Below are 67,918 nucleotides of genomic sequence, written 5' to 3'. Positions count from 1 at the left end.
TATCAACCAGAACGGGTAATAAATGATCAAATCCACCAGACTCCACAATTCACACACATAATGAAAACATTAACACTCTTGATTACGAATTCCAAAATCATCTGGTTTGTATCATCAAACACTGAGCTTCCAATTAAAGAAAGTTTATCCGTTTTAAATAAACTCCCAGATATAAATTATAACAATTTCGCTGCAATCAAGTCTGTTCTAACATGTGTATTATATCATTACATTATTCTATTCCCTGCTTGTTTTCTTGTTTCCAGTTACTAGCGGAATTTTCTGGGAAGTAATACACGGAAAAAGTGTTAGACTGTGGTCATAAAAATCATAATGTTTTCATATATTAAAAGTGGTACTATTTATTTAATGTTTAAACTTTATAATATGACTGTACCTCATAATGTACCTGGCCTGGTGGTTAAAGCGCTCGACTTGTCATTTAAGGATTGTTGGTTCAAATCCCCGGCGTACAAAACAAGCAGTGTAAAGCTAGAGGGAAAGTAGGTGGTCATTACCACCCACCGCCAACTTTTGGACTATTTTTTTACCAACGAATAGTGGGATTGACCGTAACTTTATAACGCTCCCACGCCTGAAAGGGCGCTCAACTCGTAATCTGAGGGTCGCACATTCGAATTCCCGTCGCACCAAACATGCTTGCCTTTTCAGCCGTGGGGGCGTTATAAGGTTACATTCAATCCCACAATTTGCTGGTGAAAGAGTAGTCCAAGAGTTGGCGGTGGGTAGTGATGATTAGCTGTTTTCCCTCTAGTATTACATTCCTAAATTAGGGACAGCTAACGCAGATAGCCCTCATGTAGTTTGCGCGAAATTATAAACAAACAAACACCATTCAACCAACGAAAGTAGCTCACGAGTCGTTTGTGAGTTTTGTTCAATAGATGTCTTCTATTTAGTCAATCAGTTCAAAACTGGATACAAATATCCTAGATAGTCCTTTCGAAGCTACACGTAATAATACTCCTAAAAGAAAAAAAATATATTATGTAAACATTCAACATAAAATAATTTTGAATGACAAAAAATTCGATATTTACCAATCTAAGAGTGTTGCACAGAAGTCGTAGCACCAGGAAGTGTTGCTCATACAATCTAGTTACTAGCAGATTTTTCTGGTAAGGTACGGAAAAGTGTTAAATCGTAATGTTTTCATATATTAAAAGTGGTGCCATTTATTGAAAAAAAATGATTTTTAAGAACTATTTTTCGTGCAATATTCACAAGTTACATCAGTAAAGATATAATCAAAATCTCACATAAACCCCTAGTAAAAGCCGTGTTCTTGTTGTAAAGGAAGCACTTTTATTTGAAATTGTGTTCTATGTTAAAGAAATGGCTGTTTCACATACCGTAGTTACTTTTCTAACTCTCTGAATCTTGAATACTCAAAGTATGATTTTTTAAAATGAATTTTCGTTTGTGATGCAAATTGTATTTATTATTTCGGCCATAAACTTTGATATAAATATACATTATTATGAAACTTTGCAGAGCACTACTACGATACAAATTTAATGAAAATCCGTTCTGCTCTTTTATTTCCTGAAAACATTTTTTTACAAAAGAAAGAAAATATTTCCTGCATATAAATAAATTTTGACATATAGAAAAAAAACAATACATTATTGAATATAAATAGTAATAAAATTTATTGCAATATAGAACGTATGTAATTTTATAACAACTGAAAACATCTCGAACTAAAAGGTAGCGTTTTTCAGTGTTTTATATTTACGTTGAATAGCGTCGGCAGTTTATCTAAACTACATTACATTACCGAGTAGTTAGTAAGTTAAAAACATACGAACAAAAGCAAAACTGCATTGTGTGTGGCACGTGGATTAGGATTAACGCGTAATATTTAATTAGATAGATTAACCAAAGTGGGAGAGAGCCACTTAGCAGTATTTTCCGCCTACATATATGCATGTTCTTGAACAAAAAGCGGAATTGAGTGTAAGAATTACAGCAACGCATATCCAGCTAAAAGCAATGAATGTATCTAGGGCGTTGTCATGCTCGCACCTCTGACATTCTGATCCGCACTTTGACATGATAACCACTAAGTATATCCTGGCCCAACTACAATACCTGAAAACGATTGTAGATTATTTCTTATAGTGGTGATAATAAAAGGGAGTTATGAAATAAAACTATTGAATTACGACATTTAAACATCGGATAAATATTCTTGCATAATATACAGGAACTTTAGGAAATGCAATTAAATTTAATATTGTAAAACAACGATATTGTATCTGAAATTAGGAAGTGGAAAAAAGACTTTTTCTTGTTTATTAATAGGTGACACTACTTGTGCATGACCTATAATAAGAGCAACAAGAACATAAATTCTTACGTTTATAAGTACAGTATGGCAGCAGTATATCGTAATGTTATTGTGGTTCTAGATAAATTTGTGCCACCAAAATTACAACCTGTATGGAATCATCCTGCTGGTACGTATTTATCTTGAGTCTTGACTTAGACTTAAATTAAGAATACACAACCTAATGAAACTAGTACTCAGTTGTAGTAGTAGTAAAACTAAAAGTATTTTGCTCAGACTGTTAATGATTTTGAAATTCGTAACGAGATGCCATGGCATAAATTTGATGCATATGTCTGCTTGTGACTACGATATAATGTGCCGTGCCTTATGGTTTGGGTATATTATATACATTGTAATTATTTGTGTATATTTCGCCACAAATGGTATGTTTGTTTAAACATTCATCCTAGTCACAACTTTAAATTATTTATAGTTGATTATTATAAGTTGACTATTAGTCTTAGAAAGTTTGTTAAGTACCAGTCGGTAAATTAAACCAGAATAATTGGTAAGATCGTTGCTTGTGAAGTTGATGGAAAAGCTAAAACATTATTAAAAAATTTCACACTGATAGGAGGTAACAAGTAAACATTGTCTCTATAAAAAGACTGTAACTTCTGGGGACCCTCTGGAGTCTGATTTGATACCTTTGATATTTATTATTTCTGTAAGTAATTTAGATATTGTCACAAAATTTACATGCAAATCTAAAATGTCAGGAAGGTATAATGTTGTTAAGAATACGTATTCAAAAACATTGTCATACATGATTAATCAAATCTTGTGAAAGATGGCTTTCACTATTAAAAAGTATAAAACTGTGCTCTTGGGTTATAGTAATTTAGAAGGTACTTCACTCTTTTGTGAGAGGAACATGGGTGTTGAAGAAAATGATGATTGGACAATCTAAGTCTCCCGGGGTTTCCTGAAATCTCTTTGATTTTCATAACACTCTCTTTCATCCAGAAAATGGTTAGAAACCATGGTGTTTTTGTAAACATATTATCAAGTAGACCAATTACAAGATTTTTATGCATACACAACTGGTGCTTAAAAAGATTGATTGGTTGGTTAAAACAAGGTATTTGGATTTGGTTGGCCAGTCGCCTGTCCATCAAACTTGTAAGGTTATCATGATAACAATGGTATTGAAGACTTGATATTATTGGTGTGTAAGAGTAAGATTATGAAGTGGGCTGTTTGAATGAGTTAAGTGTGATTGTTGTTAAAACTGTAAAACTGTCTTATAGTTTTAACTGTTTTGCAAAGAGTTTAATATGAAGTTCAGTGTTCAGAGAAAGTTTGAATTTAAAAAAAAAGTATTTTAATTTTGTATAAGACTGACAAGGCCTCATTTAAAGTAGTGTATTCAATTTTCTGCCAGTGCTAATGGTTAATTGAACAGATATGTGGTAAATAACCTCTATTTATTGTATGTGCAAGGTAATGGATTAGGGTCACTGTAATTTGGACCATACATTTAGTATAGTTACAGTAAGATATTAGAAGTATATTGGTATTGTCATTCAAACCATCAAGGCAATGCTCCGTTGTTAGTAACAGTACAATATATAGTAGAGCTGAGTCAATAGTGATTGTTTTTTAATTGATTAATGATCAGTCTTATTGAACTGTTATGTTCAACTAATTGATTATTCTCACATGAGACTTGGATAATTAGAATAATCAAATATAGTAATAAGTTTTTATTATTTTTGTGATGTTAAATGATTTAATCATAATTTCACCTAATTATTTTAAATGATACTATGTAATCAATACTTGTAGATAATTAAGTTAACCACTCAGTTTTGTCTTATAAATATAAATCAAAAGATGTAATTATTTCTTCAAATCACTAGTTAGTTCTTGCATGGAGTACTACATACAGTTCTGGTCTCTTCATATCGAGGAAAAGATGCTGACTTTGCGGAATGGATTCAGAGAAAGCTGCTATTTTGATCCTGGAGATGGAAGGATAATTTTATCCAGTGAGGTTAAGATACCAACTTATCTTCAGTAAGAGTAAAAAGTGATCTTACTGGGGTTTATAAGGTTATCTGGAGGATTGGCAGGGATTCTTTATTTGTGCTATTATCTTTTAAGGTAAAAGGATGAGTGAACACAAGTTTAAGATCTGGAAAAGATGGTTTATTTTGCCAATATTGTGATTGGCTTTAGAAATGTGTTGTCACTTTGGACAGTAGTGAAAGCAACTATTTGGCAAAAGCTTAAAAGAAGAATTAATAATTTGTCGGGAAAATAAACAAAGAAGAAGAGAAGATTTAAAGTTTAACTTTTTCTGAGGGGTGAGTGTTCAGGAACAGCATTGATAGATTAAATGGTCCCTTATTGCCCAAGTGTTATGTGATGAAGGATGTGCAACTTTCTTGAAAATGTGGGCTATGTAAAATTATACTTGGTCTACACTACAAGATTTTACTGTGTGTTTGTAGAAGATTTAAAGGCGACTTTTTAATTCATATGTTGCAGCTAAGGGATGTGAGCAGTCTGTTGGAGGGGTAGAAATGAGAAGGTTAGAAGTACAAACTTTAGTATAGCAGATATGTTATATTTAATTGGATGCTGAGATGCAGATTTGTTCATTAAATGGTTTTCTTTAACCAGGTTCTTTTTCAAACTTGCCTACATGTTTTTTCTCTATATCAACGAGCTAAACATTGTTAACCAATTCACTTACATTGGCAATGTAGTTGTGAAAAGCAATAGCCTTGAAGCAGAGCTTGACTGCAGGATCAGAGTATTGTCAGCCTCTTTTGAATGATTATACAAGAAGGCCTGGAGACAGAGTGTAACACACAACCAAAAACCAAGTGCATATTTCAACAAGCCATAGCACTTTGCCCTAAGCTATATTTAGCGGATACTTGTACACTGGATCATTTTCATGTTAGGATGTTTTCCAGCATACAACTTGGACACTTCTGAGAGATCCTGCATATATCCGGGGAAGACCAAATCACTAATGAGGAGGTCTTGAAGTGTGCTGATATGCTCAACTTTGAAGCTGTGCTTCTGAAAAAACAACTGTGCTGAGTTGGTCATATGGTGTGATTATAAGAATGTAATATTCCAATAACTCTACTTTATGGAAAACTTTTTTTCTGGCCGGCAGTGGAGAGGTGGACCAAAGTTGTGTTATAAAGATGTAGTAAAGTGTCACCAGATCACAGCTGATATATCTACTACCCTTTGGGAGTCCCTACCCAACAATCTTGTCGAGTGGCACAGATTAGTTAACGATAGTTAGGAGGTTGTGTCCAAAAGTGGATGAAGGTTTCACAGAATTGTTGCCTGTTGAGAGATGTGTCAACAATTTTGGGCTATTATCGTCCAAGCACTAGGAGCACAGTCAACAATCCAAGCATTGATGGCTTCCCCCACCCTCCTTCTCTGCACTATCTTTGATTATTGAAGGATTGTTGATGTTGACAGAAATGCACCCTGGTGGATCAGCAGTAAGCATAAAGGTTTATAATGTTATGAATCAAGATAAGGTATTCACCATAAGTAAAGTGTGGATATCCCATTGTGGTGCTTTAAACTTAGAAACACTGTTATTTGTAAGATTTGTTAATGTTCTTTGTGCTTTGACCCATGCTATTAGGTTACACTAATTTGTGCATTTTTTAATGAACTTCTGTACTTTTAAAGCTATGTAGTGTCTAAGGTTAAATAATATAGTTAACTAAAGAGTTGATACCAGTGTTTTAACTTTATCTTTTACATGTAGGCCCAAAAACCATTTTTTTCTGGGCTCCAGCATTCAAATGGGTAAGTTAATATTCTGTTCTTTGTATTTCAAAAAAATCTGTCAATGATATGCTAAGTGTGAGAATTATTGTGATATATTGCTACCTTGTATTGTAAATGCTAAAATAAAGCTATAAGTGTACATATTTTATAATAAAGTCAAATACTATGCTGTTAGCCCAACTGAGTCGTAGTCCTAGCTTATTTATACTAATTGTAATAGTTTGTATTCTTGAAAATGTAGTTGTCATTCTTGCTGTGTTGTCATGTGCTACTAAAGTACAGTTTTGTCAAACTAGTTGCATTACAACCTGTATTATAGACATTACAGTACTATCAGAGTATGTGATGTATTTCTGGTAATATTATGTGTGTAAAAATGGCTAGTATGGGTAGAGAAAGCTCTGTGTAGAGGAGCGAACAATGTTTCAACTTTTTTCGATCATTGTCAGGTTCACAAAGAAAGAAAGAGGTAACTGACCGATAGCTGATCACATATTTGAAGGAGGTTGTGTAACTGAGTGTAGGAATGTAGAGGGCATGCTTAGATGTTTGATTATATTTATTAATATAGGTATAAAGATGTTTCTTTGTGTTGGTTTATTTTGGGCTTGAGTTGTATAAGTAAGGCTTCAATTTTGCATTTGTTTCTTTATTTAGTATTTGGATGTTTTCTATGGTTATGTTGTGTTTATTTGATTTGCAGTGTTCAAAAACATGTGAAGGTGACTTTTTGTGTTCTGTGAATCTGGTTTTAATTTTTCTACTTGTTTCTTCAATATAGAAGTGGCAGTTATCACATTGTATTTTATAAGTAATGTTGGTGTTGTGTTTGTCAGTGTAGTTTTTACATAGTATAGACCTTAGTTTTGTGCCTGGTTTTGAATAAATTTGGTATTAACTGGAATGTCATATTTTGTTACTAGTTTTTGCTAAATGTTGGTTATTTTTCTGCTGATGTCAGAAATATATGGTTTGCAGCAGTATATGGTTTCATGATTTTTTAAATCGTTGGATATATTTACTTTTGTTAGTTGATTTTGCTTTTTGTCTAGGTGTGTACGTATAATGTTTTATATGGTTTGTGGAGGAAACTTATTGATGCTGATGAAGTATTGTTTTGTCTATTTCATCATTAATTTTATCTGGTGAGCATAGTTTTATGGCTGTATTTATTTGGTTTCTCAGTATGTTGAGTTTGTTTTATTTCATGTGCTGAGTCCCAAGGAATGTAGTCCAGTCTGGGTGATGTTTCAGTGGATTTCTGTGTTAAATGGTGTATCAATTGTTGTAACGTTTGAGGTTAAGAAATGTTATTTGATTGCTTTCTTCACATGTGAATGTGAAGTTAATGTTGGGATGTATAGAGTTAATGTGATTGAAAAAATTAAGTGTGTGTTCTGTAGATGTGAATCCCGCAATTGTGCCGTCTACATACCTGTACCAGTATAGCGGTGGATGTAATGCTGTGTTAATTGCTTGTGTTTCAACTTGTGTCATGAAAATATTGGCTAGAACTGGTGATACTGGATTGTCCATATTAATAAATATAATCCAACATCTAAGCACACCCTCAACTACACTTAATTACAGAACTGCCTTCAAGCATGTGGTCAGCTATCAGTCAGTTACCTCTTTCTTTCTTTGTGAACCTGATGATGACCAAAGAAGTGTGTTGTTCACTCTTCTACATAGTGCTTTCTCTACCCATACCAGCTGTTTTTACACACATTTTTCTCTACAAGTGGGTTTTGTCGTCATCACAGATTCTGGTAATACTGTTGTATCATGTGGTTTAAATTCCTGGTTCCCAGTAAGTGATTCACAAAAGGCTCCTGAATTACTGAATTAGAACTTGGAGCATCCCTTTATTTAAAAAAAAAAAAAGAAGAAAAAATTTGAGACCAGTTTAGTGCAGAGATGTTTCTTGCATTCAGTGGTAACCCTTTTGCTGTCTGTTAGCTTTTATAAGATCATGATTCTTGACAGATAATTTAATTATTGAAATGATACAGGAGATGTCATACCTTATACAAATGATCATCATAAGGTTGGGAATTGTTTGTGAAACACAAAAAAATGTAAGAGAATTTGGAAGCGTTTGTGACTCATAAGACTATTAAAAAATGTTTTGTACAGAATACCAAGGTAGGTAGATTATTTGGACCCGTGTGAATCAACAAAGCAAGAAATACTTTTCATTGATTTCATTCATTTTCTCAATGGTCACTGTTGGTTTCAGCTGTCATGTATCACTTTGTTTTTTTGACCATGGTATCTAGTAATTTCAGAGTCAGGAGTAAGTCTGTATAATAACCAGGTGAAGCATTTTGTAACTGAATTCTAAAACCAGAGTTTTAATACGAAGCAAAATTTCTCATGCTTGTAACCTGTTTTTCTGTCACAAACTGGCATAGCAGAACCATGTCCACCACCTTTTGTCTTACCCTTATGACCACATGATCCTCTAGTACAGATTCCATAAACTTCAGATCTTTCACGTGTTGTTAGTACTGCATTGTCATCACTAAAAGAATAAGAGTCTGAGGAAACCGTTGAGTTGCCACCATTACTAGATTGCTATCATCAGTCTGCATTTTAGTCTAAACACTTAAGGGTATTGCTTATAGGTTGGTAAAATTTAAGTATAAACTATATGCACAGGCAAATTTAAGAGTGAAGATGTCATCCCAACTAACACAACCTTTGAGTTCAAGAAACTTCAATTCCTCGTCCAACTCAGCTTTGCACTGTCCATTGACAGGATTCAAGGACAATCTTTAAAGGTAGTTGGACTAAATCTGCCAACTCCTTGCTTTTTACATGGGTAACTTTGTTATGCTCTCATGGAGGCAGTGAAAATTATTTACATTACTTTGCACCAGAGGGCAAGGGCAGGAACATTGTTTACAAAGAGACTCTTGGTATTAATGTTTGTATATGTATATAATGTTTTTAGGAAAATAAAGTTTAGAAATAAATTTTTATATTCATTTTCCTTTTTGTTATCATTTCTCACTTTTACCCATGACCAACACCAGGTACTTTTACTAGCATAGCAACAGAGTCACTGGTGTATGTGTTAATCCAAGTTGATGTGGAAAATGTATGTGGTTTTTGCAGTAACCACTATATTGCTCATTGGTGATTTCATTATAGGCTCTTGTGATGGCAGGAATTGGAGATATTGCTCGACCAGCTGAGAAATTGAGTGTTACCCAGTCATCAGCCTTGGCTGCCACAGGTATATTGTAGAATATAAACTTTTATCTTCTGCAGGTTCATTTAAGTTGTAATGATTTAAAATGTAGACCTTAGTTGCTACAGGTAAGTTATACCATAAAACTTCAACCTTGATTATACAGGTAAATTGTAAAACATTGGCAATTAACTGCTACAGGTAAGTTGTAGCATGTAACACATTTTATCAAACTTTCTTCTATTTCCAGATGTATAACTTTACAACTTTGCGTAATTTCTGAATAAGGATGCTCAATTCAAAATGCTGAAAATGGAAAGTATGGATGAAGCATAGTTTTTATTATAATTGAGCCACAAACAAAGTTTTAACGATCATTGACTTTCTTTTGTGGATGATTTCATTGATTTATTTTTTTTTACTGTTAAGTTAATGCTGTTTAGGCATCCTGTTTTTTTCATCCAGGATTAATCTGGTCTCGTTACTCGATGGTCATTATACCTAAGAACTGGAACCTCTTTAGTGTCAATGTTTTTGTTGCTCTGACTGGAATTTATCAGCTCTCCCGAATCTACATGTGAGTAGGATGTTTATTACATTTTTGTCTATCTGTAGTTCATTAAACAAACAGTGGGAATGAAGTTTTTATGAAGGCAAAAATATTTTTTTAATTTTTACTGAATCAATAGTACTTAAGCTTTGTAAACACTCTGTACTAATAGCATATACATCTATACCTATCTGTTTAGAAATCTGAAATTATTATAATTGTTACAGAATTTAGAAACATTTCTTTATCTGTAAGAAACAAAAATAGTTATTGCTCATGAATTAATAAAGCAATTTATTTATTATTTATATAGTTTATTTATTACATACTTTTGCCTTTTGGGGTGAGTTAACCTTTTCACAATGGGTCAGGGGTCAAAGGCCATGTCATTGCATTTGTTGACTTCATTTAAAATTTTACTTAACTGCTATTTTAAGAATTTATGTCAAGTTTGGAATCATTGTAGATTATAGTTAAAACTTTAATATTATATATCAGTTAATTTCTTTATGTAAAAGTAATTATTAGAAGAACACTTTCAAAAGAACAATCCAAATATAGATTTTAGTGAGTCACGTGGTGTGTTGAATGCAGCATTGTTTAAAATTAAATTTTTGATGCCAAAATGCTAATTCTATAATTTTGCACACATTAGAGATAATTGTTTGCTTTACATCTTCATTTGCTGTTCTATATTTTAAGAAAAGTTTAATTTATTTATAAATAGTAATACTCTGTGTATATATATATATATATATATATAATGTATAATAATTCAAATGTTACTGCTTATTACAAAATACTAATACACTAAAACAGGGATGACTAATGGTCAGTTTTATATTACTGGATAGGTGACCTGAGTGCACTTGCACTGCATCAGTGCAAGCTGTGTAATGTTAACTAGGCATGACTGGAAGGTCAATATAATAAAAAAGGTGTAATTTATATTTATTTCCTAATTTATTTATTATGTTTATGAGGTTGGTTAAGTTACAGACCCCACATAATTAGAGTATAAAAAATAACGTAGGATATAAAGTCTTACTGAAAACAATAGTTTGGAATGTTTTTAGGTTTAAGAGATTACCCAAAATAATATTTTTGGGACAAAGAATAATTTTAATCACAATGTGAAATCACTATGTACTTGGACTAGCAACAAAACACTGTTTCCACAAATAAATCTTTGGTAAAAATATTTCATTAAAATATCTGATTTTTGGTGTACAAGAAGCTTTCAGTCTTTTATTAATCTACCAAATTTTGTGAAGATGCACATTCTGTATCAAAAGTTATGGTTCAAATACTTAATACATGCAAGTGTGTAGAGGAACTCGTGTACAATTATACCAAGCCCCTTGCAAAAGGGTAACTATGGGTATATACAAATTACTTCTCCATTTTTGAATAGAAGAGAAATTTGTGAAGCTGTAACTTATTTCTATATATGTGATTTACTCTATCTGCAGGTACCATCATTCCCTGCAAAAGCAAGAAAGCCAGGGAGAATCCAGAACTTCTGTGGAATAATGTAGCAATCATGAATTTTTATAGTACAAAATATTTAGTCAGTGTAAATATAATAATAAATGAATTGCATCATTATGCTTATTTAATTCTAGTTTCAATCTGTTGATCATCAGGCTTTCCTTTATAATAAGCAGTAGAGAACAGTTTAAAATTTGTGTTAATGCAAATTATGAACAGGGACTAAATATAAAGGAATGCTGTTTAACAGAATCAAACCAGAATTGAATTAGCAAAACCATGCAGTTCCCTTATTATTAACTTTTATAGTGTGTTAGTATTTGTTAGTCAACATAAGTGTCATATTATTGAAATTTTTTAAATACAAAACAAATGTTTAAAAGAATATTGAGAATAATAGTTTTAAAAACAAATTCTTATTTAAAATCTATTTCAGTTGTTTAGTTTGTAAGAAAATTGTTTGCATCAATGTTATTGTTTTTGATAGTCATCAGTTTATAAAAGAAAGTAGTGGCTAAGACTAAAGCAAGGTTGTTAGACACTTTTTCTTGATTATTTTGTAAATTAGCTAGAACTGCTCAAACTCTTATATTTTGTTTTAAAAAGTTATTTTAAGATTACAATAATTAGTTTAATTCCATGCTCAAATTGTTTACTCATAATTAAATGTCTTTTATGTGGGTAAATAAATGACAGGTTCAAATCTACATAGTGTGCTTATTCGTTTTAAAGGTACGGTATAAAATGCATGAAATACGGGTGGTGAGAAATGTGTAAATGGTGAATAGAAATGAACTAATATTGTAACATAAAAATGAATATTCAGTCTGTATAATTAAGTGTACATCAGGGTTAGTAATTTAATAAGTATAAAATACACTAATTTTTCATCATTAAGTGTCTCTATTAGTGTGTTCTGCAAGCAATCAGTTAAGCACTTTCATTTTTCACAGAACTATCAATAGATATGATCCTTTTAATTGGTAACATTAAATGTATAAAGAAAGGTAGAATAATTTCACTGTTGTTGTTTTATCTTCAATAAGCTACAGTAATCTGTTTTATTCAAACTTTGTGTTCATATGGTGCTTAACTTTATGATGAAGGCAGCAGAATTATAGGTTTTTTTTATTTTTCTGTTTAATGTAGCATTTCAGTACTCGAGCTAGTAGAAATACATTTGTTTTTAGTTGCCTTGAAAATACTTTATCAAGAATTGATCAAAAGAATTTAAGAAGCAAGCTGTGAATAGTTTAAGTGTCATCAGTTCATCCAAATTATCTTCAGTAAGATAAACATTCCATCTAAACTTTATTTTAACATAGTTTGAATACTGCCAAAGTTCATGGAGTAATGTAGCAAGGTTCTTTACAAGACTTGTAGAAAAATTAAAAATAATATTTTTATACAAGTCATGCAGAGCTATTCCAAAGTTATATCAAATTTAAAGATTATTTCTTTTTTATTATGCAGTTTTTGTTGAAATGTAATTTGGCTGCTAAAGGGATTCTATTCACATGTAAAAAAAGACCTGACTTCGTTAAATGTAAAATTATCTCTCCCATGAAGTGGTGCACTTCTTAGCTTTGTGACCTTTTGTATGTATGTATGAATGAATGAATGAAAATTTTTTTAATAGGAAATACCAAGAAGGTGTGCTGATGTATATTTTTATGACGATTTATAATAATAGAATTGGGCAAATGTCAAGGAGGTTCCCCAAATTGTTTTTGTTACTGAAGTTATAGAAGAATGAGTTACACCATTACTTATCACCAGAGTGTCAAGTTGCACTCTGATACTATCTTACCACCTCTTTGAGTATTGCTGCAAACATTTTCACAATCGGTGCACCAGTTTATTTACCACACCAATTTCACACCACTATTGAATTATTACATAACATCTGAGTATTCTCCACCAATAGTATTGTACTATCTATACTGGTGCAGCTAACTCTGTGCTATTTTCTCTCAATCCTCGCTTTATCGATTGGTATATTATTGTTTAGACGTTTATTTACATGAGGTCTCCATTTATCATTGTGCTTCTTTGGCATTTTAAATTTTTTTCAACAGTTTTATTTTACTGTGTTTTTCTAACTTTTTTTGCATTTGTTTCTTGTTACCAAATTCCAAAAAAATTTATGAATTTACCATTCAATGTATCAACTTCAGAAATTCAGTTATAGTTAAAAATATAAACGTTACATAAATGGGTCATTTTATAATATATCCTGAATGAGCTCCCAATTTATTGTATTAAGTATTACAAGTTCAAATAGTCTAGAACTGAATTAAATTGTAATTTAGGTTTAGAAGTTAAATAAATTTTGATATGTAATCAATTTATGATACTTGTCAACAAGGTTGGTACACACAATTTTCTTTTTAATATAAATGTATTTTAATGTACAAACAATAATACAACTTACAGTAATGTTTATTACAAACAGTGATCTATGTACAAAGGTTTTAGAAACAATAGTGAGTCTTCTAACTGATCCAGATCTTACTTGATGTCGTATCGAGGGTTCATGATGAGCAAATTAATTTTGAGTAGATATACAAACAATTCGCTTAACAGGGAGCTATCTAGCTGCTATTCTTTATTCGTCAGTATTTTTTATCACTAATGAAACTATGCAATTTTTTCATAAAAGTATTAATGTGGTATGTGAATTCACTGAAGTTGTATTGTTTGTAATACTCAAAATCTATAAATGCTCCTGATCAAATATTTAAAGTTCCCATTATGAGCGTTATAACCATCACAGTTATAACTTCCAAGGTTTATAACAAATCAATAATATATACTCTCTCTTGGCGCATCGCATTGGTTACATTTATAGGCATGAGGAAATTTTCTAGCCTTCACTACAATAATGACGATACATCATTGTTTACATGTATTGTTTGATTTTTACACTCAAAGATCACAATTGTAGTAAACAGGCGGTAATTTTGCAATACAGATTTAACAGTATAAGTTATTTACATTTCTATGCATAAATTTAACTTAAACATCAATATTAATATATATATAATAATAAATCCATCACACGACATATTTTTCATTTGGACATCTCGTTCTGAATCACTGAAAGACAATTTCTTATACTAACACCTTTCCCAAAACAGTCAAGATTACTTCCTTAACTAAATTAACTTTCTCGATGTCGCTGTCTTTTTAAATGATGGAATTTCACAAACCGTCACGGCAGACCACAATATCTTCACTTTGTAAACGGAATTCTACTTACAGCCAAACTCTCAGAATGAAAAAAATATCTGTTGAGATAAAACAAATTATAGAAAATACACCCAAAAACTAAAACTTTGTTAGAAAGAGGATATACAGATAAAGAAACTGACGAACAGATTGGAAAAGTTCGCAACACTCAAACTCATATTTAATTAGACAATGTAATACTAGGGTTTCAAGCAAAATTCCTCGTGTTATTACCTATCACTTTTAAACCCAAAAACGCTTCCCACATTCTGAATAAACTTTTTTTAAATCTACTACAATTGAATAATTGTTTTACATAAACATTGCTTACAGTATTCGTTGTTTTCCCCTGGAAAAGGAGAAACCTCAATGACATCCGTGTTCGTGCAAGAAAATATTGAACCTTATCAAAGAATGTTTGTCATCCATGTAATAAACCTCTTCGTCAAATCTGCAAGTTTAATAACAATCTCTCTTTTTGGTTTGAATTTCGCTCAAAGCTACACAACGGTCATCTATGCTAGCCGTCCCTAATTTAGCGGTGAAACACTAGAGGGAATATATCTTTTCATCACCGTCCACTGCCAACTCTTGAGCTACGATTTTATCAACGAATAATGGGTTCGATTGTAATATTATAACGCCCCTATAGCTGAAAGGGCGAACATGTTTGGTGTGACGGGGAATCGAACCCTTGATCTTCAGATTACAAATCGAGCACCCTAACCACCTGGCCATGCCTAGCCTTTCTCAGTACCAAACAACGTATAAAGTAAACTATGAATCGGTGACCACGCTTAGTTTAACACCTAAATACCGTGACTGATAGGATAAAGAAGAAAGGTTCACTTTTTGAAAACGCTCAGATTAAAGGATTTCTTATCTTTAACAAAACAGGCACACTCCGTCATTGTCTAGCAATCGACTTACAGCGCTAGTGTCTAACAACAGGCTTACAGGAAAAAAAATGTCTAGCAGTAGACGTACACAAGCATTTCCAGTATTTTTTCTGCTGATTCATTCACTGTTTAACGATAGCTAAAAGGAAAGAATCTTAGGTTTACGAATATATATTTAGGCAAAGTCTGTCATATATAATAACTGAGAGGCTATTGTTTAACTGGTGAAAGATATCAATGCAAACTTGCAGGAACAATGTATTAATATAGACTTGTAGGAGCAGTGTCTAGCAATGGAGGTATAGATGCATTGTCGAGGAAGACGCAGGGGCAGTTTCTAGAAACAGACTTAAATTGCCAGTTTTTAGCAACAGACTTACAGGAACAGTGTTAAGAAACAGGTTTATCGATTCAGTGTGTAATGGTGGACTTTCATTGGAAATATCTAACGAAATAGACACATAGGTTTAGGTTTTAGTAAAAGACGTACAGGAGCAGTAGTTATTAATATAAAAGATATAGACTACCAAGATGCCTAGAAATATAGCTTTGTAGCAGTAAACATAGAGTCACTGCCCGATATTATCTATACCGAATGAGTGTTCAGCGAGAAATAAAGGGGCAAAATCTAGCAAAATATATACAGGGATAGTTTCTAAAAGTATAGTCTTGTGGGAGAATTTCTATCATGTAATAATAGACTCACTTTCACGGACTATTACTAGATTCAGTGTGTCAGTACAAATTTATAGTAGCAGTATACCAGTACCGACTTACAGAGGCAGTCTGCAGTATGAGACTTGCATTGACAGACTCTAGGAATAGTCTTATAAGGGCAGTATCTAACAAAAAATATACGGGCTTAATGTCAAGCAATATAGATATAAAAGGACAATGTCTTTTAATAATTTTACAGACTTCCAGGTTAGTGTCTATTTTTTTTCTTTTTCCAGAGATCATTTTAATAGTAAATTGTTCAGACCTTCCCTCTCGTATTGTAAAAAAGAAAAAATAACACAACAAAACCATAAAAAAAGAGTCGAACATGTTTAAAACAAAACATCAGCATTGTGGTATCATAAAAACTCGCACTACAAACAGTATTTCATAACGTTTTTTTACAAAACGACTCATAAACCCAACTATCGTGAACATAATGGTGTTAGGCTTTGCTACCAAAATGCTCCGTTTCTTTTGATTTTCAACAATAAATTGAACTGGGTAGCTTGTAACTAGAAACCTGCACTACTTGAGTAGCAGTTAAGATGGTGGTGTCCAAGGAAGAATGAACATGTAGAAGAGAACAAAGAACGATTTACCGTACTGATAATATTTTATATCATTTTGATACAGATTTTGAAGAACAATTATGAATAACATCTGAAAAAAAAGAATATTTTACTACCGTCAAATAAATGAATCTTGTCAAGGATAAGCTAGTACTGGTATTATAACTAATTATAAGAACCTATGAAAGTAAAGACGAATGCAATAAAATATTAACCATACTATATGTACTATATCCACTAGCCTAAGTTGATGGTATCCCAACATTTCGCAGCCGCAATTTCGCACCCGACTCTTGGCAGCCAACAATTTGACAGCCGGGCTCGTTGGCAGCGGACAATTTCACACCCAGGAAAATTGGCAGCGGATGATTGCCCAGCCGAGTATTTACATCAACATTACAGTTTAAGAAAAAAGACTCGTATCATACAGCCATTTAGCCACATTTATTCACAGTCAAAATCATACAGCCATGCTGCCACATCTGTTCACAGTTTAAAGCAGTAGCTAATTCCTCGAAGTGATTGAATAAGATCCCTTTCTTGATATACGTTAACTATACGTTAGACTCTTTGATTTACAGTCTCGTACTTTGTCTTCTTCCTTGGGTCCATCAGGTGCAAGGCTGTGCTCCTTGAGGCGAGCTGCAACTGTATCGTCTGTACATGAATCCGTGCTGAGCAGTGCAATGTTATGTAATTTTCACACATGTAGAAAGTTACCTTTATTGTTCTTCTTGCTACCCTTATTGAATAAATAAACGTATCCATTGTTGCATGCCTTCGACTTTCCTCTGTTTGATGTTACGTAAGATAGTGTGTTGTTCATGATGTTATTAATCGGCTGTTTGAAACTGTTTTAAAATAAATCAGTGAAGGTTTAACGAGAAGACTATGTGTTGAAGTTCTAACAGTAGACGCAGACATTTTATATGTTTTTTTCTTCAGGTTTAATAATGATGTTAATTTGTTGCTAAGTTAACATCAGTAACATCATGAACAACACCATACATTTATTGCTTGGCTAGGTAATCATCCGCTGCCAATTTTCCTGGGTGCGAAATTGTCCGCTGCCAACGAGCTTGGCTGTTAAATTGTTGGCTACCAAGAGTCGGGTGCGAAATTGCGGCTGTGAAATGTCGTAGAACCTAAGTTGATGAAGTATAATTTTCATCAATTTTATTTAAATCATTAAAGATCAGTGTCAGATTTATGATTTTATTAGCACCAAATTATTGTAATCTCAAATTATTTGTTATCAGTATTATTTAATCTCATCATCATCATTCACCATTAGATTCCATCTAGGAACATAGGGCCGCAATCGCTTGCGGATTCTTCAACAGGTATTTAAGTGAGTAGGTTGTTAGCCCACTGCACCGAGCCGTCCCTAATTTAGTAGTGTAAGACTAGAGGAAAGCAGCTAGTCATCACCACCCACCGCCAACTCTTGGGCTACTCTTTTACCAACGAATAGTGGGATTGATTGTCACATTATAACGCCCCCACGGCTGGGAGGGCGAGCATGTTTGGCGCGACCCTCGGATTACGAGTCGCACGCCTTACGCGCTTGGCCATGCCGGGCCAATAATATTTAATCTGCTTTGAATTAACTTTACTCATCATTCAAAAGAACTGGCAAACCATTTTTAAGCACAGTCAACTAATAATAATAACTAATAATATCTTTCTGTACATTTCAATATCCACACAAAAAACGAGTCAGTCGTAATCAATAAAGACAGTAATTAGCTGTTTTGGAGAAATTGGTCACAAATCCTCAATAATATGGCATAAAATCAAGAAAGATATGGATTTCTCATTTATTAGATGGTGGAACCAGTGCTGGACCATTGCTGCTACTACTACTGAATAAATATTTTATGCATGTAGACAATAACATCAGTACAGAACACTATACGGACACTTTAATCAAGACTGTTTATAATAACTGACAAGAGTGATTGCTTTCCTAATAGCTGGCAAAGCCAAGTAAAGTTCTGATTCATCCAGTATCGTTTAAAAACTATTTTGCGCTCATGTATTATTACTGTCAAATGTTTACATAAAGTCTACGTCACTGTCCTATGAACCAGACATTTTGTATAAACTGTCGGCTGTAATAACTTAAGTCGATGGCCTTATAAAACTCAAGCACAATTAGTTTAAATTAAACTAGTTTAAATAGTTGCAGCCAATTATCAGCATTAATGCTCTTGCATCTGTTGTGGAGCTAGCCTGAATGGTTCTGGTATTCAATGGTCATGTCTGGCAATAGTTTATGGATAATCATGCCTACTCCCCTTTATTCTTGGTGCTTTTGGGATTCAAATTCTAACTGCATCTGCATTATGATCATGGCAAATGGAATTGGAAAACCTTGTTGTCCTAAGATCATAGTGGTGATTGTTTTGCGTAGGAGCTCATAGGGCTGGCAGTCATTACTTTTTCTGGGCCTTGGAACTATCATGAACTTTGGAGGCTTTCAAGATTAAGTCCTCAGATACTGTTTTTAGTGACACTTATCTCTTCTCTTAATCCATGCTTTGTTCAGAAATTTTCTTTGCACTCATAATATGAGCACTTCAAACCATGTTTCCACTGAAACTTTCTTTTTTAAATATGAATGCTCCTCAGACCTATTTTTGCTGCTTGGATTCATTTGGCATCCTCTCTATAAACTTGTAATAAAACTTTCATCATGAGATTCAGAGGAAATCTTGGGAATATTTTCCCATGAAATGTTTTTAAATTTTCAACAGAATACTTCAAGCTTTTGTAAAATTTCAGTCCTTGACGTTTTAACTCAGCTCTATGAATTATTTGTGTATTACATAAAGTCGAGTCTGTAGCAAAAATAATTGACAATTGTGCTCTAGTCACTACGTTGCTCTTTTCTGAGTGTCCTAAGACATCAAGCCTGAATCCTTCTAGATTCAGCATCAAATTCTGCCCTTCCTATTTACAAGTCCTTTTAATCCAAGGAACGGTTCAAATCCTCTCTTTATGTCCCATTGAAAACTGATTAAATGCTGCTACTAGAAGGAAATTGCCACTTGCGCATCTACCACTGTAGACATTTGTAAGAAGCCCACATCCTCTTCTTTAGTTTAGAAATGTACACAACCTGATGAATGAGATTCCCATAGTAGAATGGATCAATGTGAGTTAGAATGCATTATCATTGCTGTTCTAATTATGAAGCATACCTTACAATACGTCATCATTACATTCCACAATGTTATTGGCTGTTGAATACAGTTTTGGAGCATGGTTAGTATGCTTTGACAGCCTGTAAAGCCCCTGAATGAATTTTTATAACAGAGCGTCACACGATCCACCTTAAAGTGTTGCAATAATCAAGCCAGACTTAATTCAATGTAAGCATTTTGTAATTATAGTTAATACTACATGATTCAAACCAAAGCCTTATAATCAATGTTTGGGTTTGTTAACGAGTGTTATGTATTATAATTTATCTCAGACGAGTCTCCGATTTACTGTTATATGTTAGGATTTCAAATAGCCGGAAATTTTAATTCAGAAGTTAAGTGAATGCCAGTATGTATCAAATTTATAATATTTGTTAACAAGATTGATAAACAAAATTTGTTTCTTTAACACAAATATATTTTAGCATACAAACAACAATACAATTTATATTAACGGTTATTACAAACAGTTGTTACAAGTAATGATATATATATATATATATACAAATTTTACGAGCTTGCAAACAATACTGAACCTTCTATCTGGTAAAGATGAGCGAATTAATTCTATGTTAATGAATAGATACACTTCATTCGACGGAAAAATAGCTAGTTTCTTCACACGTGAGTTTTCCCCGACGTAAATATCTAATATCATTGTAGAAATACTATGGTTTAAAGTTAATTCATTGAAATTAAACGGTTTTTGATGTTCGAAATCTATAAATATTCCTGACGAAATATTTTTAGTTTTCCGATTGTTAAGCGTTTGCCACAATTATAGCTTGCGAGGTTTATAATATTCTAAATGTAGCAAACCAACAACATTAAACTGTCTCTCCGCTTTCGTTACCTTTTATAAGCTTAAGAGGAGATTTTCTAGAAATTTAAGCTAAGGCAACAAAACTCGTATTTCTCATACGCACATCGTAAATTGTTGATTCTTATGTTTAAGAATCTTCTATAAATTTAGAGAATAAGCGGGACTTTCGCAGTCCACATTTAACAATATAAGTTATATGCATTTCTAAATATACATTTAAGTAGAACAAATATCAATATGGAAAAAGTATATATATATAAATTATTAAATCTGTTACTCGAGTAACGTGGAGTCCCATATAAAAAATACCTGTAGGTTTCTGGACATCCAGGCTGTTTGAAGCTACAATGTGTTCTAGACAAGAGGAAGCAATACTTAAAAAGTTGTATCAGGCGTGCACTGAATTACTTAGTCAGGAACCCATCAACTTCATGGTCTCGAGGATGGACCTAGAATGCGAGTATAAGTTTTGCAGTTGCTGATGAAAACTCTGGATTCAAGAAAGTAATTATTTTAGTTCTTGTCACATTCTATATAGGAGTTATCATTTCAACTGCAGCCTCCTCTTCATCCTGTAAATGCAATATAACCTGAAAAAGTGTTCTTACATGATTATGATTCAGAAACATCACAAAAAAGAAGCATGCCCAAAATAAACTCCACAATAACAAACTGTTATTTTTAACAACTAGTCCGTGGAATTCAAATACACTGATTTATGACAGGTAGCCAAATGTATTTTCAAATCAATGATTTAAAAAATGTTGTGTAGAGAATAAACCAAACATTTACGATAACAATGTTTGTCGTTTACCAAATGGCCAGCTTCTAATTGTTTGTCCTCAAAGTAACTGTTGGGGCAAGAGAGTTTTTATAAATGTCTTCATAAGTTAGAGGTAATAATAAGTGTTTAAATCTGCACAATATAAGGAAAAGGCCAACTGTAACATACTGTACTTTCTAGTCATACTAAGCGTCTAAATGCAGAATTTCATAATCTGCCAACTTTAATAACTAACATAATCAAGGTAGAAAACTGCTAACTCATACCGCTTTGTCGATGTGTTTCATTGTTTGGTGTATGCTAACTTCTCTCTAGTGTTGGTTATACAGGACCGTATTAATACAATCGTTTATGAGATGGCTGTTATTCACTCTAACCCTTATCCAAGCAGAACAATTGGCAATTTTCACGAGATTTTGGTATATGGTTAACAAGAATAACATTATTAACTACTGAGCAATTGTATGAAAATATAGAAAATCATCTGAATGTACCTTAGAATCGATGTATTCTAAACTAATTATGGGAAGGTGAAATTGTCGATATTTTAATTGTGACATTGATAAAACAAATTTGCCCAATATCGTTTAGGTGTCTCAAAAGTTACTTACGATACTTGGAAAATGCTACAGCTCATATATTTTTGTAAATACTGATGATAATATTTGTTGAATTTCGCATTCAGATAACGTTAGATAAAAAGTTATTTAAACACATATAATTATATATATATATATTCTGTAGTGACGTATTTCCAAACTGCTAATTGTTGGTTTTGCTCTTGGAACGGACATGCGCGTAAGGATTATTGTAGTTTAAGGCTACAATAAAGTTTGTACCAGTGGAAGTGGAAGAGAGATGTGTTTTTGGTAGATTTTGTAATTCAGTAAATTAACTCAGTTCGTTAATCAAAATGACGGACGCAGGTTTTTTTCGCGTAAGTTTTAAGCCCACTTTAGCTTTGTGTTACGATATTTACGTTTTTTTAGCTATGGATATCTGTATACAAGTAGCCATACAAAATACCCTGAATAAGTTATAATTGATTTCGAGTTAAACTAGACTAAGTAGGCCTAAGTTAGGCTTATTGTAATTTTTAGAAATGACTTGTGTACTTTTCTGTTACATATTTAGATTAATAATATTAATACAAATACCTTTAATGATTAAATTGAACTAAAACATTACTCTGGATGTTGCATTTTCTCGTAGTGTAATAAAATAAATGTTCTCTGAATGTAATTCGTTAACTTTTGAACTTTAAGGAAAATGAGATGAGGCCTAACTTCTTTCTCCACCATCAGTTGTGAACATTTTCCGCTAATAGAAATTTTAAGTAATTTCATTGCTGTAGTGTTAATTTTGTAATTAGGATAGCAATGTCGTAACACTGTTTGGCATTAGTAGTACTGTAACTTATTATTATTAACGTTAATTTTGTTAGCTCACTAACACTAAAGGATTTAACACGAGTTAGTGTCATTGTAGCAACCCATTAATATTACCAAGTCAGCAACAGTATGGCGTATTATGTAAATGAAGAGGCATAACTACAGTTTTTACCAACTTCAGTAAATTGACGAGATTTTAACCCTTTATTGAACACGTTTTCATTGAATTCATTACTTAAATAGGTCTATATTTAACAAAAATGTTTTTATAAAATATATTTTAAAAGTTGCAAAGGTACATTACCCAGATATAATATTCAGTTAAGGAACCAACAAAAATTTTGTTTTATACAAACTGTTACTTGGAATAAACGTTATTCAACTGCAGAATTGAAGTATTTTTATGTGTATTAGCAATAAAAATAATTTACCTGTACATTACAATATGTAATTAAGGATTAAATCATTTTAAATATGATGTTTTAATGCATATTAATATAATAATGACAGTTTTATTGCAAATTAAAAAAAGAACATATGAAGGGATATTTAAAAATGTCTGTTGTGAATTGATCAACTGAAATGAGTGGAAGTAATCAAATGTGGAAAGATATTTTCACTATTTAACCTTTTCACACTGAGCTCGGTATAATATACCAAAGTTTGTCTACACACTTGCACACGTTAAGTATTTGCATTATAACTTTTGAAACAGCATGTGTATCTTCACAAAATTTAGTAGACTTTTAGTAAATATTACAAGTTTTGTGTACACAAAAATTCAGATTTTTTTAATTAAGTATTTTTACTAAAGTTTTGTTTGTACAAATTGAGTCTGTTTTGTTGCTAATCTGAGTGCAAAGTGATTTCATGTTATGAATAAAAAAAAATTCTTCATCCCAAAAATATCAAATATTATTTATGTAATCTTTAAAATCTCCTAAATACAATTCAAACATTTGTTTTCAGTAAGACTTTATATTCTGTTGTTTTCTCTACTGTGTGTGGAGTCTTTCACTTAACCAACCTATTAACTATTATAAAAATATTAAGAAATATAATTTATGCATTTTTCATATTAGAATGACTACATGTTATAAATGTTTATTCTAAGTAGCTTGTCTCATAATGCTATAGATGAACATGTGTATTTATTATTTTTTTATTATATTGACCTTCCACTCATTCCTACGTAACTTTATGTAACTTGCATTCACAACATGTATGTGAACTTAGGTTAACTGTTCAGTAATATGAAAATGACTATTAGTCTTCTCTCTCTTGGTTATATTTTAGTGGACTCGTATTTTGTAGTGTGTGTGTATATATATATATATATATATAGTCACATTTCAGTTATACATTTTATATATATATAGATTATTAGTATTTAGAAATAAATTACTGGACGTATTTTCCTGAAAACATAGATTAGTAAATCAAGAAATAAAGCAAATAATTATCTCTTCTCACTATGAATTTTGTACTCGGTTGTTGCTGGACATAGGTTGCTAAACCTTTTAAAATTTTGCACATGGAGGATGTCAAACAAAAAAAGTTTTTGGTTTATATATATATATATATATGTATACACAAACACAGTTAAATAATTATAAAATCCTAAATAATTACACTGATACCATAGAATTCCACTAATTTATTAAGCTTACTAACAAAGATTTTAGATTTTATAAAATACAAAACTTTGATCAGACTAAGGATACAACTTACCTCATTGAAATCTTTGAAAGAATGAGGAAGCATTTTCAAAGATTTAAATGGTGGGGAAACCACTTCCATATTCTAAGCTGTTGAATGGTTATTCACATGTCATATATTGAAGTAAATGTATACTGTGGACATTTTCAAAAAATTGAAAGAGTTGAACAGGGCTACCATGTTTGATTCTGTGCATGAGCTATACCTCAGCAAAATAAAAAGATTTTAGGTTCTTATTTAATATTCTAGCTTGTCAATATTAGTAATTTGAATACTTAATTTGTACAAATTATAGAATTAGTATTTTGATATAAAAAATATTAGTTTCAAACAGTGCTGTATTCAACATATCACATGACTCACTAAAATCTAATTTATTTTTAAATTAAGAAATTAATAACAAAGTTTGAATTATAACCTATAATTTGATTCCAAACTTATTCACATAAATTCATAAAATAAAATTTTGAGTGGAAGTCAACAAACATGACATGGCCTTTGACCCCTGGCCTGTTGCAAAAGGGTTAAGGTAGACATGTTTGTTGTAGAAAAAGAATGCAGTGGCTGAAAGCAAAAGACCAGGTTTATTTGATGGGAGTTGATGTTTAAATATGATTAGTAGTACAATGGCAACAAACATTTGATTTGTGTGGTGGTAACACATGATTTTACATACAAAACCACTTCTTCCTCTCTAGCATTCTATCTCTATTAAACAACATCTAACCCTGTATTTCAAAGAAATTCATGTATCAGAATTTTGTATATTTTATCAGATCTCAGTTACAACCACTGTATCAGATTCTTCTTTTCCAGATTGTGCTCTAAAGTCATCTGTTGTATTTTTTATACTTTTAGTATTGTACTAAATAATAGTTAAGCCTAGCATCAAATCTGCTTGTGTATTTTTTCCTACATTATACATTTTTACATATATTATTTTTCATTATTCTGGTGATCACCACTGTCTAGGCCTAATTTAAAACATTCTTTACAAACCTTTTTCTTACCTGACATTAAGCCTTTGTGACCTATTTATAATTTTATCTTCATCATTAAAGTTTGGCAACATTCCTGACAGAATTAAGTTGTTATGATCCATTTCTTTGAATGGCGTAATTAATACCATGTGCTTAATTTTGAATGCCAAGTCACAAGTTTATAGAAATGTTAAAGAAGGAAAGATGTTTTATTATTGTAACATGAACTGAATATTGAATTATTTTCACTAGATAACCTGTAAAAATTCATTTACAAAAAAAGAAATTTTGCACTTCAGGTTTAGAGGCTGTTTTGTACCCAATAGGCTTGCTTTCATAAACCTTGCATTTTCTATGTTTGCCTAAAAAATAATTTAAGTAACTTTCAAATATGCTTTTAAAATGAAAATAATTCAAATAATAAAATTGAATGCTTCATAAGTACTGTAATGTCTTTTTTTTTTTTAAATAGGTTAAACAAATATCATTAGTTACTGAATCACTGACTTTGGTCTCTCATCACTAAAATGTACTCGAGAAATTATGCATGTTACTGAAATAAATTAGACATCAGGATGACGTAATTCACAAAATGGACTTTCTATTGGTTACACATCTGGGTCATTGACCTTGGGTTAAGTAATTTCAAAAGTACAGAGACTTGAGATGAGCTTCTGTGGTAGGTAGAACAAATGTATTGATATTTTGGAAAATAAAGATGGCAAAGCTCATTTTTTAAAATCTAGCCTATCAATATTTATATTTGTTTTTTCTAATTGGTGGATGTTCTGAAACCCATAAAAGGGGGTTAAGAAAACCTTAAAATAGGAAACATTCAGAACAGAGAGGTATTATTGGACACACAAGTGAAGATTGACAATTTAAGTATTTCCTTTTCAACTTAAATTTGTATAATAGTAAAATTTAAAGTGTCTTGATAGTAAGGTTATTGATGTGTGGATAACAAGCTGATTATTGTGAGACACTGACTCTCCTTTCCACATGTACAGACACATGAAATATTTGTGCATAATAATGCTATCATGCAATAAAAGCATAAAGGAAAACATCATGCACATCAGCTCTCCCTGCATACTTATGATAGTCATTCTTTGTATTGTATTTTATAGACATTAAAATTTAATCTGGTGTGAAATTGAGATTTGTTTAACAAAATTTTTAATTTTAATTTTCTTTTGTCAGTTGTTCAAAATCTTTAATTTTTATAGTGAATACTTGAGTAATACTACTGTGTTGGTTAAATACACAGGCCTTATTTCCACTGTGCTTTTGGTGGCTTGTTGGGGATGTTCTAATCTTTGTTCAAGAGGTTGTGGATTATCACGTGCTTACTAGGCCTTCTATTTGTGTTACATCAGCTAACATTCCTTCTTAATTGGGAATGGCATATTCAAATACAGATTTTACCTGATTTGCTTTCTGTGGTACTTTACCATTCGAGACATGGCCCTTTCTAACGTTTTTTTTGGATTTCATTCTCATTATGTTCCTTTTCTTGTCTTGTTTTTCACTCCATGAACCAAAATGTTGAATTACCTTTTCCCTCTATGTTTGTAGTTGGTGTTTATCATAAATCCTGTGTCTAACAGCTTTTTTATCACATCCAAATGCTTCTTCCACCTCATATCTGTGACACTTTTGTCCTGACTTAGACATTTTTCCTTTCCTTTCCTTTACAGATTTGGCCTATTTGGGGATTGTGTCTCTGGCCTTCTGTTTTGCTCTTTGGTTCTTCATATTTGTATTATCTTTGTCACCACCCTCCTATATTTTCTCTCTTCTGTTCACTGTTTGTGTGAGGCATTTCATCATGCTTCAGAAGTTCATTTTCTTCTGTTTGCCAGCTTAGCTTGTTTAATTTTTTGTCCATTGCTCATCACTTTGCCTCTCATTGGGAGTTGTGTTGATGTTAACCATACAACTTCCTCCCTCTTGTATACATGGCCTTCACTGGACTCCCATGCAGACATCTTTGAACTCATTTTGCAGTGGAATTCTACAAATCTTTCTAAGTCTTTCTTATTTTTCAACCTTACTATTTAACTCCTGTTCTCAGTCTGGATTAGTAACTCCTAACTTTCCTATTTCAGGATTCAGGCCTTCATCTTTTTATCTTCCCACTTCTCTTTGTGTGGCCAGTTGCTTTTCTAGTCAATGACTATCCTATCATATCTGATCTTTTGGGTAATTTTCACTTCCTCTTCATCTGCAGTTGTTCTCATTTCTGACAACAATTTTTTTTTTCTCATAATCTCTTCCTATTTCCTTTTCTCCTCCCTCTTACCCTGTGTGTTGTTTTTTTAAATTGGTCTGCAGCTGTCCATGGTTGATATGTCAGACACTTTATGTATCCTTATTCTCCCTATGTGTTCTACATTCCATCTCTCAGACTCATGTCTTCCAATACCTTGCTTTTCTTTTCTACGTAGTATTAGCCTCTTTTATATTCATTTGTATCAGGAGGGTTTTTGCTTACAGTTTTCACTGATTGGGGTTCTTGTTCTTTTCCTGAATGAATGACTACTGTTGGCATATTCTTGAATAGTATCCTCTCCCTTCTATTTTTAAGAGGCTACTTCATTATATACACCTAATATCTGGTACTTCTGGGTATTTTCTTTATCTCTCGTCTCAACTGAGCTCAGCCTTCTTTTCACTTGCAAGCTATGAAGTATCTATTCTTCAGATGTTGTACTTCTCATTCAGTGAGATTTTTCTCTTTTCGGGACTCTAGCTTCCATGATATTTCTTATTACTTCAGGACATACACATGGGCTTCTTACTGTGATCTTTACAGATCTGAGGGATTATTTCTTTGATTCCAGTGTTCTGGTATGTGAACCTTTCCTTTTCTTGACAAACTGTGTTGGTGACTGGATAGTGCTAATACTATTTCTGGTGTTCCTTTATTGACTCCTAAACTTGGTTTTATTCTTCTTGTGCTTCCCTCTCAGATTGTGGTGTGTCACTGGATGATGACATGACTTGTATCTGAACATTGGATAAGAACTCGCTCCACCTCAACATGCTTGAACTCCTCAGCGCTCATCAGGCACGTTCTCATGTTTTGTCATTTTTGGTGAATCAGTAGGTTATGATATAGACTAATATATTATTTTTTACATTTACCATTAGGGGGGGTACCCATTTCAGAAGCTCTGCTTGCAGGCATTAAATCTACTCTTATGGGCTCATTAATATTGGGTTTTTCTTGTTGCCTGTCATTTACCTGAAGCTGTGTGCCTTGTTTGAGATAATCTCTTTCACTGGACCCATGGAATAATCTCTTTATTCCCCAGTCTTTTGTTGTGTTTGCTCTTGGTTGACTGCACCCTTCACAGTTGCACTTGCCATCTCTGTCAATTTCAGTATTCCTCTATTCCAGTTCTCTGTTTTCTACTCTTAGGCTTTGGCTGTTGAAGCTTTCAACTAGAGCTGGTTTTATCTATTTTCTGTACACCTATCCTTCCCTTCTACTCCTCTTTCATCACCATTCTCCTTGCTCAACTCCCACATTTGCATAAGTACCTAATTACCTAATGTGGTTCTGCTTGCTATTACAAGTACTCTGAGCCAGTGTTTCTTGTTTTTTGTACCACCTTTCTCTCATTTCTTATTTCCTCCTTGTTGTCTGTTATTGCTACTGTTTGTTATTATATGCTATTGATGATCTCACACCCTCTTCCATTTCTTATATTCTCCTATACTTCGACAGTCCGTACCTTCTTTATATTTCTGTTGCTTTGGTGGTTAACCATTCATTTTCTAATCTCCCTTCCATTTTTTACCTCTACGATTAATCAGATCCCGATTGGCTCCTGAATTCTGTTTGAACTGTTTTTGTTGCTTATCCCCTTTTTGAGGTCTCCACCATCATTTGTTCCTGCTGGGATCTCTTTGAATGATAGTAGTGCAAGATAGCATTTCAGTTGCTTTAAGATCTGTGAAAAACCTTTAATGAAAACATTATCTTTGGTTGTAAATACTTACTGATGTTTCTGTTGAGACAAGTTTTTTTGTTTTTTCAATAGCCAAACTTTTAGATTTTGCTATCCTTCAAAGATGTGTTGGTGCCAGTCTCATTCTTTAATAACATTGAATTGATCTTATGCTTGAAATATTGAATATTTTCTCTGCATTTAAGTCTTTTAAGATTTTAATGACAATTTGTGAATATGTAATAGTAATATTCTAGGTGAATTTTTTTTTTTATATAGGGTACAAGTGCTGAGCAGGACAATCGGTTCAGCAACAAACAGAAGAAGTTACTAAGGCAATTAAAATTCCATGAAATCTTAGAAAAAAAGGTATGGTTGCCACATAATATTGTATTTTTTTTTTAGTACGCAATAAAATTTTCAGGTACTTTTATTTATTTAAATGCACAATAGGTTTTGCTTTTAGGAGTACATGGTCAGTGCCTTTTTTTTTATAGTTTCATTAATTGTGAGTGTAGGGTTTTAGATATTTTAGCTTAAGAATTGTTTTCAATAACTTCAGTGTCAGGTTATAGAAAATGAACTTTGAATAGTATAGTGACTTGTTTTACGTTCATGTTTCAGGTGGATATGGGAAAAGTGAACTTGGATATCATTAAACCATGGATCACTAAAAAAATCACCAGCTTGCTCGGTATAGAAGATGATGTGATTATAGATTTTATCTTCAATCAACTTGATGGCGAGAAGGTAAAGTGAATCAATCGTTGTAGGAATCACTTTAAGATTTTATTTGTACAGTAGCCTGTAAAAGGGGTGTATTATTAGTGTATGATTGTCTACCAAACATATCGAACCTAACTTGGTTCTCTTTCAGGAACTCGATGGTTTTCTTACAGATTTTGAATGAATAGTGCACTGCGAAGTTTAATGTGCTCAACAGACTTCACCCATTGTAAGGTTGATATGGAAGTTTACAGAGATGGCAGGCACTACTATGTTGAGTAAGAGCAGGAGAAAAAGTTTTTTTACTGTTATATGCTTTGAGCAAAGAAAAACTGTAAATGCTTGCGGTGCTTGTTTTCTTTTTTGCTTGGTCTCATTGTTTGACATTTCATTTCCCACAAATAGATGTTATAAAATCAAAAAGACTTCAATGAATGATTGTCAAACCTGGGCTTCTCGTTTCTCGTCAGCCTACCCCACACCAAGGATACCACAGATCATCTTTCCAACGTTCTTAGCTTTCCGCTCCTTTTTTGCATTTGATGGGAAGCAACTATTAACAGCCTTAAAGGCTTCTTTAAAACAAAATAGGTGAGTTTTATGGATTACTGCAACAATAACTTCGTTGATTTGTTTTTTCCAGAATTCATCTTTTTCAAATAAGAGACAACAACTGAAACACCAGCCTATTTTCTAATAAGTTTAAATGAAATAAAATTGCACCACGTACACTTAGATGAACAATTACGTTGTATATTATAGTTATTTCTTAACAGCCTCATGTAATAACAGTGGCTGCCAGTTATATGCTGTGAAACATCATATTTTGTTTCAAAAACCCTATTGGATACAAAACACTAATCTTTGTTTACTTCAAATTTAAATTATTAAAAAATTGCATCATAATCATCATGAGTTTTTTTTTTTAGAAGAAGAAAAATCCACTCTTGAGAAGAGGTAAGTTATACTGTATCTGCATCACTTACTGTGTTAGCAGGTTGCACATGTTTGTATATGGTGAATTTTTGTTCATCCAGTGTTACAGCTGCCCACGTAATATGACAAACAATTTCTGTCAGTGATATAGTACATATGAATTCAAGAACTGTTTCATACACAGCAGTTAAAGAATAACTCAAAATATACATATAGTTCTTACACACACCCTTCAAAATTGAGGGTGAGTGTTTTTGTTTGGAATGAAACACTTGAAACAAGTAGAGAGTATAAATATATATCAGATAATTATATAATGTATTAAAGAGAACATTAACAACAAAACCTTTGAAGTTTTGTTTATGGTATTAACTCTTACTGTTTAAAATTCATCAAAATAAAGTTCAAAAGCCAAGCAGGTTTTTTATGTAGTAATACACATATAGAGCAGCTTGCCAGGATAAATGTTCGTAGTAACTGTCTTCACAACATTTGGCAAGGCTTTCATAACCATTGCAAGTATTATGTACATAATATATTAACATTGTCTTTTTCACTTTTCATCTTTGTGTCATCAGAAGTAAGCACTTATTTTTGGCCTTTGAAGGACTTTTTTGCAGGCTGCTACAGTGTTACTTGCTTCTTTATTAACCCATGAGAAAACTCATGTTTAATGGACATATTTAATAATATGTTTCTTGTTATGTATTTGTTTCTCACTTTTCTTATGTTTTTTTTGGAAAGTAAAGATTAAACCTTATTTTAATTATGAGAAAATTGCAGAATAAGTCTGTTTATTTTGTCCCTTAATATGCAAGTGATGAACTTAATTTTTTATACAATATAACAGCTGTTATAGATTTTTATATCAAGCATCCATTGTTCTATTGTAAAAAAAAAAAGCTATAAGTGCAAAATTAAAACTTGGTAAAATGTGTTTAGCTCTGTTATTTAGGTGCATGACATACAATATTTTAAAGTAACACATCTCTCTTTTGTTACTTAGAAGTTAGAAAAGGTAGGTAGACTTGCAATTAGGTTGTAAGCTTTCGAGTAGGATAGTTTTGTATTTTCTGTAATTTTGTTTTGAATTTATACTGATCACAATATTTAGTAGTAAGTTCCTTTTGTTACTTTAAGTAACTAGCTATTAAACTGACAAACTTCTCCATTCTCTTGATACTGTAAACAAGCATCAGGAAAATAAATCGTAGTTGAGAAAAATCTAAATAATTCGTTAGATCAATCATTACCTGTTTCCTGAAAGCTTTCACAATGGATATATATAGACTTTACTCTTCAAATTCAAGTTGAATTATTTCATATACGTGGACAAGAAACCTACAAAGACGTCATACAACAATCGGAGAGGCCAGCCCCTCCCTGCACCTTTAACTGCCCAGTCGTTTCCTGACCACCTTAATAACACTTGGGATAATTACATGCCGTTCAGTACATAATTCTTTGTCTGATCTTTGCTAAGATTATCTATAAGTGGTAGCAGTCTCCAGAAAGACGTCAAATCATCCCCATGTGTGTGCAATTCACGAGCTCTCAAACAAAGGTGCCCAATAAATTACTAAATATAACAGCTGTTATAGATTTTTATATCAAGCATCCATTGTTCTATTGTAAAAAAAAAAAGCTATAAGTGCAAAATTAAAACTTGGTAAAATGTGTTTGGCTCTGTTATTTAGGTGCATGACATACAATATTTTAAAGTAACACATCTCTCTTTTGTTACTTAGAAGTTAGAAAAGGTAGGTAGACTTGCAATAAGGTTGTAAGCTTTCGAGTAGGATAGTTTTGTATTTTCTGTAATTTTGTTTTGATTTTATACTGATCACAATATTTAGTAGTAAGTTCCTTTTGTTACTTTAAGTAACTTGCTATTAAACTGACAAACTTCTCCATTCCCTTGATACTGTAAACAAGCATCAGTGATATTTTGTCTGCATGTTTCTTGTAATCTTAGTAATTTACTAGTTAGGCAAAACAATACAACTTGAAGTGTACCTGAATAATCATTCATAAAGAAATGTAAAGTGTAGAATAATATCTTTGCATGACATTGTTTTCTGCTTCCTTTTGTATTAAGATACTAAAAATTACACTTGGCTGTGAATTCAGAATTATTAAAAGTATTACATTGATAAGTAAACAGTTTTGATGGAAACGTACCTTTGGTATTTAATTTTAATATTAATAACCCTTTTTGGACCAGTGAGTACCTTTCAGATGTGAATTGTACATTTTAAATTTAAAAATTTAAGTAAAACTTATAATTCTAACTAATTTAAAATTTGTTTTACTTAAATATATTTTAAAGTTGTTTTTTATTTTGTGGTCATTATTTGATGTAATTTGTAAAGAATAATTTAAAGGTTCAAACGTTTTCCCAACTACAAATTCTTGTCCATAAACAGCACACTTACAGCTTTTAGAAATTTTTTTATTCATCCCAAAGCATAATGTTTTTTTAATTTGCTGAAGAACTATCATTTCTTGAAAATACAATTAACCAAGCCTCATTTATCTTGTAGTTTTTTTTTATCTGTAGGACAATTTATTATTGCATTCTATGAGGTCTTAAAAGAATGAAGACAACTGCTAATGAGGAACAGCCTTGACAAATAGCTACAGGCAGAGTTTATTGCCATTAAATTAAGCATATTATAAACTATTAGCATCATTGTAAGTTGAATAAGGTGGTTTATGAAGTATGGTTTTGTAAGAACATGATTAAATATATCTCCAATAGAAAAGAACATAATCTAGTGGAAAGCTTAGAATACTTAAGGGAACAAACCATGGATCTAATAAATTTTGTATACATTTTTTAGACATTCTTGTTGTTTGGAAGAATTATTTTGGTAAATTTTACTTGTTTGAAACTTAAGACAATTTTCTTCTATTGGGAGGAATCACATAAGCATTATTAGTTTGAGAGTATGGTAGCAATAGCAAAATATTCTAACACCTAAAATGTGACTCAAATTTATTTATTGAATATTAATTTTAAATTTATTGTGTACTGAAAAAATTACAGGAATAAGAACTTATATTGAAAGCAAAGTGTGCGAGCGTGTAATTGATATAAATGGATTTTGATACCATTTTGAAATGTCTGAATTCACTGCTAAATGTCTTAACACTAGTTTCTTATGATTTATAACTGCAATGAAAAATTGTTTTAAAAGAAACATGTTAAGGATAATTATTGAGAGTTTATGAATGTATAAAGTGGAACTTTTTGATACAAAAACAAATTTAAACCCTTAAGATGAAAGGAAGTCTTTTGATTCTTTTTTCAGAAGAAGTGTCTATACAATTTTGAAATTTTTAAGACTTGAATGTTATATAATTTGGTTTATTTTTTTATCAACTTGTTTAAGTTTAAACCATTTATTGTTTGGTAAGTTTTTACTAAGTTTCATTTAGTTTGGTTAAGCATTTAATCAATGAAATGGGAAAAAGATTTCTTACACTAGGAGGGGTTAATCAGTTGAGCTTCTTATGGGTAGGAACAGTATGAAAGTAAACATGTTTCTTTATATTGTCTAGTAAAGGTATTGAAATTTAAGCCTTTTTCTGTTCCTGTCTCTTTCAAGTATTTCTAGGTATTCATTGTTCTTATTGTATAAAAACAAACTTTATCAAGAAAAATTCTTTTAAGTTAGAATTTTTGTGATCTAGATTGTCTTGGTAATTAACATATATTTACCAGAATAAGTTATAAGCGAGTTAATTAGCTGATTAAATAGTTTAAAGTAAATGAAGCAAATTTCAGGTTTCTCTTCAGAAGACTGAAGATATAGGTTAGGACAACCAAGAAAAAGTTATTAGTTACTTACTGAAACATAAGTAAGTGTTGCTTTTTTCTGGAGAGAATAGACTATGAAACAAAGTACTACTGAAATTTTGTAGCTTTTTTCATTGTTTGTTTTCTTTATATGTGTACAGTAATAATGGTACAAGTTGTATTCAGTCTATCATGTTTGTTTTTCACATACCCTGGTGCTTTGTGCAATAATATCCTGATACAAATTTAATTATTTTAAAGTTGCTAGTTATATAGAATTAAGTCAGATGTAAAATATATAGTAAGCATATTAGGACTGTGATTTTTGTGTGTGTGTGTGTGTGTGTGTGAATTATCTGCCTTGCTTGAGGCAGTCGTAACTCTTCTAAGACCTTCCCTTATCTGGAACAAGCAAGATATGTCAAGATATTAACTACGGATCTTAAATTGAAGTTTTGATCCTTTATTAGTATAGTATTAACTGAGTAGTTTGATTTAAAAATTGAAAAATGAATTTATTTTTTAAAATCCCAGTTTTTTTAATTTACAAAATGTTATTGTCTCAGAATACAAGAATAATTGTATGTTTTGGAAAACATCAGTAATTTAAGATGTATCAAGAGTTTGGGTAAAAGGGTGACAAAATCATTCCTTGGAATTATGTTTAGTGATAAACATTCTCATTTATAAAGTGTGAATACACTTTACACCATTTTAAATAAAGTGTTATGTATCTGTATTGTGATATTTTATTACAAATTCTTCATACTAAACTTTTGCAAAGTCTTGCTGTTCCTAAGAAATTAAATTGGCTTAGTAGTTTAACTACCACTATTTTAAACAATTGTTGTTTTAATTAGTTATGTAACTATAAAAACAACCTTTATTTTGCATCAAAGCAAAATAAATTTAAATCTATGTAATTGATCAGTTATAAAAACATGTTTCTTACTTGACTAGTTTGGTAGCTTTTTTCTTTCTTTCAGCATAAAAAGATTTTTATTCATTAATAATTAATTTAAGTAATAGTAAGTTTCCATGCTATTGGAAACACTTATTAATACCTACAAACCCATAAACACTGTGGTAGTGTTTAACTTTTATGGTGCACTGAGATTTTAATTAGTGCTTAAAAACATTTAAATTTTTAATGTAAATAAAAGGTTGGTTGTTTGGCTTGTTGAAAACTGTATTATGATCTATAAGAAAAGGTACATGTTAATGAATCCAGATTATATCTATAAGTTTCATATATTTTGACTTAGTAATGTTTTAATACTTTGGGGTCATCCATGTGGAATTAATTCTAGCTTTTTTCTTTCTTAAAAAGTTGATTTCTTGTGAGATAGTTTTGTTTTTATGACTTATACAATCTTGGTTCAGTCTTCTAGGTGGGTCTTAACATGGTGAGTGTCCAGACAGTGATGGTCCAGCAGTAATGGTAAACCTTGTGTGACAGAAGAAATAGCAGGAAACCTGAGCACAAGTGGTTTACTAGAATGATTATAGAATGATTTAAGGAAGTTTAGGTTATGTAGTTTGTCAGCCTCATAGTTTTTAGGAGTGAATGTGTACATACAAGTACAAATTTTGAAAATGGCTGAAAAAAAAAGGCATAATATATATATTAAGTATCTTAGAACTGTTATTGTTTTATATATTTTTATAGACATTATATTTTGCTTTAGTAGTAAATTCATACGACAGGGTTTTTATATTTGCTAGGTTTTGGTGTTGTGATGACTTTAAAACAATTGTTTGTCCTTTAACAAACCATTGATAGTAATGGTTAAGCAGTCAAACCTGATTTATTAAACTTAAATGTTCTTTAAATATAGATAAATCCACTTGTTTAAGACTTGTCCATTAATATTGTGGTGCATGATTTTAACTTTGTTATAAATAAATATATGGTTTGGGTATATGTTGTTTTTCAACATTATAGAAAAATGTTTTATGTACTTCAGACAAGTTAGGTACAAAGTACTTCATTTCATGAATTTATTGTTGAGTTAATGCACTTTCAAATGGGATGTTAAGTAGTTATACATCCAATATTTGGTAATTTTACAACAGTTCTCATGACTAGAGTTGTTAGGTGGTTCCACAGTCACTGATAGGTATTTCTAAAACAGTTAATTTATAGTTTTTCAGTCAGTGACAAATTGTTCTATATTTATTGTTAAAAACTGATTATTTTCAAAATCCAAATAATTAGGGAAAATATTTTCCTCAGGTATCTTGAAAAATTTATTTATGGCTGTTGAACAAGTTTATCTTTTTGAAAGAAACTAAATTTTCAATACTGTTGATTTTGACTGAAGAATTGACTTGAAACTTAACATATGTCTTGATACTAGCTTGCTGTAAGGTTGTAATGTGATTTCTTAAAAAAAAAAAGTAATTTGGAACATTTCTGCCATCATGAGTAAATTTTGACATGTACAAACAATATGCAATTTTATGATACTTGTAACTTTCAACAATGAACAGTCAAGTACCATTATAAAAATTCAGGATTAGAGAAAGAAATACAGTAATTATTTGGATGACAAGCGACATGAGTGTGAGTGTACTTATACATTACCTAATTAACACTTGCATAAGCCTTTCACCCTGAGAAAATATGCTGTGGTGCTTTATTACTTACTAGAAGACAGAAGGTTGGTTATGTGGGAGAGGTCAATTTATAGAGATATTATAGTCTAAGCTAGATGTAGGTGGCATGTTCATCATCATTAGTACTCAGTTGGTTTTCTTCCTATCTTTGACTTTATTTTTATAGTATCCAGATGCTAAAACTATGCAGATCAACCTGACGGGATTTCTGAATGGAAAAAATGCTCGTGAGTTTATGGGGGAGTTGTGGACACTTCTCTTGAGTGCTGAAGAAAACATAGGTGGTATTCCAGCTGAATTTTTAGAGCAAAAGAAAGAAGAGATTAAAAAAAGACAGGTTAGGGGTGTTTGAAATTGCTAGAGTTATGTGAAATAGATGTTAAAGTTATATTATTAAAATGTTGTATGAAAGAAATTGTTAATCAATATTTCAAAACTATAATTCTTGTTCACTGAGGCCCAATGGTGACAGACTGTGAATCTGATAATTCCTGCCTCCTAAATTGCACTATGTACTTTGAGGTTGTGGATGCATTATTTGATGTGGTAAGAGTAGCCCAAGAGTGCATTGAATAGTGTTGGCTGGTGACTAGGTGCAATCTCTATCACTTTAAAGTTAGTGACAGCACAGATAACCACTGTAGTTGGGTGAAATTTAGCAAACTTTTTTAATTATGAAACTTTGAGTTAGGATATTTCACACACATTCTGTTGGGCTACTAATTTAATGTTTTAACTTTTTGACTGTAGTTGCTTTAAAAAATACAGAATTTTATTGAGCTGCAATACTGTATAGCATGCTCGTATTCAACTGTCAGAAGTGGTAAATCAGCAGTCAGTGAGTTATCTCTGAATTTAGATGGATAAAAATTATATTCAAAATTTTATTGAACAACTTTGTTTTCAGTGCATGTGCATAAACTTCTTTATAATTTTGATATTATATGCTTTAAATTAAAAAGGAAAGTTTGATAAATTTTCATCTTTTACTAACCTCTTTCATATGACACTTAATAACTTAAGAATTGCCTATTTTAGATTTTGTTTCTACCTGTATGTGATCTTTTGAGTTTGTTATCAGTTACGTAATTATAATATAAATGTATAGCCTCCGAGCATTTTACTTTACTGGGATGTTTTCTGTCTGTCTCATCCTGTATTTCAAAAAACATGTTGATTAAAAAAAGAAAATTATAGTTTTGAACCACTGACACAATTACAAATATGTTGGCTCACAGTGTCTCATCTGCTACTAGCAGAAACATAAGACTGCAAGTAAGTAATAATTCTTGGTTTTTGTGGTATATTTTTTATCTATTATTGTAAGAGTAAATAAAATATAAAAACCAAAAGTTCATTAGGTTCAGTATCAGATGGAAATCACGAAGTATGGTTGTAATTCAGCCATGGTGCACGTGTAATTTTGTTATTTATTTAGAGAAAGCTGCCTGTAATAATGGTGTTTGGCATACTATGACTTTTCAAGTGTAGCCACGAAGCAATAAAACTAAATCTAGATTTAAAAAGTTCTATTAGCATTGACTTGTGAGAATGAGTAGTGTGTAATTGTCTTGTTATAATAATGTAGTCATTTTAGAAAGAAAAAAATGCTAGTTTAGATATGGTTCATATTTTGTTACTGTCAGTATTAAGGTAGAAAAAAGTAATAGATCGGGTTTAATATCGTACAGAAAAACTTATTGATATTCATTTAGAAGGTTCAAGAAGTTATGAATATGAAATATTAAAAACTGTAAAATGAGAAATATTTTATTCTAAAGAAGACCATCTTGCACTCAAACTTATCAGGGTGTAAGTCAGGTTAACTCTTTAAAAATACTTTATTAGAAAATCTAATTAGCCTCATTTTGTGATGATACATTCAGTTTATTCATTTAATTATTGAATTATAATACTTGATTATCTTATTCAGAGTGACCAAGCCTGTATTCAGCAAGTTAATCAGATTAAATTTATTAAGTTCATACAGTAGCTTTATTTTAAGGAACTTAAAAATGTCTCAAAACAGAGTTGAAAATAATGATAATGGTTACTGTGGTTTGTCACGAAACTGTTACAAACACTAGACAGAAAAAAAGTGAGGAAAGAAGCACTATACTTGTAAGGTATTTACCATATTACAAACATTGTCATTACAAACAGTCAGTTATTTTGCAAATATTCGAGGAACATAAATCCAAGTGAAAGATGGCTTATTCAACATCTTCAAACCTAATGATAGTAATTCTGTAGAATGTTTCTGTAAGTGGTCATTGTTAGATGCAAAACAATTAAGACATCTTTTTCCTTTAAAATGTGCTTTAAAATACTGATATTTATAAAGGTAAGTGGCTGATTGAAAGACATTTGTTGAAGTTATTTGAACAATTTTTAATAGACTGGCATTGAAACAATATTGTTTTGATTACTTATCTTGAACTCTTTCTGTGCAAATAAGCTTGCATGGTCTAATGCTAAAATGTGTAGTTTAGTGCAAAACATTTCTTGGTCATTCTCAATTAGGTGATTGTTGCCAAAAATATGATCAAGAACATGACTTTCATACTTGACAGGCCAAGAAACAAACTTCTGTAATTCTACATTGTTTCAATTTAGCTTGATAATGCACAATTGTTAATTGTTTGTTTAATCTCCTTAGCTAGTGGGTTGGTCTATTTGACTGACCTTGTTAAACCATGATGCTATACAGAGTATATTTCTGAATGTACTAAATGTATTTTCACAAAATCTGGTAAGGTTTTATTAAAATTACAAATCCATTGTACACAAAAGTGGTAAGTATTTATACTAAAAATTTTTTGTGAAGTTTTAAATCCTTTACTAAGTTAGTATGAGTGCTAGGTGATATGTACGCTAAGGATAAAGATGCTTCTATTTCATTGTAGTTTTCCTATTCAGTTTGCTTAACCCTTCAAGCACATGCATTCCTTTAAACTCTTCTGTTCAAGTCACTGAAATACTTTTAAAATGTAATTAGACAACTGCACATTATAACATATGCAAGAATGTTAATTTTACTAACATCTAAATTAATTTTTTTTTCAAAATAAACTTATCAAAAATACTTAAACTTCAGTTTTGTTGTCACATGATGCATGAGTGTTCAAAAACCTGAACATTTGCAATTTCTAACTTGAACCAGAGAACTACAGTGTATCTAAATGTATCTAGACAAAAACTACATTTATTGTATTATTTGAGTGTTATGTTCCAAAGTTCTTTGGCTGAGTTTAGTTGGAACAAGTAATTTTGCCAACCTCTGATGGGCGTCATGCTCACCTTCTACAGTTAGCCTTGAGATTTACAAACCATATGTACTTATTTGATGCATGTGTTTATAACCATTAGAAAAAAACATTTTACACTTGTTTAATAATAATTATTTGGAAGTTAACACTCAGTCCTCATCATGTAGATGTAACTGCCATATTTCTTAATTAAATATCATAATTAGAGACAGTAAATTGTATTTAGGTTTCGATTTCATATTTTAGTTGATATTTTATGCTTTAAAATGCATAATTAAAAGTTTTTTAAACATTTCTTAAATACAACATTGGTAAAGATTGAGAAGGCTTTTTAATAAATTAAAACGGATAATATAAAACTTTGGATTGTAAAATACATTATGATGGCAAATCTATATACATTAGTAAGTTGTTTAATAGTAAGTTTTGGTAAGTTGGCATAAGGTTAAAGGACAATTGAAATTCTGACTTCTGGATATTTGAAATTTTTTGATTCTATAGAAATTAGTATTTGCTTTATAATGTAAATATAATTGAAATTTTTTTCCAGAAAGTACAAACAAAAGTTTCAGTGTATTGAAATCATGAAATTGGGCTGCCATGGTGAGATGGTCAGGGTGCTAGACTTGCAATCTGAGGATCATGGGTTTGAATCCCCATCTCACTAAAGATACCTTTTTAGCCACAGGTATATTATAATGTGATACTGTATCCTACTATTCATTGGTAAACGAGTATTCCAAGAGTTGGTGGTGGATAGTGGTGATAGCTGCCTTCCCTCTAGTCTTTCACTGCTAAATTAGGGACATCCAGCAGATATCCCTTATTGCTTTGCATTAAATTCAAAACAAATCCATGAAATTACCTATTTCAGTATTTATTTATGTGTAATCCCATACTGCTGTAATAAATTGCTACATTTAACCAGGAATGCTCCAAGTGTATGACAAAATGCGTATCTATTCAATTTCTAAAAAGTTTAATGTGCTCAATAAAAAAAAGTCTAAAGATCATTGTACAACAACCATTGAATATTTTTGCAATGATAATGCTATATTCTTGAAAAAATGTCGATGTAATGATAAATTATTTTTGTATGAACAGTATAATGTAATAAAACTTGGTGAAAATACAAATACTTTTATTCCAGAGTAAATTTCAGGCTATCATTAACATCTTTTTTTCTGATTTATATTATTTTTCTTTTAAGCTATATTCTTGCATTGACTTAGCCCTTTGCATATTTAGAATCACAGCTTGTAAAAATAGCATTTCAGATCTATCTTTTAGTCTGTCACTAGTCAGTATTCAGGAAGCTTTTCATTCAGTGCATGTTTAAGAAGAGCTAGCTGAACTTCATGAGGATATACCTGATCAATTAAGTTATGTATTGTTTTATAGTTACATGGTGGTTACAAGGTTGGTCAAATTCATTTACAGAGGGTTAATAAACAAATGAAACATTTGAATCATCAAGAGTGTAAAATTCTTGAAATTTCTTTTGTGATTTTGCTTAAATTCATAGGAGGAGCAGGAAAGGATACAAGCCAATATTAAAAAAATAGATGAAAAAGAAAAGAGCAGAAAGAATGCTGGAGATATAAATGGACAAACTAAAGTTAAAAAAGAAAGAAGTTCTGACAGATCAGATAGGTAAGGCAGGTTGTTTACATTTTTATTGTATCTACAAGGAACTTAAGTTTCTTAAATGGAATGCTGGAACTGTATTTGACGTATAACAGTGCTCAACACTTCAGAATTGTTTTCATTTTATTAGATGATTTTTCATTCATTACATGTATTAAATTTTACAAAGTGATCTCATCAGTTTAAATAAATTGTATTGTTTATTTAGCTTTACCCTTAACGTTTTTGACATTTACTGAAAGATATTTCACCCTTAGTCAATTTTTATCTATATACTACAATCAATACTTTGGATTAGTTAAAATGAAATAATTTTTATACCTGATATGGAAGAAATTATGAGAGTAGCATTGTAAATCTTTTAGCTAAAGCAAACTAAATAAATATTGATTCAAGAGTTTTGTCTAAATTACACTTTATTTAAAATCATTTTCATTTTTTGTGTGTACTGATTTTATTTGCAAAACTTCATGACAGGGATAGCCCTAAACCATCATTGAAAGATAAGGACTCAAAACCTGAGAAAAAACGACGTTCATCTTCTGCTGACAGCCATGATGATAAAGATACAAATCTAAAGAATGCCACACGAGGCCGATCTCGTTCATCATCTCCACATGGAAGGAGACGAAGAGAAAGGTTATTATTTACTTAATTTATTTTTAACATGAACCCTGTTTTAACTTTTTCCAGTCCATTAACATAATAAAAGCTACATTATTGTTACAAAGTTTTTATTCTCATCCAGTTATAGATTAATTATGGCAAAAGCATATTGAAAGAGATAAAGTTTGAATCAAACCAGAATGCTTTCTTATTCTTTACTGAAAGATTAAAAAAATATTTGCAAATTAATGTCATATGGTATCTTACATGAGTTAAATATTTAAAATATCTGTTTTTAATGTCAGTATTTGTGAATGTGCAAATTATTTTGGTTCTGTTTTCATAGGTCTCATAGTCATTCCTCGAGGCATCGATCTAAATCACCTAAACATAGATCACGAACCCCAAGAAAGAGAATATCACCAAGTCCAAGAAAGAGAACGCCTCCAAGTCCGAGAAGAAGAACGCCTCCAAGTCCGAGAAGAAGAACGCCTCCAAGTCCAAGAAGAAGAACGCCTCCAAGTCCGAGAAGAAGGACAACACCAAATCAAAGAAAAAGATCCCCACCCAGCCCCAGAAGAAGATCACCACCACCATCAAGTCCCAGAAGACGATCACCACCAAGTCCAAGAAAGAGGTCACCACCAAGGAGATCTCCAGTTAGACGCAGAAGCCCTCCTCGAAGGCCTACACCACCACCACCAATCCGTAAAGAGTCTCCTCCTGCTAGGTAATAAATTTAGTTTTAACTTACTTTTATATTTTTCTCATACCATTTTTTACCTACTCTTAGCAAGATAACTTTTTAAATTTTCAATGGATATTGATGCCTAAAATATTTTTCATGTATACAACTATTTGTAACAGTAAACAGTATACCATGTATCAAATATACTAAGTATGTAATTGGAGAGAGAGAAAGAGAAATAGGGTTGTAATTCTGAAGCATATCTCAATGAGTAGTTGAAATATTTGTAAATTAACTTGCAGTAAGTGTAAGTTAAATGCCCAATCTGTAGCATAAAAGCTAATATGAAATTTATCTTTTGATACTTGTTTCAAAGAATTACCTCTTTCTACGTCTAAGAATGAAACAGACATCTAAAAAGTTTCATAATTTTTAATTTCATTGTGACTATGATGTTTGTCAAATTTTTATTGTAGTTTCATTATAACAATTACATTAATTTTTTCTTTTTTTTAAATTGTTGACATTCTGTTTACTTCTATTTTGAATGTTTTGTATTTGTAATTTTCATTTGTTTCTTTGTTTTATATATTTGTATAGCTTAACATGATGTGTACATGGGTTATTCTAATGATTATTTCATATTTTTTGTACAAAATAAATATTTAATGTAGATTACGTAATACATTCAGTTGTTTTGGTGAAGTTTCAGTTAACTTTTAGTAATTTTGAAAAAATAATTCCCATATGACTCTTAATTAAGGAAAACATTGCTAGAAAAAATGTTCAAATATGTCAAAATTAAAACCACATCATTCATTTATCACATAATGACTGTGTTACTGAAGTTTTAAACAAAATAAAGGAACATTTGTAAAACATAAAATAGAAGTATATGTTTGTATTGACCAAATGTACTAAACATGAAAGTGTCTGGGTATATCCTAGTGTTAGTTTGCCAGATTGTACTTAAAGGTCCATGGTTAGTGTCTAGTTGCTGCTAAATTATGATCCAGGTTTTGAGACATTTGTGCATTATGTGAGTAATGGTATAATCTCACTATTCAGTTCTAGCTGCCCAAATGTTTTTTTGTTGGTGTTGTTAACTAGCTATTTTTATTTTAGTCTGTCATTTATAACTAATGCAGATATCTGAAACAAATGAGCAGTAAAGAAGAATGTGGAATTTTGAGCATATGACATTTTTTTTTGCCTATGAAGGATTCATAGAAGTGATTTTGCAAGTGCAGAGTATTAAAACTAAATTCAAACAAAAGAATAAAAGAATAATTGTTTTAATACAAATTTGAAATTTTAACAATTTTTAACCCTTTTTTACTGCCTCAGTGAATCACACCAATTACATGACCCCAAAGTAACCATTGGAATTGCGTATTATAGCTCTTAGCATGTTTTGTGCATATTCACCAAGTTTTTTTCAAATTTTTAATGAACATAAGTCTTGTTGACAAAAGATAAATTTCTAAATGAGTATCTTTACTAAAATCTTTTTGCTGGAGTCATTGTTGACTGTTCCCAGGGTAAAGTCATTTTTGTGTAAATTTTATTTACATAATACAGTGGAGCGCCGTTAAGCCATGGCGTTTGGGGGGTCAACCTGTTTAACAGCAGCTTAAGTGGTCCGTGGCTTAAACCTTTGTGATTGAAAAGCCGAAGTCGCCAACAGCTCCGCCGAGGAGCCTCATCTAGGCCATTGCGTGATCATTATATTGGATTATTGAATTAAAAATAATACTTTAATTATTGATCACTTTTTTTACGGATTTACCGCGGATTAACTTTAATGTCTGGAGAGGTGTGATTCAGTAACAATGGTGGCCTCCATAAAGCTGACATAGAGAGCGAATAAGGTAGATTAACGGTTGATTTCTATTGTAATATATTTTATTTATTTCCCAAATTAAAGCAAATCCTTTTTAAATATCCCCTTGAAGTTATAAAGCCAGGATTAAATTCGTAAGCTGCGTTTTTACACGTTCTTAAATTAGCAGTGAGCGGCGATAATCCTCGCTCACAAGACTTGCTACAGCGGCTTAAGCGATTTTGCGGTTTACTGGTCCGCGGCTTAATGGCGCTCCTCTGTATCTAAAATTTTCTAAATAAGAATTAAACTTTTTATGTCAGAAAAATTGTCTGTTATTTCCTCTTTGCTAACTGTATGAGGTTGGCCAATTTGACAAACCTCATAACCAACTTTAAAGGTTGTAAAATGTGAAATAAAATGTGTGGTATTGTTCTGTTCTCTTTAGTAGTGACCAATACATTCCAAACTACTTCCCCTGTGAGTGTCTATTTCTCATCTTTTCACATCTGTTTCTTATGTGTATTTTACTGTTAGCAGCTGAGATAGAAACCTGTTGCTAGTAAAGCAGTAAATCACTATTCTACAGTTAAATTGCTTATGTGACACCAGAGGTAGCAAATTGTGCAATTAAATTACCAGTACTTTTTTACAGATTTTATTGTAAATCCAACTCAGAATATTATGGGAGAGGATTTATCAGCTTGTTTATAGAATGGTGGTTGCAACAAGAATTGTATAAGGTAGTAAAAGTCTGAGAAAATATCCATATTGCTTTATTTTAAGTCTGAGCTGATTTCATAAATATGTAGAAAAACAGTTCTTAGTACTTGCAATGTTACAGAATTTTTATGTATATTTGCATGTTATAGTTGCTAAGCCTTGCCATAAGCCTTTGTTCTTTCACATGGAGGGAGAGGACAGATTAATTTTATAGATTTAAAAGATGTATTTTAGAAAACAGAGGAGTAAATAAACATCTGTTCTGGTGCACGTAAAAGCACTAATTTATCTGGCTTTTTAAATAAACTATGTATGAATTTAAAATATCTCATGTTTGGTGCAGTGACTTTCTCAACAGACTTCAATATTTTCAGTCAAAATGAAAGTTTCTACCTGAGGCCAATTACAAACTGATGTGAGATTTATTTAGTATGCTCTTTCTGTTAGTTATAAACATGCACTTATATAAAGTAGATGTGAGTAGGTGAGATGTTTTAAAAGTGGTGGATCTTTTTGTGAAGTTTGCATTTCTAATTTATTAAGCAATATCTGTTGTATGGTAGGCATAATAAAATAAAACATATTTGACATTTTTCAGAGATTTTCTTTCAAATTAAGAAATAAAAACATACAAAAATTGAATTATAAACTACATTGTAATGTGAATTTTATTGACATGCAATGATTATAAATTTGTTTAAATTTTGAAAATAATTAAAATGTCATGAATAATGTGCCTTTTGACCTGTCCATATAGAGAGGATTAAAGTCAAAACTAGATACTGTTTAGGAAGGGTATTAAGAGTTTCATGCAATTTGGTTTAGTGTTACACAAATAAGAAAGAAAAAAATCAAGTGACACCCTCCCAGTCATGAAATGGTTAATACAATCCTAAAAGTCCTGGGATTTTTTTTCTATAAATTTTGGGAATTAGGGAGCACTATTAACTTCCTGGGATTGCAATCCATAGTTTTGGTTTTACCTTATCAGTATTATTAATAATTGACCTGTCAGTTTAACCTGTTGACTGCTAAGTATTTCAGCTGCTACAATACAACTCTCGTGCTTCTTCATTTTGTAACTTTTTTCGTGACGTCATTTTGGATCGAAAGTGAAACAATTTGAAAGTAGGTTAAATACATGTATGATGCTGACATCTAGCATTGAAGTTAGGTATTATTGAGAATGGCACTGTTACCAATCGGCTCGGACGAGTTGTCTCGTCTACAGCACTGAACAAGTTAAAATATAATCATCGGTTAAATATGTTAATTATATTTTAAATTGGTGGGTCTGCCTTCAGGTGCCTTGTATTTCAGTAAATTGTAAAGCATTTTGAATTTGATTTTTATTTTGTACAATATTAGTTATTATATTGCAATTGTTTAATTTTTTTTCATGTAGAAAAAAGCCATCCCGCTCATCTTCGTCATCCTCATCTTCTTCAAGATCTTCTTCCCATTCTTCTCAGTCTCCTGTTAAAGATGACCCAAGAAAAAAAAGAATCAATTCAGCAGAAAATGAGAAAAGTAACACAGACAAAGTAAGAAACTTTCTTTTGGTTTAAATTTATTTTGATGTCTTTCCTACACACAGTTATTTTAATGCAGAATTTTATTAATTACATATTAAGTTTTTCTCTAACTTTTACAAGTCAAAAAAGAAAATTCTTTCTTTTCTCAATAAATCATTTGTATATGTTTATTTTTTCAAATACAAATGATATATTGTGAACATAGCTACAGTTTTTACATTAAGCATTTTTCATTGTAACCATTGTTAAAATGCATCTGTATGTTTACTTTTATTTTAAACTACATTTTAGTAAAGAAGAATGTCATACAAAACTAACAAGTATTCTAAATTCATTACTTGCTTTTGTTTGTTTATACTTGCAGTATAAAACTAAAATTGTAACACTCTTCCACCAGTATTATTTTAATCAAATTTTATGGTGACAAGTTACTACCCAAGCTAATTGACTTGTTTATGTAAGCTGTAGAATATGTTGTACTTGTGTTAAGTTTTACCTTTATCAGAGAGGACTAAATTCTGGGATGGATTGAAAGAACTCATTAGTTGTGCAGTGTTGTTTGAAAAATAAAATTTTCTCAAGGCATGAGCAGAGATTGAGTTTGTTTTACTGGAAGTTCTATAACAGCATATTAAAATAACAAAAATGCTCATTTTTATTACAAACAGAGATTAACCCTTTTGTAATAACTACCTCTTTAAACACTTCTATGCAAGTCACTGAATCATATTCAAAATTTAATTAACTTTTCCAATGGTTTAGGTATAATATACCTGAGTTCATCTACACATTTGCACACATTAAGTATTTGCACTATAATTTTTAACACAGTATGTGTATTTTCACAAAATTAGGAAAATTTTTAGTAAAGATTACAAGTATTTTGTATACAAAAAATCATATTTTTTTAATTAAGTGTTTTTACAAAAGATTTGTTTGTGAAAGTAGGCTATTTTACTACTAGTCTTGAGTGCAAGGTGATTTTGTTATGATTAAAAAAAACTATTCTTTGTCCCAAAATTCTTAAATATTATTTACATAATATTTAAAACTTCCTTAATATATTTCAAATATTTGTTTTCAGTAAGACTATATTTTGTTATTTTTTATACTCTAACAATGTGTCACTTGACCACCCTCGTAAACATAATAAAATTATCAAATAAATGTAAATTGTGCTTTTTTCTGTCAGAATGACTACATATTATAGCATGAAAATACAAATGTTTAGCCCAAACAATGCTATATATTTACAAATATTGTTTTTTACTTTATTAACCTTCCAGTCATACCTAACTAACACAAGGTAACTTCAATGAAGCAGTGTACATGCAGTTAGGTTATCTACCCAGTAATATGAAACTGATCTTTAGTCTTCTTTGTTTTGGCTATGTTGTAGTGTAGTAGTATTTTGTAATATACAGTCACATTTCAATTATTAAACTTTTTTTTAATATTGAATAATAAATCAAGAAGTAAAGCAAAGTTCTCTTCTTGCTATGACCTTTGTACTGGGTTGATGCTCTAGATGTGTTGCTAAGCCTTTTAGAATTTTGCGTGTTGAGGATATCCAACAAATGTTTTTCTTTCTCTCTCTCTCTTGTGCGGCGCGCGCGCGCACACACACACACACACACACACACACAGTGAGAGAGAGACAGACAGATAGACAGAGTTAAATAACCAGAATAATAAATAACTATACTGATACCATAGAATTCCACTGTAATTTATTGAGCTTACTAACTAAGATTTATTTATATTTAAAAAAAATAAATAAATACATTTACAGGAGAGTAAAGATACCCTACCTCATTGAAATCTTCGATTGAAAGAATGTTGTATCATTTTAAATGAATAAAATGGCAGGGAAAGCTGCTCTTGGGATATTCTAAGCTCTTGATTGGTTATTCACATGTCATCTTTTGAAGTAAGAGTATATGAGGAACAATTTCAAAACAAATGAAAGATTTGTATTGGGACACTGATTCAGTACACAGCCATATTTCAGCAAAATAAAAAGATATGAGGTTCTAATTTTATATTATAGCTTGATAATATCAGTAATTTGAGTTGTACAAAAATATATAGACACAAAATCTAATTTTAAACATTGCTGCGTTCAACGTACATGACTCATTAAAATTTATATTTAGATGTATTCTTTCAATATTTACTTTTAAATTAAGAAATTAACTCTTATATTAAAGTTTGAACTGTATTCTGCAATTTGATTCCAAACTTATTGATATAAATTCTTTAAAGAGTAGTTCAATAAAATTTTGAGTGCAAGTCAACAAATGCAATCACATGGCCTTTGGCTGGCAATCTGATGTGAAAGGGTTGAACAACTTTTCTATAAATTAATGTTATGTGTTATAATTAAAAGCTTTGTCTTATTTAAGTTTTAGTTCCTTTGTTTCAACAGAAACCTTTGCAAAAAATACTTTAAACTGTAGATTTGTCGTCACCAGCTATGTAAAATCTCAACTTTCACACTTCCTCTCTTGACTCATAAACACCAGTCCTGCAGATGCATTTCTGTACAATTGAGTTGGTTAACATGCCTTATTGGTATATAATTCTGAAAGTTCTACTGAATTGAGTGGAATGAACTGATAAGTTTTGTTAACTTGTGATGGGTACCATGCTCACCTTGTGTAATTTCCTTCATCTTTATGATATACACGTAGTTGCTACATATAATGTAGTCATTAGAAAGAACTCATTTTACAGTATCATCTGCCAACATTTATTTTGAGATTAATATGCAGTTGTCATTATCTGATAGATCTAACTTCATGTAGTATAGATGGCTGCTTGATCTCCAAAAACACTTTTTTCTTACCTAAATATACTGTAATTAGAGAAATAGTTAAATAGTATTTGGGTCTTACCTTTGTTTTTTAGTTAATTATATATTATTTATGTTTTAATATATTTGGACCAGTCCGTAATGCTTAAGATCTTGCATGAGGGTAAGATAATTTTGCCATTGAGTAATACATATCTTCTGAAAATACTTTAATTATGCTCCAAGGGCACTGTTGACTAGTGTTAAAATAAATAATAATAATAAGCTATTAAAAATTGACTATATATAAATAAGAAAAGACTTACATTATAAATATAACCAGAACATATTTTAAGATACTACTGTAACTGAAAAGTTGTGTACATTTTTTTCTATTTCTTAATTTTTAAACATATCATTGCATTGTATGTTGATAATATTCATTTAGGAGGTTTTAGAGGCTGTACAAATGAAATATGAAAACTGTAAGATAAAGTATTTTTTATACCTGTGAAAACTGCCTTGCATTTGAATTATCAAATGTTTTAGTGCAGATGTATGAGATAGTTAAATAACATTTTTGGTAGAAAGACTTAAGTAAAATAATGTCGTTCTTGGTGTACAAGATAAGTAATGTATGTTGCAGTATTAGTGGTTAATGCTGAACTTTTGTTGTACTATTATTATTTACAGTACTAGTTCTTTGATGAAATTAGATTAAGCGTTCTGTTATAATTGTATCACTTCTTATTTTTTGATGTTCAATTCTGCACTTTTCCTGTAATTAGATGATTTAATTTTTAAATGGGTCACAGATATATTTTAAGCAAGTATTCTTGATGTTATGCCTGCAGTAGTGCCCTCTATTATGAAAATCTAGTGCAAGTTTTGAACCTTTTATTAAGTGTGTTTTTAGGTTTTGATTAACAAACATTAATGCATTAGGAAGTAGAAGACTAATGCTCTAAAATGTTTTTTATAAAATTTTCTGATAAGAATTTCAAATATAAAGAAAAAGAAAACTTGAAAAGCTTTTAATTATTATGCCATAAGTTCACTTAGTTTATTTCAAATAAATAACTATTTTTAACTTTGAAAAAAAAAACACTGAATCTTAAAATAAAGCATTATTATCTTATGTGCAAAACAATGTAAGAGTTAAATTGTGCTTCTGCATGAAATTAGGTTCCTCCAGTGAAAGAAAAAGAGTCACCTTCTATAGAAATAGTTCCAAAGAAAGACTCTGTTCAAAATAAACGTCACTACAGGACTCACAGTGATCAGGAGTCGAGCAGTTCAGAAGATGAATCCCCAGTCAGGAAAACAGTTGGTGGAAAAGTTAAGAAGAAAGATGTGAGTAATTTTAGTGGCCAAGTTTTGGAAACGTGGGTTAATGTACAGTTTCTTATGTTTCTGATTTAAAAAATTTAATTATTATCTGATTAAATCATTTCAAGTTTCATAATGTTTTTGGATATATATGTATGTATGTAGTGGTGACATTTCTGGTGTGGTTATTTATGTGAACAGTTGTATGTTTCAAGTGGGATTATTTCCAGCCAAAGTCTGATTTCATGAAGTAGAAGGAAAAATATATCACAAATATAGTTTATTATTTAAGTTTAAAAACCAGAATTATTATTAAAATAAAACTAGAGGTTCAGACATACAAAAGTTCATTTAACATGTCATTCCCACAGTTGTTGAATTTTTCTTTTCAATTTTTCTTAGTTTGAAGTTATTTAACTTCTTTATTTTATGTACTAGTCGTTGTTTTGATTAATAATAACTTATAACAATTGTTATTTTTCCAAATTTATATAAACATTGTTTTTAAATGTTTGTGCATATGTAATTTGAACTACGTGATATCAGTCAGGGAAGTAGCTAAATTATTTTTGCCATGATTACATATTATTCTGGGTTATTCACCCTTTGAAAATAAACATCTCAAGTTTGTTATAAAAGTGAGATTAACAAAAGATGCGGTTGTTTGGACTTAGCTTATAGGTCTTGTTTTTTATTGATGCACTTGTGGTGTTTTATTTAAGGATGAAACCAAGAGAAGGAAAAGGTCTTCATCTTCCTCTTCAAATTCTTCTTCACGTTCTCAGTCTCATTCTCCAGCTACTGGAAGAAGAGGACGCTCTAGTTCTTCACCTAAAGGAAAAAGGTAGTTTTAGTATTATAGCTACTATATTTTGTGTAATTAATTTGTGATGATAAATTGTTGTGTTTTAAGTAGAAATTTGTCTTTCAATTAAAATTGTGTACATTTCTAAAGTCAAGGTTTTTTAAAAATATTTTTATCTTTTCTAATGAATTTATTTTTAATAGGGAGTCTTCCCCAAGGCACAGACGTCCTCCTGTCAGAACACAGTCACAATATTCTCAACGGAGACGATCGCCTACTCCTGATCGTGCTCGCCGACGATCGTCACCTGAAAGAAATAGGCCTAGATCTCGTTCTTCTGATAGGAGACCGATATCCCCTGTACACAGAGACTTGGAGAAGCTGCGAGAACGCATGCGAGAAAGAGAAAGAGCTGAAAGAGAAAGAGCAAGAGAATTGGCAGAAAGAGAACGAGCAGAGAGAGCTAGAGAGAGAGAACGAGCAGAGAGAGCTAGGGAGAGAGAACGAGCTAGAGAGAGAGAGAGAGCAGAAAGAGCAAGGGAAAGAGAACGGGCTGAAAGAGAAGCAAGAGAAAGGGAAAGATTAAGAGAACGAGCACTAGAGAGAGAAGCAGAGAGAGAGAGAAGTCGTCGTAGGGAGTTTTCTCCTCAAGATAGAAGAATGCCAAATTCACCTGGTAAAATACACTTTCAAGGTTATTGGTTTCATGACATTAAGTCTTCAGAAGTATTTTGCTTAAATTGAAAAATATTCCTGTAAATTTACACAACTATTATAATGTTTCATGTAATATGATAGTGATAAATGTTTCAGAGCAAAAAAATTTAGTTTAGAACATTAGCTACTGTCAAGAATCGTAATTAGGTTTATTTTTCTTTTAATTTTTGGTGTTTTATACGCTATTTGCTAATTTCTCTAATTTTGTGTATTTTCTGTGATATTATGATAATTGGTATATATCTTAGTCATGGAATAGAAGTGAACAATCTTTTAGGCCTCATGTTATATTGAAGAAACACTTTTCACTCTATCAACACAGTATCCATTAGTGAGCATGATGCAAGGTTTTAATGTCTTGCATTCAAAATTTTATTGTACTTTTTATTATACTAACTAGAATAGCATAAAATATTAGAAAATAATCCGTATTATACAAATATTCAAGGCAATATTTTAAAAAATCCTGAATTTTCCATAGTGTGGCATGACGCATATTCTATTTTTTAATTTAATATTTAATTACATAAAAATAAGTGCAGTACTGTGATTGATGTTAAAAATTAAGGATAACTCTTAAACAATCAAGAGCAAGAAAAAATTGGTTGACTATTTTTTCGTTTTTCATGTTTATGTATAATTATAAAAGTGACTAAAATGTGAAAATAGTGATCTTTTTAGGTTAGTTAAGATTAGATTAAGTACAATAAGTAATAAAAATGTTTCTTGAGGCATGCAATTGAGTGATTTGTAGTAGTTTGTGGGTAATGTAATGTAAGTGTAATATGAGCTTTACATGCCATAAGTGATATATAACTTACAATGGTATGGATAGTAGTTAAACAGATCTATTTCGTTACAAAATTAGATCTACATAAGATAAACAAATGTAGTTTCATGTTAGTTTAAAGTCATTATAGAAATTAAGAAAGGGCTATTTAGATTTATTTTGCTCTTTTATGGTGGTTACGAGGTCAGTTAAATTGACCCATTCTGTTTTGAGATAAGGTAGAGAAAATAACATATGCTCTATAAAGTTCTACTAAAAAAATCAACAATTGTAATGCATTTAGGAGGTTTTGAGAATTATGTAAAGGATATTTGAGATGAGAAAAAGTATTTTTAATTTTAACATAATTTCAATATATTCATGAACAAATCATTTTTTTGTTAAAAACATTTCACTAATTTTTTTTGTATGCAAAAGACTTATAACATTAATTGAAAAACTGCTGCATTTTGTGAAGATGTATGTACTATATTGATACTATATAGTCAGAAGTATTAAATAAAAAAAAACTGAGCAAGTACAAAGAGATCACATGGTCTGTCAAATTGACTGAGCTCGTATTGAGAGTTAATAATGGTATAAAAGTTTTAATTTGTATTTAAAAAATCGGTATTACTAGTTAAGAGGAATTTAAAACGTCTGAAATACTTTGTATGTGTTTAAACTCATCAGTCTTATATAATAGGTGCATCAGAGGCTTGTGCTTAAATGTAAACAGGATATCGGGATACTCGTGACTTTTGAAGATTTTTGTGTTTTGCCTTAGCAGGTTGAAGGCATTTTTAGCTATCAGAATTTTACTGCATCATGTTAATAAACTTTGGCTCTTAAAAAATTCAATCCATTGGGTTAAAGTGATTGTTAAAACTGTCTTGTTTATGGCAAAACACCTTAATGAACATCTCACTCTTTTTATTTAATAAGGTTTTGTCTCCTTTGTAATATGTAAAGGTACACACAAATTATTTGTTAATTTTTAAAGAACTGCCTTCTTATTTTCTTTACATATTTTGAATAATGTGAATATGCATTGGAAGTAAAAATTAGATACATTAAGGTTGTTTATTTACACTGTACTATGCTTCTATTGGTGAAGATTACTGCCATCTTTTGGCATTTTACACATACTTTCACACTGACATCCATGATATAACCAGGATATTTTCTTAAATTTTACTTTGAGAGCACTTGCATTATTTGTTGACAAGAAAGACAAACTAATATTTTCCTGTGCCCTATGATGAATTAAATTCCTAATTTTTTCTTTTTTTTTTAATATTCTGTGCTTTACTGTATGAGGCTGTTTATATTCTGTAATGTAATCAGCCATATGATTGTTTGAGTGTATTGTTTCCTGTGTTTGGGTCTGACTCAAATGTACAAGCTCAATAATACAATTTTATAGTTGCACATTGCATCGTACCCAGCCTGTGTACCATAATTTTTTTACAACTCGTAGAATCAAAGTTAGTACATATGATAACCTATCTACATTTTATTCTTAGTATATATTATTCCAATGTTTGGAGGTATGGAACAATATTTTAAACACTGTGAACTTTGTGCTGCTCTAATTATTAGGGACCTACATCAATTCTAGCTACTCTCAAAATGTGCCATAAATTCAAGAGACTTAGGAAGTGCTACTTGCTGATGTCATCATTTTTAACTACTATTTAAAAAATATTTAGTAACATTTTTTTGTTAACTTATTCCTGAAAATGTTTATCTTGGAATTTTACCAAAGGTTCAGTCATGAGGAAAGGGGAGGGTAGAAGTGCAAGATAATTACAGAAAAAATCACTGTAATTGAGTGGGAGTTTTCCAACTTAAAGGTTGGAAAGGTTTTAAGGTTTCATATGTCACTGTCAAATCTGGTGCTGAGTGATCAAAAAACGTGGAAACAAGAGAGACAGAAATACAAGATAATTACAGAAAAACTCACTTGAATTGAGCTGGATTATTTCAATCTGGCTAAGAGGTTTTAAGATTTCATGTGTTGCTGTCAAATTTGGTGCTGATTGATCCAGAAACATTGAAACTGACAGAAATACATACAGTATAATGTTTATGTATATGAACTGTTTTGTTTAGAAAATAAGTTATCTGATTTTTAAAGGAAAATTTAAATCTTTGTTTTTTATCAGTTTTTGCAAAACTGAAGGGTGTTAAAAACTTGCTTAAACAGGTGTTTCATCTGTAGTTGGTTAATTGTATAGAGCTAAATATTCAGCAGCAGTATCGTTTCCTTCATTTTGCTTGAACTTTTGCTTTTAAGTAGTTGTAATAAATATGGAGAAATATCAATAACAAAAATTTCAGTGCCAAATAAAATTCAGCAATCTCATTTAGGCTTATGGACATGAATAATTTATTGTTTTACTTAGAAGCATGCCCTTGATCTCATGAAACTTTGCATGTATAGAAATATTTATCAGACACTTAAAAGTTGATACAGAAATAGGATATCAGTCACTGGCAAACTCTCATAATGACATTAAATTGTTTGGAAAATTCACAATACCTTTTCATGATGGGCTCAGTGTAATATAAATGAGCTCATATATGTAGTTGCTCATGTTAACTATTTATACTATTATGTTTGCAGTATGTGTAACTTTACAGAACTTGGTAGATTTTAGTAAAGATTGCAACTGTTTTGCACATAAAAATCAGATTTTTTACAATGAAGTATTTTTACAAAAGATTCGTTTGTGAAAATATTGAGTCTGTTTTATTAATAGTCCGAGTGTAAAGTGATTTTCATGTTATGATTAAAAAAACTATTCATCCCAAAAATCTCATATTATTTATATAATCTCTAAACCTCCTTAATACATTTGAGATGTGTAGTTTCAGTTAGACTTTTACCTGTTATTTTCTCTAGCCTAACTATCTTGGATCAGTCAGTTTCACTGACCTTATAACCACTATTTATTATTTTTATTATACTGATCTTCCAATCACATTTGGCTAACATTACAGAACTTGCATTAATATAGTACTCTTTACTGTATCCAGTAATATAAACTACCTTTTACTTTTCACAAATTGACCCTGTGTTTTAGTGGAGTAGTAATACTTTGTAATATGCAGCCACATTTTGATTATCGTATATTATGTCTGTGTATATAGATTATTACTATTTAGAAAGAGTTAAATTTATTTTTCTTAAAATATAAAACAGTGAAGAAGTAAAGCAAACAATTCTGTACTAGCTGTGACCTTTGAATTCGTTTTTTGCTTAAGTTGTTAAGCCTTTTAACATTTCGTACGTAGAACATGTGAAACAAAATATTTTTTTTCTTAGGTTTTATATAGTTTAGTTATGAAAAAAATATAATTTCACAGATTTCTGCAAATTTATCAAGCTTAGTAACTGAGCTGTATTTATGCAAAAAAAATATATCCAGTAGACTAAAGACACAACCAACCTTGTTGAAATTTTGGTTTCAAAGAATGGGGGAGCCTTCTAACAGATTAAAATGGTTGATAAAACCACTAGGTGGACAATCTGCACTGTCAACTGGTTATTCACATGTTATATATTGATGTAAGTGTATATTATATGAGGGATTGTTTTCAAAAATGGAAAGAGGTGAATGGGGCCACTGTTTTTGATTCAGTTTGTAAAACATATCTTGGAAAGATGGAAAAGATATGAGATTCGTATTTTATATTCTAGCTTGTCAATATCAATAACTTTTGTTCCTAATTTGTATGGAATTGTAGACTTAGTATTTTGACATTACAGACATCTAATTTGAACCACTGCAGCATTCAGCGTATATAACATGACTTACAGAAATTTATATTTGGGTGTGTTCTTTTAATATTTACTTTTAAGTTAAGTTAACTAATGTATAATGCTAAAATTTGAATATATTATTCAATTTGATATCAAACATTGACATAAATTCATAAACCAATAGTTGAATAAAATTTTGAATGTAAGTTTACAAGTATGATAACATGGCCTCCGACCTGTTGCAGTAGGGTTAAAAATAGTTGTAAAAACGATAGCAAATCCTGGGTTAGAGCTCCTATTTTAAAAACTTGTTAGGGCATTCATCATTGAAGATATAATATTGTTTAGACTGAACATGAAATTAACTGGGTTATTTTAAGGAGAAAGACGAAGACAACGCTCGGTGTCTCCAGTTCATCCAAAAAGACACTTCTCATCCTCTGACGAAGATAAACGGCGCCGCCAAGATTCCTCTTCCCCAGAAGTTAATCAATTTAGAAGAGCTGGATCTAGTCCTAGAAATCGTAGAAGATCACCCTCTCCTCAGAACTGGCAAACAAATAACAGAAAAGAGCAATCTCCTTCTCCTGTTCTTCAAAAGAATAGGTAGGTGTTTTGTCTGATTTCCCATTTTTAGTTTAACAATAAAAAATTTATTAATAGTTCATTTGAATCTGAAGAGACTTTTTGAGTTCTGTTTTCTTTTACTGACTGACCTAGTAAAAAACATGGTTGATAATATGATAACATGTTGAAAAATTGTTTTTGTTTTCTTGAGCTAATACTATATGCTAGTTTTTATCACTGATTTCTTCAGTTGTTACTCAAGTGAAATAAGTTTGAGAATATGAAAAACCTTTTGAACAAAAGTTATTTCACTTTTCAGCTTCAGATAGAAGTGTGATTATAGTTTTATTGTAATCTTAGTGTAGTTTCTAATAAGGATTTTAAGGCTCATTCCTTTGAAAATTAATCTTGATTTAATAAAACAACAGAGATTCATCAGGGTCACCTAAACGAGTAAAAAAGCAATTACAAAAAGTGAGATCTCCATCTTCGTCATCAGCCTCTCCATCCCCTCCTCCTGTCAAGAAAAGAAAGAAGGCTTCACCATCTGTATCACCATTGCCAGAAAGACCTAAGGTATTAATTTTTAAATGTTACTATAGAATACACGTGTATGTATGGTAATTTTATCAAACAGTTCTTCATCCAGTTAGATTTGTTTCTGTGTACTTTCATTACAATAACTAAGTAACAGTTTCAGCTGTTAATGTGTGTAACTTGTCTGGAAGATAAGTGCTTCAGAGGACATTACACTGTGTTAATACATATTGTGCAAAAACAACTTTTCAAATTTGAAACATTTCAATAACAAACTTTGTTTTGAATTTTTTATGTGACATGATGTTTTAAAATTGAGTTTACAAACACAGTTTTTGGTATTTTTACCAAAGCTACATATATCTGTAGTTGAGGCAGCCTGTCTGTATACCATACCTATAAAATATATATAACCCATCTGCACACTGTTTTTATAAAATGTCTGTATTATAGGTAAACTAGTATTTGTAAGATACATATATAAATAAAGCTTGAAGTTGAGTGAGATGATATTGGATGTCATTCAACTTCTTTGCAGAAAGGCCTGAAATCACTCTGCTATATTTTAATATACTTTAAGCTTCTCTGAACTTTAATAATCTTACTACATAGGTTATAAGCCATTCAGTGAATGTGGAAGGCACTCTATTGTATTTGAATTATGTAATGCTGAAGCTATTCATGGTTATATGTTTTGAATTTTTTTCCCATCATCATTACTAATCTAAAGTTATGTAACCTAATAAATTTCTCTTTTTCACATTTTAGCTACTTTTATAATAAAAAAACCATGAAAAAGAAGAAAATTGATCTGGGTGTTTAACATTTCTCAATACATTCTGATTCATCTTTTTCCCTACATCAAGCACTGCCTATAAATGAATTAACTGTTTAATGTAGATGACTTGTACTTTTATATACAAGAAGTTTGCTAAATTTTGAAATTTGGGTTGATGTAATTAAGTTTGAGTGAAAATATTAATTCCAAATTTTTATCTGTGTTGTAGATAAACACGCTACAGTGTGTAATATTGAAAGTGGTTTCGTATTCAGAAAATATGTGAAAGTTCAGTTTATTTAAATATGATAAATGTTAAGATCTTTTTTTTTCAATGTATGGATTACTTTTATATACAATTTCTTTTTTCAGTAAATATAAACTTCACGTGAATAGCAATAAGATTCATTCAGATATTTTTACTTATTTCACATTCCATTACAAATAATAAAAAAAACTAAATGTTCGTCAGTTAACTGATATGTGTCAAGTTAATTTGCACAGTTGGTATCTGTGTTAGGTAATAAATGTTGTTACTGCAGTTTAATTACACAACTGAACATTTTAATAATATACTTGGATTTTTTTAAATGGATGCTCTATTATGTTTTGGAACAAAGGAGATAAATTTTAATTTTCAGTATTTAATATTCAGTATTAACCCTCAAATTACCATCTTGATTTTGTATCATTCAGTATCATAAGGATGCACACATTTCATCATTTTCAATAATTTTGTCATTGAAAAGAACTGACCTAGAGAATTGGGTGAAATCACACATTTTATGTATGTATATGTATAAAAACACAGGAAATCTCCTCAGTAATTAGCTGCATTAAATGCAGTATTTTGTTTCTATAATGGGTATAATATTAGGAATTGTGTGAACAACTGAATCATGTACTTAAATGTTCTTGTATATATAGTTAAGAATATGTTTTTTAAAAAAGATGGGTTGTGAACTCCCTTTATTAATTCTGTGGTTAACCTTTTTTTATCTGTATTTGTTCTATTTAATTCATTTCACTGAGACATGAGTGTGTTGATTTAATGTACCTGTTATTTGGTTTGCTAAACTGTGTTGCAAACAAAAATATCAGGTGGAAGAGTTTGAAGCTTTAGGATTATACAGATTAAGTAATTTATGCAAGAAAAATCTTTTTAATATGTTGTGTTTTACATGGATTTATATCTTTGAATTTTGAAAAGATTTCATTGTGATGTGCTTTTTTCAGAAACAGTTTTGGTTTTTGCAGTTTTACTGTGCTTTACAATAACTGTTGTAGAGTAAAACCTTTACCTAGAGATAATTATAAGCATCCTAACTTGTTTTTAAATTGCTAAAAGTCAGAAGGTAAGGTATAGTAACATTTGTTTTTACATTTTTATTTGTTGAATCTGTTTGTTCATTTAAGCAGTTACTTAAGCCAATGTGGTTTAGTGCAAACAAGGCCATAATAGTGAATTTGTTAGCAAAATGAAAATTTGTCCAATGGAACATAAAATGATTGTCATTGTAATTCCTGTTTTACGTTTTTTTACAGAAGAAAAACAATGACCTAAGTTTTAAAAATTGTAATATATTTCGTCAAATAACCTTTAAAATAAAATTGACTGAAATGTTTGCATTTCAAATTTTATTAGCTTTTGGTTTGAATAAAGTAATTTTACAAAATTGAGACTTTTAGTACAAATTTGTTGTATTTGTTCCTATAATTGTTGCTATAATTATCATTGAGATAAATAATAATAATAATTGAATTCCTGACTGTGCAGAAGCATATTGTCAGTGAATAAAACTAAGCCAAGGTACCTTAATCATTTGAAGCTTATTCTCAGCTCAGTTAGTTTGAAAACTGAGGTTTTGAAGCTGGTAAAGTGAGTAACACAAATTCAACTGACTACATGTTTTTCTTTAATTTTACGTTTTGGAAGCTGATGGAACTGTTAAATATACTGTCTGAAACTAGGAATTATTTCCTTTTTTGCAGTATATTTTTCTCAAAGTTTCTTCCTTGTGTAATTACATTGGGTTGTAAAGTTTTTTTTTTAATTTTCTTGTTCCATTTTGAGATACATTAAGATGATTTTGTCTTAAGATAGTGATAGTTTTGTATGCCACATAAAGGTAATATATTAATTCAAGTTCCTTTCTCTGTGTTTGTTTTATTAAAATAATTGTCTTGCAAGTTACTGTTTTGTTACCAAGAGACTTAATTTTATAAAATGAGGTTGTCATGAATGCTGGCATCATATTTTTCATTTAGATAGAAGTAAGTATTGTAAAAGGAGAACAGAGATAATGTTTATTTTTGAAAGGGTGAGATAAGTACTATATATTAATATTCTAATGATTTTAGAAGATTTTGGTATTTCTGTTTTATTATTTCTTTTTACAATGTAGCCTAACACCTGATGATGTTAAGCCTACTGTAGTATGTTGGAAAATGGCTTTCAGATCAGTTGGTATGTGGGTCAAGCATATTGGTGTAACAAATAGCTGTGCTATGTAGTGGTTTTTAATGTATTGTAAATTGTAAAATGCTAAAAAAATGAAATTTGTACATTGGAAGGTTCTATATTTATTGTACATGTGTTAGAAGCACATGTGATTTTAATGTTAGTTGCTAAACCATATTTGATAGATCCAAATATGAAAGTTTAGGAGGAGGTAGAAGACAAACATACACTTTCAAATTATATGCTCTGTAAATTATTTTCTTGTAGTGTAGTACTCTATTATTAGGATTTCAATCATGACTTTTTAAGACATTATAATTACATTTTATACATAGAGATGAAAGGTCCCTAATATTAAATGGAAGGTCAGAGCTATCAACACACCTGCTATTTGTTTGTGACAGGTTAAATAAGCCTGCCTCTTTTGTTCCATGTAAAAACTAATTGCTGTTTTTTCTTATACTGTATGTAAACATCATAATTCATAGGAAGAATAAAATAGCTTTTCACAAATTTTAGATGGGAAATAACAGGACTGTACAAGTAGTTGGAATTAGTCACATATTACGTACCTAACTTATTAGTTGGTGCTAACTCTAATAAAAAAATTGCCATTAAACTTGAAGTGTTAATGATTTTACAGGTCAGATGAGTGTAAAAAGAGCTTTCGTGATATGTTTATATCAGTATCCTATGATTTCTTAAACTTGAAATATATACATTTACATAACTCTGTAATATATTACCTAGCTTCAAAAACAAGGATTGGCTGGAAGTTGATAAGAATTACATTTATATTTAAGTCACAAAGACAGATTTAGCACTGTTTTCATCGAAACTGTTACATCTTTTCTCCTAAGGGGTTAAAAATGTCATGCTCAGAAACAAAAAAAATTCATGAAATTTTCAAACTAACTATTTTGTTGAGAGCATGCTGAAATCAACTGACAGTCAGAATTTGTGACTTAAAACATTTATATATAAAATCAAATAAGTAGAACTTAATTGAATAAATTTCAACTCAAAGTGTTGAAAAACAACTACAAGTTATATTTTCTTTGACTTTTTTAAAAATTTAGTGATTTGGTTTGGTTCTCAAGGCAGACTAACTGTCCAGTTGGAAAAGTTGAAAGTGCATTGCCATTTATGAAGCTTCTTACTTCACTGAGATACAGACATTAAAATGAAATGTACATGCCACATTCATGTTTTTCAAAAAATGCCAATAATTGTTGTTAACATTCACCACTATATTACTCTTATCCAATAGTAAACGTTTTTAATATACTGAATTTCTACAAGGCTTGAAACTTGAATCTTCAGATGAAAGTTTCAAAAAATTTGATTTCAGCTTCATTTTTGCTATCATTGGAGCTTTGCCCAACCAGCTGTGGGAATTATTTTAACCCACTTATATCTTACTTAGAAAACCAATCAAAATCTTGTTATCTTGGGACATTCTGTGTATTATGCATGATAATACTTTGAATTCTAAGTTACTGTGTTGAATTAAGAAAAAAGTATATTGACATCACCATCTTTACTGAAAAACAGGGTTAGTGTGCATTGGGAACTTAGTTTTTATGAGTATAAAGACTTGAGAAAGATGTTACTGATGTTACTACCAAAAGTAAAAACATTAAACTTATTAGATTAGATAAGAAAGGATAATTGAATTACTGATGAATACCATACATGTCATGGTGATTATATATCTTTGTAATTTGATCATTTGAATAGCTTTCACCATATCCTCAGAGTTTGAGTGCAGCTGTAAAGGAATGAAACTAAATGATCTTGGCATTGGTTATGTTAGTAAATGGTGAATAGTCTGGTACAATAGCAGTCATATTAGAAAGTAATTTAGATTCATATTGTATTTTTGTTTTACCCTACGTTGTTGCAGTTAGTGTTAGGGAATAGAACGTAACAAGTAGAATACAAAGTTTTTCTGAAAGAATGTTATTCATTTAGTCTCTTTAGGTTATGAAAGTAAAATTAAACAGATATATTCTAATTCTTAACATGAAAATCGTTTTTCACTTAGTCTGACTTGGAAAGGGCTTCATAAGTTTGTAGCAAAAATCTTCAGTAAAAGTGTTTAATTACATTTGATTTTTGTGTAAAACAGACTTGTGTTTACTCAATCTTGCCAAATTTTGTGAAGATCTACTTGAAAAGTAAATTCAGTGTTATAGTACCTGTAGTTTTGTGGATATATTGTGATTATAAAGTTAGTCAAATGACAGGCCATAAACAGAGGGTTAAAATGTTCAAAGATCAGTCTTATCTGTTAGAAAGCCGTTGTTTTGATCAATTAGTTCTGAGTGTAATTTGGGAGGATTGATTGTTATTGAGTCGACTTGTTAGTTTTTGTTCTCAAATCCTTGATATAAACACAAGGAAAATAATAGTTATTTTATCATTAAGCTTTCTACTTATTAGCTGGTAATTAGCAGTTGTTTTCCAGTATTATGGGAGAAGTTTTATTTAGAGGAATTGTGCAGTTAGTTATTGCTCTGATCCAAGTTAGAAAACAGTTCTTGCATGCCTTGCTGAACCAGTGAATTGGTCCTCATTTGTTTTTGGTATATTTTGTTACAGCGATCTATTTCAAACTCAGCTTCACCCCGTGGAAAACGGAATGCTGAGCCAGATGAGGAGGAAGGTGAGGTTATCATGAAGGAAAGACAGCCAGCTGCTGAAAGTTCTGAGAAGGTCAGGTTTGAGATAGTAATATTAAATAAAATGATGTGTGACTTAGTTCTGTATTTAGTTGGCAGAGACAAGTGCTTGTTTGTTTTCTATAGTTTCTTATGTGGCAGAGAAACAAGCTGTCCAGTTTTTCCTAGCATACTAAGTGGCAAAAAGACCAGTATGATAAGAGTTCTTTGTGACAAACAGTAAATTTCTGAATGAATATTTATTTTAATCTACTGTGCTCCCAAAAAACAAACAAAGAACAACCATAAAGTGTTGCATAATAGAACAGATGAACCTTGGACACAAAGAACATATTTAAAATGATGGAATGTATCCCAGTGAGAGAGGTATCTGTGAAGTATAACTTGCACATTAGATTTAACCTCTGTTCACGAATGTTATTTTATCAGTGCACATGTACTTCATGTGTTTACAAACTGTTAATTTTTGATATAGTTATAATCAAAATTTTGTTTCAGGTGATACAGGTTTCACTTGTATACATTTGCAATCTATGCTATTTTCTGAAAGTAGGCTATTTTGATCAAAATATGTAATTTGCTATAGTAAGAAAACCATGATTTACTTTCTAATAGGTAGGAGCACATATTGAGTGTTATATTTAAATTTAGCATTCTTCTACTTTCACATTTCATCTATTATATAATAATAGTAAAAAGAAATAACTGTTAATGTTGTATACATGTATAACAGAATGTAGTTAATTTAACAAAATTTAGCCCTAAATGGTGAAATGCAGTGAATTATATGTACATAACATGGGCTCTTTAATAAAAAGATTTATGTTGTTGGTATTAATTGTTAATTTGTTTTCAGTTTTAACACGTTTTTTTATTAACAGGAGTCTGAAGAAGAACGTGTGAAAAAGAAGAAGAAAAAGCACAAGAAGCACAAAAAACACAAAAAACATAAGAAACACAAGAAAAGCAAGAAGGAAGAGGTAAATGGGTGATTTGCGATATCCTTACATCTAACGTGACTTGAAAATGTGATGAGGTATCTTGTGAAATCGAGAACTATCATTTGTTTACTGCTCAGTTAATTGTATTTCAGTGTTTTAGATGACAGACAACCTCTGTATAATCCTACAAGTTTTATAAAACTTGAAAATGAACACATCTCTGCTATCTAGAGATAATTTTTTTTTTAATACTGTCAGAAAATAATGTTCCAAAAGAACAAGGACACAGCTTAAGTTTCTGTGCTTTTAAATTCATGACTTGGTATGTATTAATAGTCACTGCCCTTAGTTGAATTTCATACAGAAAATGATTTTTTTTTTTATTATGCATGACTGGTAATAATGTTAAACAGCATTTTAACTAAGAATTTAAATGAAAAGGATGGTTTATAAATTGAATCACTCAAGCTATTATTTTTAATGACTTATGGCAGCAGTCTTGTTTATGTCTATTGTGGTGATGTACTAGTTTGTGTGTCGTTCATTTAACACTACTGGTTTTCCCATTGTCATTATATCAGTCTTTTATTAAAGATTTCACTGATCTGGTATTGTTTTCTAATTAATATGTGCAGACTTCTCTTAGAATATTGAGAAAGGCCAAATGAAGTGAAATGTTAGTGTTATCTGTATAGTTTTAATGTTACAAATGTCAAACAAGTTTGGTCATACACAGTCATGTATGCGATTTCTCTTTTTTTTTTAATGTGTATGGGTGAAAATAAAACCTGTTCAATTTCTTCAGCCAGACTGATAATGACTTACTCAGAACCCTTGTAGATACTTAACCTGCAGTTTGAGTTCTCAGTAAACATAGCATTAGCTGTTGTATCTTGGCAAAAAGACTCATAAAACATGACTCATAAAGTAAGCCAGTCTGAATTTAGAGTGATTTGTTTCCTCTTGTGTTAGCCTGTCTTTATATAAACAGTGGTTTATGAAGTCTCCAGTATTGGAGCAGTTGCCTTGATTTCACTGAAAGATTAATTTTAGATTTAAATAACAAACAACAAAACATTTCAGTGAAAGCTCTTTGTAGTTAAACATAACTACCCTTAAGTTTGAGGGAACTCAATAATAGTATAAAACATAGTCATATTAAACTTAAGCATCCCCCTATGCCTTCTGATAGGCACCGAGGCATGGCTCTGAATCGGGGGACGAGAACTTGGAAGATCTAGAGAGGAAACTGAGAGAAAAAGCACTGCAGTCAATGTCCAAGGTACAGGAACTAGAAGTCCGTGAACCTGAGTAAGCAACCATTTCTGTATGTATTGGTTTTCTTGTGAACAGCTATGCTTTTCACCCACTGTCTGGGATCTTAACATTTATTTCTCATTAGGTTTTTACTGAGGTGATTTGAACTTGTTACTCTTGATCATTGGTCTGTGGATGTAAATCCTAATGAAATAAAGTAGTTTATGTTGGAAATGTGTGTTTTATATGAAATTATTGTGAGAACCAGGATAAAATGAGTAGGAAGGACACACAACAGAAAATACAAACAATTCTAATCAAATACTTATGTTGAAGCCATCACCAAAGATAGTAAAGAGAAATTAAAGCTATTATAAACTAAAGTTTATATGTGTAATTTATTTACACCCCTTCGTTTTTGCTACGAGGTTCCTATATTCTTACTTTTAAGTCTTAAACTTATTTTTGAGATCAATTGTACAT

At 30.9% G+C, this 67,918-nt stretch overlaps 2 protein-coding genes across 4 annotated transcripts; both read left to right on the top strand.

The window, feature by feature from the left end:
- The first annotated feature begins 2,313 nt into the window (after positions 1-2,313).
- Positions 2,314-12,077, top strand: LOC143223564 (uncharacterized). The gene is made up of 5 exons (XM_076451670.1): positions 2,314-2,483; positions 6,111-6,151; positions 9,290-9,374; positions 9,795-9,906; positions 11,352-12,077. Exons 1-5 carry the CDS (start codon positions 2,345-2,347, stop codon positions 11,410-11,412), a joined length of 438 nt encoding a protein of 145 aa, XP_076307785.1. The 5' UTR covers positions 2,314-2,344; the 3' UTR covers positions 11,413-12,077.
- Positions 12,078-22,363: 10,286 nt separating this feature from the next.
- LOC143223563 (uncharacterized) lies at positions 22,364-67,669 on the top strand. 3 transcript variants are annotated; one of them, XM_076451667.1, is made up of 16 exons: positions 22,364-22,542; positions 29,934-30,023; positions 30,279-30,404; positions 37,904-38,074; positions 42,532-42,659; positions 43,131-43,292; positions 43,606-43,989; positions 47,898-48,036; positions 52,007-52,174; positions 52,873-52,994; positions 53,159-53,631; positions 58,591-58,816; positions 59,206-59,353; positions 65,158-65,271; positions 66,119-66,217; positions 67,371-67,669. In XM_076451667.1, exons 1-16 carry the CDS (start codon positions 22,519-22,521, stop codon positions 67,491-67,493), a joined length of 2,697 nt encoding a protein of 898 aa, XP_076307782.1. In that variant the 5' UTR covers positions 22,364-22,518; the 3' UTR covers positions 67,494-67,669. The 3 variants fall into 3 exon arrangements, with proteins under 3 accessions (XP_076307782.1, XP_076307783.1, XP_076307784.1); XM_076451668.1 differs by lacking the exons at positions 22,364-22,542; positions 29,934-30,023; positions 30,279-30,404 and adding exons at positions 30,786-30,971; positions 35,107-35,180 and having other exon boundaries at positions 36,502-38,074; XM_076451669.1 differs by lacking the exons at positions 22,364-22,542; positions 29,934-30,023; positions 30,279-30,404 and adding an exon at positions 30,860-30,971.
- The last annotated feature ends 249 nt before the right edge of the window (positions 67,670-67,918 follow it).

This window comes from Tachypleus tridentatus, chromosome 8, assembly GCF_004210375.1.
Source record: "Tachypleus tridentatus isolate NWPU-2018 chromosome 8, ASM421037v1, whole genome shotgun sequence".
NCBI classification, from domain to species: Eukaryota; Metazoa; Arthropoda; class Merostomata; order Xiphosura; family Limulidae; genus Tachypleus; species Tachypleus tridentatus.
This window is presented reverse-complemented; position numbering and strand designations above follow the sequence as displayed.

Coding starts and splice junctions, on each gene's coding strand:
- LOC143223563 (XM_076451667.1), top strand. CDS start 22,519: ATGACGGACGCAGGTTTTTTTCGC. Junction 53,632..58,590: donor AAGAATGCCAAATTCACCTG/GTAAAATACACT, acceptor GGTTATTTTAAG/GAGAAAGACGAAGACAACGC. Junction 65,272..66,118: donor CTGCTGAAAGTTCTGAGAAG/GTCAGGTTTGAG, acceptor TTTTATTAACAG/GAGTCTGAAGAAGAACGTGT.
- LOC143223564 (XM_076451670.1), top strand. CDS start 2,345: ATGACCTATAATAAGAGCAACAAGAACATAAATTCTTACGTTTATAAG. Junction 2,484..6,110: donor TGTATGGAATCATCCTGCTG/GTACGTATTTAT, acceptor TTTTACATGTAG/GCCCAAAAACCATTTTTTTC. Junction 9,907..11,351: donor CAGCTCTCCCGAATCTACAT/GTGAGTAGGATG, acceptor CTCTATCTGCAG/GTACCATCATTCCCTGCAAA.